Source organism: Helianthus annuus, chromosome 4 (assembly GCF_002127325.2).
Source record: "Helianthus annuus cultivar XRQ/B chromosome 4, HanXRQr2.0-SUNRISE, whole genome shotgun sequence".
Classification (NCBI taxonomy): domain Eukaryota; kingdom Viridiplantae; phylum Streptophyta; class Magnoliopsida; order Asterales; family Asteraceae; genus Helianthus; species Helianthus annuus.
Genome location: NC_035436.2, coordinates 90,596,700 through 90,668,788, shown reverse-complemented (window position 1 = coordinate 90,668,788; position 72,089 = coordinate 90,596,700). Strand labels below are relative to the sequence as shown.

The following is a 72,089-nucleotide window of genomic DNA, read 5'->3' as shown; positions in this document are numbered from 1 at the left end:
CTACCTAGATCCTAGCGTGGGAATGATACAATTTGGATGATCGTGGACTGACTCACAAAATCTGCACATTTCCTAGCTATTAAGGAAACGGACAAGTTCTCCACTCTAGCAGACGTATATCTCAAGGAAGTTGTCTCCAGGCACGGGGTGCCAACCTCTATTATCTCGGATCGTGATGCACGATTTACTTCAGAGCTGTGGCAATCGATGCACAAATCTTTTGGCTCTCGATTAGACATGAGCACAGCTTATCACCCTCAGACGGATGGGCAGTCTGAGCGCACGATTCAAACTCTAGAAGACATGCTTCGGGCATGCGTTATCGATTTCGGCAACAGCTGGGAAAAGCATCTCCCTTTGGTGGATTTTTCGTACAATAACAGTTACCATACCAGCATTCAAGCCGCTCCATTCGAGGCATTGTACGGACGTAAATGTCGGTCACCTCTCTGTTGGGCAGAGGTGGGGGATAGTCAAATCACAGGTCCAGAAATGGTAGTTGATGCTACTGAACGGATTGCACAGATACGGCAACGCATGGCGGCGGCTCGTGACCGTCAGAAAAGTTACACTGATAAGCGCAAGAAACCACTCGAGTTCCAGGTTGGGGATCGAGTGCTACTTAAAGTCTCACCCTAGAAAGGGGTAGTTCGTTTTGGTAAACGAGGCAAACTCAATCCGCGGTATGTCGGACCGTTCGAGATCATAGAAAGAATAGGCAAGGTGGCCTACAAACTGAACCTACCAGCAGAACTCGGTGCAGTTCACAACGTTTTCCACGTGTCGAATCTGAAGAAGTGTCTGTCAGATGAGACCCTCATAGTTCCTTTGAAGGAGCTCACTATCGACGAACAGTTGCGATTCGTCGAGGAACCAGTTGAAATCACGGACCGGGATGTCAAGGTCCTCAAGAACACTAGAATATCTCTTGTTCGAGTTCGTTGGAACTCCCGTCGTGCCCCAGAGTTCACCTGGGAACACGAAGATCAGATGAAACAAAAATATCCCCAGTTGTTCGAGAACAATGCAACCACTACTGAGGCTGAAGCTACCACGGAATTTCGGGACGAAATTCCAGATCAACGGGGGGAGGATGTGACACCCCAGGAAAACCAGTAAACGATACAACTTACCTAGCTTCCTCAGTAACCGCATGCCAAATTTCGGGACGAAATTTCTTTCAAGTTGGGGATAATGTGACAACTCGTATTTCAGAACCTATCTTTGTGCTTTGTGTAGCATGTTTTGAACTTATGTTATGTATGAGAACTCAGTGTGATAATCTGATATGTTGATTCAATAAATGTTATAAGTGAATGTTATATGAATATGTGTTGTACTTGTATGTATATGTATTGGAATCACACGAAATAAACCAATCGCACAATAGCAACTCGAACGCACAAGCCTTTGGGCTTTATTACTCTCGGCCCACACCTCTCTTGTGAGTGAACCGAATGGGCAGCCCATTAGGAGGGTTCGGCCCACCCCCTTTGTGTCGCATAACCCATGAGTAGAGGGTATACTCCTCATTTGTTGCAAAACACACACACACAAAACCCTAGTGCTCTCTTCCTTCTCTCTAGAACTCGACGGCAACAACACCCTCTCCCTCGAAGCTTGTGATTCAGATTAACCCTTATTCATCTCTAATCCGGTTAGTGTTTTAAGTGTTTTGTTGTTATTTGATTTTATGTTGATCGATGAAGGTGTATTGTTATATAATTGATTAAATCCGTTTAGGGTTCCTGTTTGTGGAATCGTTAATAATAAGGTTGCATGATGTTGTGATATATGTATGTTTTACATGATGATTTGGGAATGATGTCAGATTGATGGTGATATAACTGTTAATGTTAATGTCATGAAATCGGCTCATATGTGTATGATGATGGTAATCGGATTAGAGCTACAATCGAGTATGATGTGTTGTGTGCTTTAATTCCATGATTTAATAGTTAATATGTAGGTTGTTGTTATGATTTAAATATGATTAGAGTTCATATGAATTGTTGATGATTACTTGGTTTGTTCGAACATTAGTTAGGATAGAAACTGTTGATTGGTAATTGTAAAATTGGAAACTATTGAATGATTGTAACCGAATGGCATGATATCCGGAATATTTAAACTAATCGCACAAGAAGTCTAGTCGCACAAGCTAATCTGGTCGCACAAGATGACCTGACCGCACATGAGGTCCCCAGTCGCACAAGACAGTTGGATCGCACAAGTTGTTATGTTGGTTTAACTGTTGGGCCATATATTCATGTTGAGCTGGGCTAGTTCTGATCGCACAACCCAATCGGATCGCACAAGTTGACCGGATCGTACAAGCTGTCCGGATCGCACAAGGCTTAGGCTTAATTGATTGGGCCGTGTTTATGATTATAGATTTGTTTGGGCTTCTTGTTATTTGGGCCGGGTGATTAACGGAAACGCACAACATGTTGTGAATCGCACAAGGCGGTGCTGAACGCACAACATGTTGGGCCGCCTGTTATTGGGCTTTATCTTTTGGATCGTACAAATTAGACATGATGAGTACTTGAATGCTACTGTCAATGTGATAACATGAATTATGTGTATTTGCCATGATCAATGCGTGTTCTTAATCTGCTAGCTTATGTGATACTTATGTGCACTACTCGAAACCAAAACCTGACTTGTATGGTAACCATGTTAGGACGTGGTTGACCACTAGCAGCTAGACTTGACCTTTCTATGTATCTGCCGAGCAAACCAAGGTGAGTTCACACTCTTACCAAGGCATGGGATTCCCGGTGGGTTGGGAATGGGTTGAATGATGGGATTGAACAATTACTCGTACTTACACGGCTACTAGACTATCTACCATCGTCCTCGGGTTAAGCAGGGCACTTACGTAAAACCTACGTAAACAAGTACTTACCATTGTCCTCAGGTTTCGAGGGACACTTACGTAAAACCTACGTAAAATCACACATGCTACTGTCTTCCGGGTTAGGAAGGACACTTACGTAAAACCTACGTAAACCCCACGCGTACCACTGTCCTCGGGTAAAGAAGGGCACCTACGTAAAACCTACGTATACCTTGTACGTACTACTGTTCTCAGGTTAAGAAGAACACTTATGGTTACAAATAGTCTAGTGTATATACAAATATGGGAAGCCCCCACTAATAGAACATACTATCGGCCTAGTAGAGCCACATGTTACGAAAAGAACTTACTATTACGAACTTACTTACTGTGAACTCGCTCAACTAGTTGTTGACTCTCTGTTACATGCCTTGCAGGACCATAGGTACTTGGAGCTTGCACAGGAGGCGCGATCGTTGTGGGCACATGGACTGTTGAGTTCCATGTTAAACATTTACGTTATGTGAACTTGATACTTATGTTGGATTTTTACATTAATGCTTCCGCTACACACTTGTTTATGTTTGGTTTTGAAAACACCTTTCGTATTGATGAATGACATTTACTATTTACTCTTATGTTCAATATGATTGGTGGCTTGATCCTGGTCATGTCACGCCTCCAAGCGGTGGTACTCCGCGTGTGGATTTTTGGGGGTGTGACAGCTTTGGTATCTAAAATCTCTTTATCAGGACAATAAGTATCCCAGCTAAAGTTTTCCCAGCTAAAACCTTCCGGTAACTTTTCATCAGCTTGATCTATTAGACATGCCTTACTGTCAGCTGAAATATATTTGTCGCAACTGAATTCGTTTGACGATTTTTTAACATCTTGATTCACCATACAAGCTCTCTTTGATGACTCCTCGATTGCTTTCTTAATATGAGCAGTTTGTGGTTCTTGTTGATGTGATTGTTGAGAAACTTGATGATAAATCACTTTTCGATAGTAGTCATTGTTGTTAAACGGATTTTGAGCTCCACTTGCTTCGCGATTTGTGCACTCCCTCTTAAAATGCCCTTTTTCCCTGAAGTAACTTTAGATTTATCAAAACCTAAAGTAGAAACATTTGCATCACGGAAGTCATCTCTTCCTGTGATCTGTTTGAATTTCTCAGCTCTTCTCAACACACTCGCCAAACACCACTTCCATCAATTTCATCTCCTCAGCATCAATCTGATCGTAATCCTCTTTTGTCAGCATTGGATTCCCGATCCTTCCTGCTACTAAACTCCCATATCATTCTAAAACAGTTCCCAACAAAGACATGTGACTTTTTGCAACTTCTTCTGAATAATCCTGGTCATTCTCAAGATTTAGTACAATGTTGCATTGTAGAACTTTACCCTTCTTTGTTGTTGACAAATTTGGATCAAATGATGGATATGAAGAAAAACTCGTTTTGCTGTTTTATCCTTTAGATGAACTCTTTGCATTGAATGCAGTCTCAATCTTTGGTGACATGTTGGTCTAATCACTGATACCTCCTTTATAGTAAAGAACGATATCTTGTTCACCATCAAAATCTTTCATTCTAGAAATCTTTCTTTGTTCCATCTCTTGAGCTTCAAGCTTTTCAATGAACTTACTTAGTGTTAGATTCCCAAAATCTTTCTTGTTTCTCAACATCATAAGGTATGTGCCCCAAGTTTCATGTGGCAATGCATCAGCCAACTTTTCAATCAACTCTTCATTATCCTTTGTGATGCTCACCCTCTTCATGTTAACTAGCAGATTGCAGTATCTTTCAATGATCTGCTTGATGCTCTCAATTCTCAAACCACGAAATAAATCAAACTCTTTCTTCAGAAGTGATTTTTTGTTCTTGATCATTTCGTTGCTTCCAACAAACTTTGATTTTAATGCTTTCCAGATAGAGTATGCAGTTCCATTGTCTTGCAATAAAACCAAGATATCTTCTTTCATAGCTTGATGCAATAAACTTGTCATCATTTTTTCATCTTTGTATTTCTTTTTCTCTTCTGCACTGAGATCTTTTATTGCAATCACCTCCTCATCATCAGTCATTGGTCTAACATATTTCGTTTCAACACATTCCCAAGCATCCAAGTAATTTGCTTGTACCCAATTCTCAAATCGTTCTTCCCATCCTTTATACTCCTCGATATTCATGAGTTTTGGCGGTTTTTGCATGGTGCCCGTTTCATTTTCTAACATTGTGTGTTGGGCAATGGTAATCAGAGTAGCAAAGGCGTTATAAAATTCCTCTTCCATGTTTCGGTTTTCAAAATCTCACAAACAGTCAGTTTCAAACGGAATACCCTCTACAAGCGGAATTAACTTTTGGTGCGAAATAACTTTCGTGTGAAATAACACACTTTCAAACGAAATAGGTGATTTCGTGTGAAATTATCAAACGGAATTACAACTTGAAGCGAAATAACTAATTTCGTGTGGAATTACCAAACGAAATTACAATTTGATGTGAAATTAGGCTATTTCAAGCGAAATAAGACCCTTATTTCGTGCGAAATTATGTTGATGTCATCTTCTCGAGTTGTTTTTGTCAAAATTGATCAGGTTTTTGTCCGATTTTAAGTCTGAAACTTTCAAGGGTTTGTTAAAACACTGTTTCGCACATTATGTGTAAAATTCAAGTCATTTTGACCGTGAAAACTTGTTAATTTTGAAAAAGAAGGTGTAGAAAACAGATTTTGCAGCTGAATTGGTATGAACTCTTCCTCCTGAGCTCTGATACCACTTGTAGGATCGTTTTCTGACCCGAATGAGTCGATCAGAAGAGTTTTTGCTTGATACGAAAGGCGGAAACAATCGTATCAAGTCAACTCAGCTAGATATACACTTTAAACTGTCTTTTGATTGATTTGACAAAGTTTTACAGTAAGTTGACACTTCGGCAGCAGTTCGGTACTCAAGCCGGAAAGTTGCAAATGATAAGACACAACCACTATATATAGGCTGCCTAATTTCGCACGGAATTCCCCAAACGAAATTAGATTTCATGCGAAATCAGATTTCGTGTGGAATTACCACTTAATTTCGTGCGAAATCACCTTCAAACCCATATTTGACAGATTTCTCATATAAAGTGCCCTGATCTAACTAAATACATACAAGACTCGATACAAGACGAAATCGACAGACGTATGCACCAACACCAACCCCGATAAAATTTATATTCTCTACTTGCGCGTCGTAGTCCCCTGGTAAATCACTATCTAAGACGTACCTCCACATTTCTTTGTTATCACCTATCAGCTCTTTAAGTAGTTGGTTCCGAACATACCCAAAGTACTCTTGTTCAAACCCTAAACCCACAACCGCCGCCCGAAACCCACAATTTCCATCCGACTTAACATCTTTTATTCTTGAAATTTAGGGGTGGAACACTTTTGGAATTTTATTTTTGAATCTGTGCACATATTCAAGCGTTCCATCATCAATGATTAACGGAAAGCCATGGTCCTTGCCAAGCTCTTTTTCCCATGAAGCCATTGAACGACTGCGTCGCAGTAACGACCTTTGAGACTTTAAAGACATTATAGATATAGACGGTATTATGGAATCTTGCGATAGTATATATGAGCTGTGTCGAGGAGGGTCACACCTACTTTGTTGTCCGGGAGGCCCAACTAAGCTATCTCGACCAGGTTGTTCTTTTCTTGTTGTTGGACCTTGGACGTTGGCTGCCTGCGAGTGTTTTCTTGTACGACAGGCGGTTTTTGTCGCTCATATATGGGTTTACCACCGCCATGATCTTCAATATGACGCTTTTCCTCACTTGCGGGGGTTGGGTAGACGATTTCTGTTTCACATATTCTAATTCTTTTTTCTACATCAACCTCTTCATCATCAAAATTTGATTGGTTCAGGTCAAGTTTTCTCTAGAAAATGTCTTTATCTTTGAGCTGAATAACGCGTTCTGCAAAACAAAAAAAAACATTAGACAAGAATATTAAATTAATACAACCAAACATTTTTATAAGTCTATAAGTACCTGTATTCTGCAATCTCTCCAAGCGACAGGCACATAACCACCCGCAACCCGAGTACAGCTGGCAGCCACATGTTGATTCGAATGACCGCAATGTGGTTATTCTCCGTGTTAGCTCGTTTTCTAATAGGTTAAGAACATGGATGGAAACTGTGACAACTCGAACTTTAGACTTATTTTGTGTAACAATACGTGTTTACGAGAACGTTATTAATTGAATGAATACTTGGTATGTTATGTTTATGTGCATTATATGTGTATGTATGTTGTGTTGCACGAGCCCAAACCACACACTAGAACCCAATCGCACAAGGCTAACCGGTTATACAAGCCCATTTGGGCCACACTTGGAAATCGGACCTCATTTGATAACCGAGTTGGGCTCGGCCCACTCCCCACTCGTAAACACCAAAACCAAGGGTAAGGGTTGATTCTCATTGTTGTTACAATTTTCATAACACACACAAACCCTATTTGCTCTCTACCTCTCTCTCGGTTGCTTGGAACCCGACGGCAAGAACATCCCCTACTCGGATCACCCTCTTTTCCTTCCTTAATCCGGTTAGTGATTATGTTATTGGTTGTGTGTTATTATTTGTATGTTGATAATTGCTTGATACCCGAAGGATTCTTGTTAACATGTTGTTTATGATGATAGTTAGTATTGATTGTGAACCGGCTGCATGATTATTGAATTGGATTGGTCCGGATGTTGTTTGATAACCGGCTGTGATTAAAGAATTAGGGTGCATGCTAGTATGATGATATGGTTATGATTCGGTTTAGTTTTGATGCTGTTCTTGAACATGATATGAACAGGTTGAATGTGTTTTGAAACTGATTAAATTATGAGTTTGATCTGATTTCCGAAACTGCCAAACTTGTTTGCTGAATTTACGGAAGTGATTGGGATTGAATTTAGGAAATCAGGAAAATCAGTTATACACTGGGTTGCGACTCAGATTGCGAGTCGAAACCTCATGGTCACGACTCGAGACCACAACAGCACAAGCCGAGACCATAGTTGCGAGTCCCGTTGCGACTCGTAACCGGACCATGATGAGCCGAAATCACCATTGCGACTCGCAACCTCCTGTTGCGACTCGTAATCTCCTGCTGTGACTCGTAACCCCCGGTTGCGACTCGAGATCCCCGTTGCGACTCGAGACCACCTATACACATACACTGTATTGGGTTTTCACTGGCACGGGCCCAATCAGTTGGGCCCAATGATTGGATTTGTGGACTGCTTGTTGTTGGACTTGTATGCGTTTACTATTTGGGCCGATTAAGAATATGGACTGACTAGATTGGGCCGTTATATGAATTGGTTGAATGTTAATTGGGTTGTTTGACTTTCGGGCCTAGACATTGGATCGCACATGAACGTTAATGCTATGCTCTTACCTGTTTACATGCATACGTGATGGTGACGTGTTAACATATGTGATGCACACGCGTATTACTTTAGTCAAAACCTGATTTGTATAATAACCATGATAGGACGTGGTTGACCATTTACTTGCTACCTGTACTTTTTGTGTATCTGCCGAGCAAACCAAGGTGAGTTCACACAGCCAAGGCATGGGATTCCTGGGTTGGGAATTGGGTTGGATATGTTGAATATGGAATGATTACTCGTACTTACGCATTCTCTAGACTATAGACCATCGTCCTCAGGATAGTCAGGACACGTTACGTAAAGCCTACGTAACCCAGTATTTGCCATTTGTCTCCCGGGTCGGGAGGACACGTTACGTAAAGCCTACGTAACCCAATACCATCTACTGGCTTCCGGGTCGGAAGGCCACGCTGCGTAAAGCCTACGTAGCCCCCATGCGTACCATGTCCTCGGGGAAGGGCACGTCACGTAAAGCCTACGCGACCCTGTACGTTTTCCTGTTCTCAGTAAAGAAGAACACATGGTCGGAAGTTAGTCTAGTCAGTACCACTAATGAGAAGCCCTCATTAGTAAGGATAAACGTGGGAAGCCCCACCAGTAATATAAACACAAGGTTTGGGAAGCCCCCACCTTTAGGACATGTGACAACTCGAATTTCCAAGATTTCTATTTTGCATTTATTGCACGTTCATTGTTCGTGTAGTTAATTACTTGCACAATTAGTTTGCTATGGAATTGTATACGCTTTGGTGCAATAAATCGTAGTGTGTGATTGTACATGGTTGTTTGTTAATTATGAAAGACTTTATAAATATATAAACTTGGTGGTGAAACTGTGGAATTGTTTGAGATGGTGTGCTTATGTAAAATATGATACTTAGGGAGGAAAAGTGTAATTAGCGAAATCCTAGAGATTTATAACCCTAATCCCTCTTCACTAATCATTGACACAAAAACCAAAGCACATACTGTTACTCTCTGAATCCCTGGCAATCACCATCATTTTCATCACAAGCACAAGTCTCCTACATCAATCTTAATCTTGCAATCTTGTCAGAATTAATCCAAGGTAAATGATTATTGTTTATTGATTGTTTGATTGTATCAAATCCTGATTATTAGAATGCTTGTAAACCCTAGCTTTGATTTGATGGTTCTGTGTTTTAATTCAAATCTTGATTAATGTGTTATGATGATGATTAGTCGTGAAATCAATTGTTTGATTACAAGATATGCATGATATGGTGAAGATCTTAATTGTTAAATTGATTCCTGTTGTGAAATGAACGAAATAGGGTTTTCCAGATCGTATGAATGAGAGAAAGTAACTGATACGATCGTGATTTTGATTCTGAGTTTTTGATATGGAATGTTAGTCCGATCTTGGAATATAACTGTCTGAGTTTGTAAATAAGAAAGCACAAGGTCCGAATTTTTATGTTCTTGCTTTGGTCCGAGTTTAAAACAGTCAAACATGTCTGAGTTTCTTGAATGATTAAGGTCCGAGTATATTAAGTTCATGTGTCTGAGTTTAATACACTAAATGCTTGTCCGAGTTTAATGGAATGTATATAAGGACCGAGTTTAATTACTCATGCCCGAGTTTAAATAGAAGAAAAAGGACCGAGTTTAGTGGAATGAATATAAGGACCGAGTTTAATTACTCTTGTATGGTCCGAGGTTAATTATTCATGTATAGTCCGAGTATAATAGCAAACACTATGTCCGAGTTTCCTTATCATGCTTCTTGTCCGAGTTTATTCAAGATCATAAGGGTCCGAGGTTAGGCAAGTAATGATGGTCCGAGTTTAAGGGGGCCATATGTCCGAGTTTATATGAATATTCAAGGGTCCGAGTTTGTGAGGATCCCCCCCCCAGTCCGAGTTTAACTCCTCTCCTTTTGGTCCGACTTTTAAAGCTCACATGGTCCGAAAATGTTAAGGTTATGTTGTCTGAGTTTTAAACCATGACTTGTTCTGTTCGACTTTTAACAGGGGAAGCCCCCCCCCCCCACACTTGTCTGAGTTTAGAATGGCAAGGCCCTGCCTGATATTGTTTGATGTTCACTTTGAATCAATGAATTGCATGTTACATAATGCTAACCTGCTAAGCTGTGCATGACAATTTGTAAATCCCTGACTACGTTAAACTTGTAAGGTTTAATAACGATGTTAATATGATAGGTATGTTAACGGTGACCATTAGATTATTATACATGTAAGATTAAACCGTGAAATCAGGGACGCTACGCGTGAATTGCGTGAATAGGATTGAATGCTTACATGATGTATGATTCTACGTGAATGATCGTATGATATTGAATGCAACTATATGATTCTACGTGCGTGAACATTCTATGTGATGTCATCATGTACACAATAAACACACACAACACAATCGCTTGGATATCAAAGATGTGTAAACCCTAATTTGATGCAAACACTTACATCAAATCATGTGCACTATATCCTAGGTCGTGTGTAACGGGCTTAGACGACTAACAAACCCTAGAAGCAATAACATACCGAGCAAACCAAGGTGAGTTCACACTCCTACTAAGGCATGGGATTCCCGGGTTGTGGGAATGGGTTAAAGGTTTCAATTGACTTAGAACGTACAAATGCTTTCCTAGACTATCACCTACCATGATCCTCGGATGTCAGGATGGTTCCGTAGGTTAGGATAACACCTACGTGGTCATATGCCAAACACTGCCTCAGATGTCAGGCACGCACGTAAAACCTACGTGTACGCATTACTTCTATCCTCGGTACAAAGGATACGTACGTGAAACCCACGTACACCCCCGCGTCTCCTATCCTCGGTTATGAAGGATACGTACGTAAAACCTACGTACACCCCATACGCGCTACTGTTCTCGGATGAAGAACAGGGATGATACGAGTAGTTGATACGAATAGTCTAGTGGTCACATAACATGGGAAGCCCCCACCTGTATAACTTACTATTGGCCCAGTAGAGCCACCCGTTACTTACTGTTACGCACTTACTTACTGTGAACTCGCTCAACTAGTTTGTTGATCATTCTGTTACATGCCTTGCAGATCGTTAGGTACTTGGAGCTTGCACTGGAGAAGCGGGTCGTTGTGGGCAAGGATCGTGGTTTCTACGTTGAACTATTATGACATTTAAAACTATTAACTATTGTTGGATTATTTACTATGCTTCCGCTACACTTTGAAACTATGGTTATGTTTTGAACACCTATCGTATTGGATGGATGGTTTACATTTATTTTACTTAATATTAATTACATGTTCAATATGATTGGTGGCTTGATCCTGGTCAGTCACGCTCCCAAGCGGTGATACTCCGCGGGTGGATTTTGGGGGTGTGACAGATTGGTATCAGAGCCATTGGTTATAGAGAACTTGGTTTTAATATGGGAAAACGTTTTTATTAAAACCAGACTATAACCAGAACAGTGCTCTCAACGATCCACAACGACGCTTCGCTCCACGTGCAAGACTCGACATCCTAGGTAATAAGGTTTATGTTTGTTACCTGCTTGCTAGAACTGCATAGAACTTTGCTCGTAGTATGCTTACATTACTTTGCTCACTACTTGTTATTGCTTGAGAACACTTACGTGCTTACACTCTCCTGTCATTGCACTATTCGCGAACCTTTCTCACTTATGTTGCCTTTGATGTGAAGATCAATGGCCGGACATATCAACATGACACAAGCCCAGTTGACGGCTCTCATTAACGAACGAATTGCTGCGGCACTGGCAGCCATACAAGCAGGAGGTCAACACGTTCAGTCACCTGCTTGCACCTTCAAAAATCTCAAGGATTGTCAACCTAGTACCTTCAGTGGAACTGAGGGGGTTGAAGGTCTCCTTCATTGGTTCGAGAGACTCGAAACTGACTTCGAGGTGCATGATTGCCCTGAGTCACGTAGGGTAAAGTTTGCTACTAGAACACTCGAAGGTGCTGCATTAACCTGGTGGAAAGCACAGGTTCAGATGTTAGGGCTGGCAGCTGCTAATGCCACCCCCTGGAACGAGTTCAAGGACTTAATTAAGGAAGAGTTTTGCAGTCGAGAGGACATCCACAAACTTGAGGTAGAGTTCCTCAACCTACAGATGGTGGGGTCTGAAATTGAAGTTTATACGAGGAGATCAAACGAGTTAGCCATATTTTGTCCTACTATGGTAGACCCTCCCACCAAACGCATCGAACTGTATCTCAAGGGTCTGGTGCCCGAAATTCAGAATCCTATGACCACAGCTAACCTTGGCACTATCCAGCAAGCCACTCGATTGGCTCATCGTCTCACAGACCAGGCTGTAGAACAGAACAAACTACCGAAACGAGCTAAGACTGATACTGCATGTGCTTCTAGAGATAACAAACGCAAGTGGGATGAAAACCTGAGCACGGGATTAATTTTGGTCCAGCCTCTGACGCAGCAGCAAGAGATAGATGACTACCAGAGCCCCAAACAGCAGTTTTCTAGTAGTCATGGGCAGAAAAGATATCGAGGAATTCACCCATGGTGCAACAAATGTAACAGACACCACGGTGGCCAGTGCAACAGGGGTCGTTGCCAGCGGTGTCTCAAGATTGGTCATGAAGCTAAGGATTGTCGAAACTCACGTCCTGTAACTCAAGAACAACAACGACCGCCTCAATCTTCACAGAATCAACAGCAACAACAAAGTTTTAAAGGATGTTTTTAGTGTGATGCTAAAGATCACTACAAGAGGCATTGTCCGCATATGAACCAGGACCAGACTCAGAACCACGACCATGGAAACAGGGACGACAATGGTGATAGCGTTGCGGAAAACAGAGGAAACAATGACGCCGGAACCGCGCGTACGTGATTGGTCAGGGTGACGCAAGGAACGATCTTATCATAATAATGGGTAAGTTTCTTCTTGTCGACTTCTATGTTACTATATTGTCTGATTCGGGTGTGAATACCAATTATATGTCTTTGAAAGTTAGTCGAATGTTAAAACGTACACCAACTCCCTTGAACACCAAACCTGTCGTAGTGTTAGCTTATGGTACAAGCCTAGAGGCCACACATAGTTCAGGGTTGTAATATTATCCTCGCTGGGTAGACGTTCCCTATCGACTTCATTCCTATAGTTCTGGACAGCACCTACACCTCGCGCACCGTATCGCTTAGCTCCATCCGAATTGGAAGAACTATCGACGCAGCTACAAGAACTCTTGGATAAGGGATTTATCCGACCTATCTTTCGCCTTGGGGAGCTCCAGTACTATTCGTGAAAAAGAAGGATGGCGCTTTCAGAATGTGCATTGATTATCGCGAACTGAACAAGGTCACGGTGAAGAACCGCTATCCTCTTCCTCACATTGACGACTTATTCGACCAGTTGCAAGGGTCGAGTTACTACTCTAAGATTGATCTAAGGTCAGGTTACCATCAGCTGAGAGTCCGGGATGAGGACGTCTCCAAGACAGCATTCAGAACTCGCTACGGCCATTACGAGTTTCTGGTCATGCCATTCGGGCTTACGAACGCGCCTGCAGTCTTCATGGATCTTATGAACAGGGTGTGCAAACCTTATCTTGACAAGTTTGTCATTGTCTTCATCGACGACATTCTGATCTACTCCAAGAGTCAGGAGGAACACGAGCAACACCTACGATTGATTCTGGAACTTCTTCGAAAGGAACAGCTGTACGCCAAGTTTTCTAAATGCGACTTCTGGCTTCGTGAAGTCCACTTCTTAGGCCATGTGGTGAACAGGGATGGGATTCATGTTGATCCATCCAAGGTGGATTCGATCAAGAACTGGCCAGCACCGCGTACACCAACAGAAATACGCCAATTCATGGGTTTGGCGGGGTATTACAGGCGATTCATCAAAGACTTCTCCAAGATCGCACAGTCGCTTACTATGTTGACACAGAAAGGTGTTACCTATCGTTGGGGTAATACACAAGAAACGGCTTTTCAGTACCTGAAGGACAGACTATGCAGCGCACCTATCCTCTCACTGCCCGAGGGCACGGATGACTTCGTGGTTTATTGTGACGCATCGATACAGGGGCTTGGTTGTGTATTGATGCAGCGGGATAAAGTTATTGCCTACGCCTCTCGTCAACTCAAGGTTCATGAACGGAACTACACGACGCACGATTTAGAGCTGGGAGCTGTTGTTTTCGCGTTTAAGATATGGCGACACTACCTGTACGGTACCAGGTGCACAATTTACACCGATCACAGGAGTCTCGAGCATATTCTTAAGCAAAATGATTTGAATATGCGTCAACGGAGATGGGTTGAACTACTGAACGACTACGAATGCGCTATCAAGTATCATCCAGGCAAGGTCAATGTTGTGGCCGACGCCCTCAGTCGAAAGGACACCCTACCTAAGCGCGTGCGAGCGCTACAGCTTACTATTCAGTCCAGTCTTCCTGCACAGATACGAGCTGCTCAGATAGAAGCATTGAAACCCGAAAACGTCAAGGCTGAAGCTTTACGCGGCTCAAAGCAACGTATGGAACAAAAGGAAGACGGCGCCTACTATGTAACGGGGCGTATTTGGGTCCCACTCCATGGCGATTTACGAGAACTTGTGATGGATGAAGCACACAAGTCTCGCTACTCGGTACATCCAGGGTCGGGTAAAATGTACCACGATCTCAAAACTACATATTGGTGGCCTGGTATGAAGGCCCACATCGCCACCTATGTTGGCAAGTGCTTGACCTGTGCGAGAGTCAAGGTTGAATATCAGAAACCCGCAGGTCTACTGCAACAACCTAAGATACCTCAATGGAAATGGGAAGAAATTTCCATGGATTTTGTTACAGGCTTACCTAGATCTCAGCGTGGGAACGATACAATATGGGTCATAGTTGATCGACTCACCAAGTCTGCACACTTCCTGCCGATTAAGGAAACGGACAAGTTCTCCACTCTCGCAGACGTCTATCTTAAAGAAGTTATTTCGAGGCACGGAGTGCCCACCTCTATTATTTCGGATCGCGATGCACGATTCACGTCAGAGCTATGGCAAGCAATGCATAAATCTTTCGGCTCACGATTAGACATGAGCACAGCATATCATCCTCAGACGGATGGGCAGTCTGAGCGAACGATTCAAACACTTGAAGACATGCTTAGGGCATGCGTTATCGATTTCGGCAACGGCTGGGAAAAGCACCTCCCATTGGTGGAGTTTTCGTACAATAACAGTTACCACATCTGCATCCAAGCCGCTCCATTCGAGGCATTGTACGGACGTAAATGCCGGTCACCTCTCTGTTGGGCAGAGGTGGGGGATAGTCAGATTACAGAACCAGAAATGGTAGTCGACGCTACGGAAAAGATTGCACAGATACGACAACGCATGGCGGCGGCTCGTGACCGTCAGAAAGCTTACGCAAACAAACGCAGAAAACCGCTCGAATTCCAAGTTGGGGATCGAGTGCTACTCAAAGTCTCACCCTGGAAGGGTGTGGTTCGTTTTGGTAAACGAGGCAAACTCAATCCACGGTAGGTTGGACCGTTCGAAATCACTGAAAGAATAGGCCAAGTAGCCTACAGACTAAACCTACCAGCTGAACTCTGTGCAGTTCACAACGTATTCCACGTGTCGAATCTGAAGAAGTGCCTGTCAGATGAGACCCTCATAATTCCTTTTAAGGAACTCACTATCGACGAGCGGTTGCAGTTCGTCGAGGAACCAGTTGAAATCACGGACCGGGATGTTAAGGTCCTCAAACACAAGAGAATCCCTCTTGTCCGAGTTCGTTGGAACTCCAAACGTGGCCCAGAGTACACCTGGGAACGCGAAGACCAGATGACAGAAAAGTACCCCAGTTATTCGAAACCAATGCAACCACTACTGAGGCTGAAGCTACTACTACTGAATTTCGGGACGAAATTCCAAATCAACGGGGGGATGATGTGACACCCCAGGAAAACCAGTGAACGATATACCTTACCTAGCTTCCTCAGTGAGTGCGTACCAAATTTCGGGACGAAATTTCTTTTAAGTTGGGGATAATGTGACAACTCGAATTTCCAAGATTTCTATTTTGCATTTATTGCACGTTCATTGTTCGTGTAGTTAATTACTTGCACAATTAGTTTGCTATGGAATTGTATACGCTTTGGTGCAATAAATCGTAGTGTGTGATTGTACATGGTTGTTTGTTAATTATGAAAGACTTTATAAATATATAAACTTGGTGGTGAAACTGTGGAATTGTTTGAGATGGTGTGCTTATGTAAAATATGATACTTAGGGAGGAAAAGTGTAATTAGCGAAATCCTAGAGATTTATAACCCTAATCCCTCTTCACTAATCATTGACACAAAAACCAAAGCACATACTGTTACTCTCTGAATCCCTGGCAATCACCATCATTTTCATCACAAGCACAAGTCTCCTACATCAATCTTAATCTTGCAATCTTGTCAGAATTAATCCAAGGTAAATGATTATTGTTTATTGATTGTTTGATTGTATCAAATCCTGATTATTAGAATGCTTGTAAACCCTAGCTTTGATTTGATGGTTCTGTGTTTTAATTCAAATCTTGATTAATGTGTTATGATGATGATTAGTCGTGAAATCAATTGTTTGATTACAAGATATGCATGATATGGTGAAGATCTTAATTGTTAAATTGATTCCTGTTGTGAAATGAACGAAATAGGGTTTTCCAGATCGTATGAATGAGAGAAAGTAACTGATACGATCGTGATTTTGATTCTGAGTTTTTGATATGGAATGTTAGTCCGATCTTGGAATATAACTGTCTGAGTTTGTAAATAAGAAAGCACAAGGTCCGAATTTTTATGTTCTTGCTTTGGTCCGAGTTTAAAACAGTCAAACATGTCTGAGTTTCTTGAATGATTAAGGTCCGAGTATATTAAGTTCATGTGTCTGAGTTTAATACACTAAATGCTTGTCCGAGTTTAATGGAATGTATATAAGGACCGAGTTTAATTACTCATGCCCGAGTTTAAATAGAAGAAAAAGGACCGAGTTTAGTGGAATGAATATAAGGACCGAGTTTAATTACTCTTGTATGGTCCGAGGTTAATTATTCATGTATAGTCCGAGTATAATAGCAAACACTATGTCCGAGTTTCCTTATCATGCTTCTTGTCCGAGTTTATTCAAGATCATAAGGGTCCGAGGTTAGGCAAGTAATGATGGTCCGAGTTTAAGGGGGCCATATGTCCGAGTTTATATGAATATTCAAGGGTCCGAGTTTGTGAGGATCCCCCCCCAGTCCGAGTTTAACTCCTCTCCTTTTGGTCCGACTTTTAAAGCTCACATGGTCCGAAAATGTTAAGGTTATGTTGTCTGAGTTTTAAACCATGACTTGTTCTGTTCGACTTTTAACAGGGGAAGCCCCCCCCCCCCCCACACTTGTCTGAGTTTAGAATGGCAAGGCCCTGCCTGATATTGTTTGATGTTCACTTTGAATCAATGAATTGCATGTTACATAATGCTAACCTGCTAAGCTGTGCATGACAATTTGTAAATCCCTGACTACGTTAAACTTGTAAGGTTTAATAACGATGTTAATATGATAGGTATGTTAACGGTGACCATTAGATTATTATACATGTAAGATTAAACCGTGAAATCAGGGACGCTACGAGTGAATTGCGTGAATAGGATTGAATGCTTACATGATGTATGATTCTACGTGAATGATCGTATGATATTGAATGCAACTATATGATTCTACGTGCGTGAACATTCTATGTGATGTCATCATGTACACAATAAACACACACAACACAATCGCTTGGATATCAAAGATGTGTAAACCCTAATTTGATGCAAACACTTACATCAAATCATGTGCACTATATCCTAGGTCGTGTGTAACGGGCTTAGACGACTAACAAACCCTAGAAGCAATAACATACCGAGCAAACCAAGGTGAGTTCACACTCCTACTAAGGCATGGGATTCCCGGGTTGTGGGAATGGGTTAAAGGTTTCAATTGACTTAGAACGTACAAATGCTTTCCTAGACTATCACCTACCATGATCCTCGGATGTCAGGATGGTTCCGTAGGTTAGGATAACACCTACGTGGTCATATGCCAAACACTGCCTCGGATGTCAGGCACGCACGTAAAACCTACGTGTACGCATTACTTCTATCCTCGGTACAAAGGATACGTACGTGAAACCCACGTACACCCCCGCGTCTCCTATCCTCGGTTATGAAGGATACGTACGTAAAACCTACGTACACCCCATACGCGCTACTGTTCTCGGATGAAGAACAGGGATGATACGAGTAGTTGATACGAATAGTCTAGTGGTCACATAACATGGGAAGCCCCCACCTTTATAACTTACTATTGGCCCAGTAGAGCCACCCGTTACTTACTGTTACGCACTTACTTACTGTGAACTCGCTCAACTAGTTTGTTGATCATTCTGTTACATGCCTTGCAGATCGTTAGGTACTTGGAGCTTGCACTGGAGAAGCGGGTCGTTGTGGGCAAGGATCGTGGTTTCTACGTTGAACTATTATGACATTTAAAACTATTAACTATTGTTGGATTATTTACTATGCTTCCGCTACACTTTGAAACTATGGTTATGTTTTGAACACCTATCGTATTGGATGGATGGTTTACATTTATTTTACTTAATATTAATTACATGTTCAATATGATTGGTGGCTTGATCCTGGTCAGTCACGCTCCCAAGCGGTGATACTCCGCGGGTGGATTTTGGGGGTGTGACAGGACACACTAGTATGGGAAGCCCCCACTAGCTAAACTTATGCACTATGTTATGAACTTACTTTCTGTGAACTCGCTCAACTAGTTTGTTGATTATTTGCTGCATGCCTTGCAGGACCTTAGCTTGCATAGGGAGGAGCAGGTCGTGGTGGATATGGATCATGAACTTTATCTGAACCTATAACTATTTTGAGATTACATACTATGCTTCTGCTATTTAATCGATGTTTGGTTTTGAAACATCAATCATGTCATGATGATTTACATTAATTACTTTTATATTAAATGCTATGTTTGATATGATTGATGGCTTGATCCTGGTCATGTCACGCCTCCAAGCGGTGGTACTCCGCGGGTGGATTTTGGGGGTGTGACAGATTGGTATCAGAGCCATTGGTTATAGAGAACTAGGTTTTAATATGGGAAAACGTTTTATTAAAACCGGACTATAACCAGTACAGTGCTCTCAACGATCCACAACGACGCTTCGCTCCACGTGCAAGACTCGACATCCTAGGTAATAAGGTTTATGTTTATTGCCTGTTTGCTAGAACTGTTTAGAACTTTGCTCGCATTACGCTTAGATACACATGATACTATAGCATGAGAATCCCTACGTGCTTACACTTTTCTGTCATCGCCCTACTCGCGAACCACTCTCATTTACGTTACTTTTACTATGAAGATCATGTCTGGACGAATCAACATGACACAAGCCCAGCTAGAGGCTCTCGTTCAAGCTCAAGTTGCTGCGGCAGTTGCAGCAGCTCAAGCAGGTAGTATATCCTGCAGTATAGGCACACACTAGGATCTTTAGATCCTACATTAACTCTCGTATCTAACTTCGTCCTATTCGTACACAATAGGTCAACACGCGCAGCAGCCTGTCTGCACATTCAAGAACTTCATGGACTGTCGTCCAAATTCTTTCAGTGGCACAGAGGGGGCAGTGGGACTCCTCCATTGGTTTGAAAAGCTAGAATCAGTATTCGAAATGTGCGAGTGCCCTGAGGCTCGCAAGGTCAAGTTTGCCACCGGCACCTTGGAAGGAATCGCGCTAACCTGGTGGAACGCGCAGGTGCAAATTCTGGGGTTGGCAGCTGCTAACGCCACCCCATGGAACGATTTTAAGGAACTCATCAAGCGTGAGTATTGTACGCGTGAAGATATTCACAAGCTGGAAGACGAGCTGTATAACCTGAAAATGGTTGGATCAGAGATTGAAGCGTATACTAAACGGTCGAATGAGCTGGCCGTTCTGTGTCCAACTATGGTGGACCCTCCGTACAAGCGCATCGAGATGTATCTCAAGGGATTGGCACCAGAGATCCAGAGCCATGTCACTTCGGCTAATCTCGACAACATCCAGGAAATTCAACGTCTCGCTCATCGCATCACCGATCAGGCAGTGGATCAGAATAAACTGCCCAAGCGTGTTAATGCTACTGCTAACGTCACCACCTCAGTTACTCCTGCTACATCTGGTGACAGTAAAAGAAAATGGGATGGAGATTCCAGCAGGGGTTCAGCGACTGTTCAGCCACAATCTCAGCAGCAGAAGACTGACCACTATCAGAGTCCCAGTCAGCAATCCTCTGGTGGTCACAGACAGAGGAGATATCAGGGAAGTCAACCTAAGTGCTACAATTGCCACAGACATCACAATGGCCCGTGTAACAAGGGTCGTTGCCAAAGGTGTCTTAAGATGGGTCACGAGGCCAAAGACTGTAGGAGTCCACGGCCTGCGAATCAGAATCAGCAGCCTCAGCAACCAGCTCCACAGAACCAGCAGCAGCCACAACGTGGAAACCGGGGATGTTTCCAGTGTGGGGCTGAAGGTCATTTCAAACGCGACTGCCCTCAGTTGAACCAGAATCGCAACAACAATCAGGGCAACGGGAATAACAACAACGGGGGAAACAACAACAACGGCAATGAAGCTCGTGGTCGCGCTTTTGTGCTAGGTCGAGGCGATGCAGTGAACGATCCCAATGTGGTCATGGGTAAGTTTCTCCTCGACAATATTTACGTTACTGTTTTATTTGATTCGGGTGCGGATACAAGCTATATGTCTGTGAAAATGTGTCAACTGCTAAAACGTGCACCAACACTTTTACCCACCAAACATGTAGTAGAGTTAGCTAACGGTAAAAGTCTAGAAGCCACGCACGTAGTTCAGGGTTGTAACCTTATCCTAGCTGGTCAAGCCTTCTCTATTGATCTCATTCCCATAGTTTTGGGTAGCTTCGACGTCGTGATTGGGATGGATTGGTTATCCCAACACCAGGCAGAAATTTTATGCAGCGAAAAGATTATTCGCTTTCCTCGTTCTGGTCAGGAACCTCTAGAAGTTCAAGGCGACAAGAGTGGTGCAGTGGTTGGCATCATCTCTTTCTTGAAGGCTCAGAAATGCTTACGTAAGGGTCACACAGCCATTTTGCCTCTCGTTACAGACGCATCAGCGAAGGAAAAGAAATTGGAGGATATTCCAATTGTACGCGATTACCCTCAGGTGTTTCCTGAAGACTTACCTGGCTTACCGCCTCATCGTCAGGTCGAATTTCAAATCGAGCTCGCTCCAGGAGCAGCACCCATAGCTCGCGCACCATATCGTCTAGCTCCATCAGAATTGGAGGAACTGTCAAAGCAGCTACAAGAGCTCTTGGAAAAGGGTTTCATTCGTCCAAGCTCTTCGCCTTGGGGAGCTCCAGTACTTTTTGTGAAAAAGAAAGACGGTACGTTCAGGATGTGCATCGACTACCGTGAACTCAACAAGGTGACGGTGAAGAACCGTTATCCTCTTCCACGCATAGACGACTTATTCGACCAGTTGCAAGGGTCGTGCTACTATTCGAAGATAGACTTGAGGTCTGGTTATCATCAGCTGAGAGTCCGGGATGAGGACGTCTCCAAGACAGCCTTCAGAACTCGTTACGGTCACTACGAGTTTCTCGTCATGCCATTCGGGTTAACGAACGCGCCGGCTGTATTTATGGATCTTATGAACAGGGTGTGCAAACCTTATCTTGACAAATTCGTCATAGTATTCATCGACGACATTCTGATATACTCCAAGAGTCAGGAGGAACACGAGCAGCATCTTCGCCTTATTTTGGAACTCCTTCGGAAGGAACGGCTGTACGCTAAACTTTCAAAATGCGACTTCTGGCTTCGTGAAGTCCACTTCTTAGGCCACGTGGTGAACAGGGATGGGATCCATGTCGATCCATCCAAGGTAGACTCGATCAGAAACTGGCCCGCACCGCGTACACCAACGGAAATACGCCAATTCTTGGGTTTGGCAGGTTATTATCGGCGGTTCATCAAAGATTTTTCAAAGATCGCGCAACCACTCACATTACTGACACAGAAGGGAGTTACCTATCGCTGGGGAGAGCCCCAGGAGACTGCTTTTCAGCACCTAAAGGATAGACTTTGCAGTGCACCTATCCTCTCTTTGCCAGAGGGCACAGATGACTTCGTGGTTTATTGTGATGCATCCATTCGGGGACTGGGATGTGTGTTAATGCAGCGCGACAAGGTTATCGCTTACGCCTCTCGTCAACTCAAGACTCATGAACGCAACTACACGACGCACGATCTAGAGCTGGGAGCTGTTGTTTTCGCGCTTAAGATATGGCGACACTACCTGTACGGTACCAGGTGCACGATTTACACCGATCACAGGAGTCTCGAGCATATCCTTAAGCAGAAGGATTTGAACATGCGTCAACGGCGATGGGTTGAATTACTTAACGATTACGAATGCGCTATCAAGTATCATCCAGGCAAGGCCAACGTTGTGGCCGATGCCCTCAGCCAGAAAGACACTTTACCACGGCGCGTGCGAGCGCTACAGCTTACGATTCAGTCCAGTCTTCCTGCTCAGATACGAGCTGCTCAGACAGAAGCACTGAAGCCCGAAAACGTCAAGGCTGAAGCCTTACGCGGCTCACGACAGCAAATGGAACAGAAGGCAGACGGCGCCTACTATGTAACGGGGCGTATTTGGGTCCCACTTTATGGCGGTCTACGCGAACTTGTGATGGACGAAGCCCACAAGTCTCGCTACTCGGTACATCCAGGGTCGGATAAAATGTACCACGACATCAGCACTACTTATTGGTGGCCTAGCATGAAAGCCCACATTGCTACGTACGTTGGAAAATGCTTGACCTGTGCTAGAGTCAAGGTTGAATATCAGAAACCAGCTGGCCTGCTTCAGCAGCCTAAGATACCGCAATGGAAATGGGAAGCAATTTCCATGGATTTTGTTACGGGCTTACCTAGATCCCAGCGAGGGAACGATACGATCTGGGTGATCGTGGATCGACTCACCAAGTCTGCACACTTCCTACCTATAAAGGAAACGGATAAGTTCTCCACTCTCGCAGACGTCTATCTTAAGGAAGTTGTTTCGAGGCACGGGGTGCCCACATCTATCATTTCGGATCGCGACGCACGATTTACGTCAGAACTATGGCAAGTGATGCATAAATCTTTCGGCTCAAGGTTAGACATGAGCACAGCTTATCACCCTCAGACGGATGGGCAGTCTGAGCGGACGATCCAAACTCTTGAAGACATGCTCCGGGCATGTGTTATCGATTTCGGCAACGGCTGGGAAAAGCACCTCCCTTTGGTGGAGTTCTCATACAATAATAGTTATCACACCAGCATTCAAGCCGCTCCATTCGAGGCATTGTACGGGCGTAAATGCCGGTCACCTCTCTGTTGGGCAGAGGTGGGGGATAGTCAGATTACGGGTCCAGAGATTGTAGTGGACGCCACAGAAAAGATAGCACAGATACGACAACGCATGGCGGTAGCACGCGACCGTCAGAAAGCCTACGCGGACAAGCGTAGAAAGCCATTGGAATTTGAGGTCGGGGACCGGGTTTTATTGAAAGTTTCACCCTGGAAGGGTGTGGTTCGTTTTGGCAAACGGGGCAAACTGAATCCGCGGTACGTCGGACCATTTGAAATCGTAGAAAAGATTGGCAAGGTAGCATACAAGTTGAACCTACCAGCTGAACTCGGGGCAGTTCACAATGTCTTTCATGTGTCGAACCTAAAGAAGTGCTTATCAGATGAAAACCTCATCATTCCTTTTAAGGAACTTACTATTGACGAGCGGCTGCAGTTCGTCGAGGAACCAGTAGAAATCACGGACCGGGATGTGAAGGTCCTCAAACACAAGAGAATCCCTCTTGTCCGAGTTCGTTGGAACTCCAAACGTGGCCCAGAGTACACCTGGGAACGCAAAGACAGGATGACAGAAAAGTACCCCCAGTTATTCGAAACCAATGCTACCACTACTGAGGCTGAAGCTACTACTTCGGAATTTCGGGACGAAATTCCAGATCAACGGGGGAAGGATGTGACACCCCAGGAAAATCAGTGAACAATACAGTTTACCTAGCTTCCTCAGTGAGTGCATATCAAATTTCGGGACGAAATTTCCAATTAGTTGGGGATAATGTGACAACTCGAACTTTAGACTTATTTTGTGTAACAATACGTGTTTACGAGAACGTTATTAATTGAATGAATACTTGGTATGTTATGTTTATGTGCATTATATGTGTATGTATGTTGTGTTGCACGAGCCCAAACCACACACTAGAACCCAATCGCACAAGGCTAACCGGTTATACAAGCCCATTTGGGCCACACTTGGAAATCGGACCTCATTTGATAACCGAGTTGGGCTCGGCCCACTCCCCACTCGTAAACACCAAAACCAAGGGTAAGGGTTGATTCTCATTGTTGTTACAATTTTCATAACACACACAAACCCTATTTGCTCTCTACCTCTCTCTCGGTTGCTTGGAACCCGACGGCAAGAACATCCCCTACTCGGATCACCCTCTTTTCCTTCCTTAATCCGGTTAGTGATTATGTTATTGGTTGTGTGTTATTATTTGTATGTTGATAATTGCTTGATACCCGAAGGATTCTTGTTAACATGTTGTTTATGATGATAGTTAGTATTGATTGTGAACCGGCTGCATGATTATTGAATTGGATTGGTCCGGATGTTGTTTGATAACCGGCTGTGATTAAAGAATTAGGGTGCATGCTAGTATGATGATATGGTTATGATTCGGTTTAGTTTTGATGCTGTTCTTGAACATGATATGAACAGGTTGAATGTGTTTTGAAACTGATTAAATTATGAGTTTGATCTGATTTCCGAAACTGCCAAACTTGTTTGCTGAATTTACGGAAGTGATTGGGATTGAATTTAGGAAATCAGGAAAATCAGTTATACACTGGGTTGCGACTCAGATTGCGAGTCGAAACCTCATGGTCACGACTCGAGACCACAACAGCACAAGCCGAGACCATGGTTGCGAGTCCCGTTGCGACTCGTAACCGGACCATGATGAGCCGAAATCACCATTGCGACTCGCAACCTCCTGTTGCGACTCGTAATCTCCTGCTGTGACTCGTAACCCCCGGTTGCGACTCGAGATCCCCGTTGCGACTCGAGACCACCTATACACATACACTGTATTGGGTTTTCACTGGCACGGGCCCAATCAGTTGGGCCCAATGATTGGATTTGTGGACTGCTTGTTGTTGGACTTGTATGCGTTTACTATTTGGGCCGATTAAGAATATGGACTGACTAGATTGGGCCGTTATATGAATTGGTTGAATGTTAATTGGGTTGTTTGACTTTCGGGCCTAGACATTGGATCGCACATGAACGTTAATGCTATGCTCTTACCTGTTTACATGCATACGTGATGGTGACGTGTTAACATATGTGATGCACACGCGTATTACTTTAGTCAAAACCTGATTTGTATAATAACCATGATAGGACGTGGTTGACCATTTACTTGCTACCTGTACTTTTTGTGTATCTGCCGAGCAAACCAAGGTGAGTTCACACAGCCAAGGCATGGGATTCCTGGGTTGGGAATTGGGTTGGATATGTTGAATATGGAATGATTACTCGTACTTACGCATTCTCTAGACTATAGACCATCGTCCTCAGGATAGTCAGGACACGTTACGTAAAGCCTACGTAACCCAGTATTTGCCATTTGTCTCCCGGGTCGAGAGGACACGTTACGTAAAGCCTACGTAACCCAATACCATCTACTGGCTTCCGGGTCGGAAGGCCACACAAGGTTTGGGAAGCCCCCACCTTTAGGACACACTAGTATGGGAAGCCCCCACTAGCTAAACTTATGCACTATGTTATGAACTTACTTTCTGTGAACTCGCTCAACTAGTTTGTTGATTATTTGTTGCATGCCTTGCAGGACCTTAGGTACATTATGGAGCTTGCATAGGGAGGAGCAGGTCGTGGTGGATATGGATCATGAACTTTATCTGAACCTATAACTATTTTGAGATTACATACTATGCTTCCGCTATTTAATCGATGTTTGGTTTTGAAACATCAATCATGTCATGATGATTTACATTAATTACTTTTATATTAAATGCTATGTTTGATATGATTGATGGCTTGATCCTGGTCATGTCACGCCTCCAAGCGGTGGTACTCCGCGGGTGGATTTTGGGGGTGTGACAGAAACTTTTCGAAGTAGGTTGCAAAACAAAGGAATCTCAAGGTGGTTGTTCATTTGCTTGGTGCGGCTTTCTTCCAAGCATTTCTTTATTTGCATATATTGCTTTAGTACCAAGGTGTCCACCTTTTTCACCAGTGTTTCCAGACTGCATTTCAGTGTAGTGAGTTGTTTCTTTAATGCAGCATGTGCGCCTTCAGCTCTGTTTGTTGTAGTTTGGTAGAATGTCAGGGTTTGATTGGTCCATGCAGATACGAACAAATGGCAGGAGGTGCTTAACTAGTTATCCCATAGATAATAAAAAACATCTGAAAAAAATAAACATATTCAATTTATATATCTATTTAAATGAATGTATCAACTTAGAGAAAACATACATTTACGTTGTTGATTAAGAAGGTGTATCTGAAGGTTGTCGAGGTTATAATCGTATAACTCCTCGGTAGCGGAATCACACACTACTTTCCACTGATGAACAAAGTCCTCCCAATCTGGTTGAGTAAACGAAATCTTGCAGTGCTTCACAATATTTTGTAAGATGTGGAACCTGTAAAGATATATGTGTGCGCCAGGGAATATTTTTCTACACGCGTTTATCAGTGCCTGATCTCTGTCCGTTAGAATTACACGCGACTCCATGCACTCGTGTAGCATGGACCTGACCCTCTCCATGACCCAGACGTACAATACCTCCTGCTCGTTTGAAAGAAATGCTTACGTAACACAGAAGGTTTGGTTTGTCGACGTCATAACCACAACTTGTAAAAATGGAAGATTGTACATGTTAGTCTTGTAGGTAGCGTCGACCATAAGCGCATGCGGGACTGCCCTCCACATTTCAAAGGACTTCTTGTGATAGAAAAATACATGCTGAACGACGTTGGTGGAAGGTTCCGCCTGTATGTAATAGGTCATCTTTTTTTCCTGGAGGATTTGTTCCAACCACTGCATGGGAGACGTTTTTTTCTTGAACTTTATGGCCCTGATCTTTTGGCGAGCGTTGTGTATGTCTTTCGGAACGCATTTGTTTTCAGAGTTCTGTTCGGTTACGACCTTCTAGATTGTATGGGGATGTATGTCTTGATCTATCAGCTCTTGAACCAGCCTAAACTCATTAGTAGTAAGTCTCCTGGCATACGCGTAACCCTCCAGATGTTCAGCAGGGCCGTGGTTGTGGGTCTCGTTAAAATTTTTGTTCAAATAATCTATCCGCCAAGCTCGACGACTTTGGTCGAGATGACCTATTACCATAAATGGGCACTCACATTTTTTGCTGCTGGTTTTCCTAACCGTGTCCTTACTCTTATGCTCGCCACTACGACAACACTGGAGCCATATTCGGTGATCCTTGGACCATCTGGAAACAATAACGTATCCGTTGGCTAAACCCCTTTGTTTTACCCAACCTTCCAAATCATCGTGGGATAAAAAATCCTAAAAATATTACAAATAATTTAAAAAAGAGTAAACTGCCATTTTGGTACCTGAGGTTTGGTCATTTTTGCCACTTTAGTCCAAATTTGAAACCTTTTGCATCTGGGTCCCTGTGGTTTCATTTTTGTTGCCATTTTGGTCCAAAAGCAAAGTCAGCTCAGATTTATAAAAAAACCTGGTTTTTTGTCCTTTTCTAAAAGGCATTTTGGTCATTTTGCCCACCTCCCCAACTACCTAACCCCACCCCCACCCCCACCCCCACCCTTCTCTCTTTTTCTTCTTTCCCCCTTTTGATCTACAGACCAAACCAATGAACTATTTCTCTCTCCCTATAAACACCACAACCATCCACTGCCATCTCATCTTCTTTAGTTGAAGATCTACCTCTTGATTCAACCAAAAGAACCATTCACGCACTCTACCATCCAGCCAGCTTGTACTTGATCCACCTAGAACTCGACGCAACACATGATGAACATCAAAAAATTGCAAGATTTGTTTCAGACAATAAGGTTTTTTCAGAATGTTATTGCTGTACGGTGAGTGCTCAACTGTTATGTTTAGGATCATGTGTTGAACAACAGATTCATGAATTATTGTTGGTTGTTTATTAGTGGATTTGTGATTACCCTTTTCATAACAATAACACCCTTCCAACATCCCAACAAACCTGGAGCTCAAATCAATCAATGCAAACCAAAAAAGTTGAAAAAAATCAACTTTTTTTTCTCTCAGACAAAAACACAAACACTTGGCAGGCAATACAGGACTTCAACTTTCAAACCCTAACCCCAATTTCTCTCCCACTCAATTTCAAAACTTTAACACAAACCCATGAATATTATTCAGATCGAATCAACTTCCTCCAATAACGATGGAAACTTTGTTAATGCAATGCAATGCAAACAAAACCACAGTAACAAACCCAGAGAAAAGGTTGTGTCTTTTGGGAGTTTCTACCCTGTAAACTTGTGACCAGATGAGGAAAAGTGAAAGGAAGCATATAGGAACAAATGGTGAGGTTGATATGGACAGAGCAATGTAAAAGGGTAGGTTAGTTATGGAATTGAAAATAAATAAAAAATAATAAATAAATAATGAGAGAATTGAAATGAGCAATGTTCAAACTTCCATGTGAGGTGGAATTGAAATGAGAATTGTTTGGTTGTAGGTCTGGTGTTGTCTGTATGAACATGTGAAGTATCAGAGAGCTTCAACCTTCAATAAGTCAAAATTAAGTTTACTATCATTCAATTGGCTCACTTTCAGGTGTTCCGTCGTCGAATTGTGGACTGCCTGCTATGGTGGCGGTGGTGGAGATTGATGGTGGTGGAGGTGGTGATGGATGGTGGTTGTTATGGCAAGAGAGAGAAAAGAGGTAGAAGAAGAAGTGAGGGTGAGGTAGGACCCACCAATTATTATTGTTTTAATAAAGGTTTAAATAAAATAAAAAACAAATGACCATTTTGCCCCTGAGAAAAGGACAAAATACCAGGATTTAATTTGAGAAATATTACCTGATTTCATTTTTGGACCAAAATGGCAATAAAAGTGAAACCAGAAGGACCTAGATGCAAAAGGTTTCAAATTTGGACTAAAGTGGCAAAAGTGACCCAACCACAGGGACCAAAATGGCAGTTTACTCTTTAAAAAGTATAACAATTTTTAATGTATTTTTTATTATGTTAAAAAATAACAATTTTAATTAATTTTATAAAAATATAACATTTTTTAATTATTTTTTATCCTATTTACAAAATATAACAATTTTGAATGTATTTTTTCTTTACAATTTTTATAATAATTTAACGTGTGAATTATTATTGTTTTTTATTGCGAGAGACGTGCGATTTGTGCATTGGTTTTGAAATGATCGAGGTAACAAGTATTAAAACACATAGAAATTGAGATAACATAAAAGAGATGCTCAATAAAACATTGGATTGTTTCGGGTTTAGAAACTTTGACTATTCCAAGGTGAATCGAAAGTCCTTTCAAATTAGGGAAACGTGCTTTGGTCTATAGGTAAAATACTCTCGTCGAGAAGCAATTAATGGTACTTTACCTTTCCAATTACTACACGTCCCTAATCGATTGAAAAATAGAAACTTTGGCGGGATTGAAAATCGAGGAATGGGACTAGTCGACAAGATGCGGGTTTCACCCCTAACTTGACGATTTCGTACCATAAGTGTGGTTGGTACTCGTACGGTCAAGAAAGTTAATTCCGACACTTTGACGAGGGCCCACTAGAGTTTGAATTGGAAACTTACCATCAAGATGTGGATTTCACTTCTAACTTGATGGCATAATTTCGTGCAAAATTGAATAAGAGGTTGAGAGTCATTCACCAAATTATGGGTTTCACGCCTATTTTGGTGAAATCATCTCGTTTGTATAACACGAGTGTCTTCAACTCTTCAACGAATATTTTAAAATAACTATAACAATTTTTAATGTATTTTTTATATTATTTTAAAAAAATATAACAAGTTTAATTAATTTTACAAAAATATTACATATAACATTTATTAATTAATTTTTATCCTATTTGAAAAAATAACAGTTTTTAATGTATTTTGTATTAACAATTTTATAATTTTTTTTAACAGAAAATAGATAACATTTAACAAATTATATCATTCATACCTGATCAGTTTTGTATGAAACTTCAGGGTAAGCGGGTTGCTCGTCACCCAATGACTCTTGTGCGTAAGAAGGCTGACCAACGTCTTCTTGTACTCCCGAGGCACCACTAATGAAAAAGTTATTGCCATATTCTTCCTGTCCGTACGAGGCACCATAATACGGAGACCCATAACCATGATCATAGCTAGACACGTTCAGATCTGGTAACAACAGTTGGCGGGGTATAGCAGACTAAAAAAACCAACGGTAAAAGGTAATGGTTAGTTTAATGCCGAAAAGAAAAAAAGTAATATATATACTTACCTTGTTGAGGTCTGGCAACAATGATTCATTATGATGGGGATGATAGCCGAACACGACCTCCTCCGTGTGATCATCATTTCCTCTCAAATCGTAAGAATCAGCGACATTAGACCCCTCCTAATACAAACGGTGTGCTAAGCAATTCATAACAAAAAAAAAAAAAAACAGAACAAGTTAAAAAAATGATATACCACACTGCTTTCCGGAATAAACGTGCTCGTGTTTGTGTCAGACGACTCGCCGAAAATGTGGTTGAACCAAGACATGTTTGTTAGCGAATGTGGATATATAACGAAGACGATATATCATCGTCTTCTTCATCATTTAAATAGTGGAAGCAGATTGCGAATTCAGAATTCAATACGGGTCGCATAGCCCTATACACATCGTATAGGGCTTACGTCAATCACTTTACGTCACTTTTGAGTGACAGAAAGCTACTCGTACTTTTTTTAAAAAATAATACGCATCGTATAGGCCTATACGATGCGTATTAAGGTTGCATGGGGAGACATTGTCAGCCTTTGACTGACCTAAAAGTTTGAACTAACTTAATACGCATCGTATTGGCATATACGATACGTATTAAAGGTGTCAATTTAATAATCCGAGGGTGTGTGAATAATAGGACCCATTCTGAATCCACTAAGTTTTTTCCTTCAAATTTAATTTACCGTATTTAATTTGATTATCGTGATTAGTTTTGGACTTGTGGTTTGACTTGATGTTATGGATTGTTGGATTACATTACTAGAGACGCCAAACCTTTAAGCCCAATTAAAGGAAAGGAGGGCATTCTGGAGGCTTGCGCCATACAATACACGCAAGCTTTTCCTCTTCATTTACACACTCGAAAGCTTCAATCTTCCCAACTTATCTGGTATCCGCATTCGTCTCTGGCTCCTCTAACAGGCTCGATTTCAATTTTCAAACCCTAATGATGTTCAGTGTATTTGTTCTTTAATCTTCGTGTAAGAACATGTGTATATAATTCATTTGCAATTTGTTTGGTAAGTTACATTTGGATGAGCAGGATAGGTGGTTCGACCTAGGGTTTATGGAATCATGTTGTTGCTATTTACGTTTATGCCACTTTTAGCTACTCATTAGATGCATTGTTGTGTGAATTATCTAGCTTTTTGGCCTCGTTCCATTGTTACAATAGTTGATTATTGTTACTTTATGGCCTCATAGGTTGATAGTTGATTAGATAGCTTTGGTATATATATAATTATGTGCTTCGGTTTCATCTACCTGATTATATAGTCATATAGTGGGCTTGGGTTAAAAAAAAGCGCGGTAGGTCGCAAAAGTCGAAGCACAGGCTTCAATTACGCGAGGCGTTGCTCTATGTACAACCATATAAGCAGTATATACAACTAGAAGCTGCGTCTCTCTTATCCATTTTACATATAAGCTTTTTCTTAAGAGTTAATTACCCGGATGGTCCCTGTGGTTTCACGTTTTTTCACGTTTAGTCCCCATCTTTTGGAAATAACATGTATGCTCCCTGTGGTTTGTTCGGTTGTTACACGGGTAGTCCCCTGACTAGATGGTGATTAATTTGTCCAGTTAAATTGATGAGAAATGACTATATTACCCTCCCCACCCACCCACTCTCTTCTCCGGTTAATTTTTCTAGAACACCACCACAGCTCCTCCATAACATCCACCTTCACCGCCGCTTCACCGCGTGCCACCACCATCTTCCCCACCTCTCCTTTCCCATCGTTGGAAAATGAGAAACCTATCACCTCCGGCCGCCGCCCCTTCTCCGATCAAAAATCCATAATAAGTTGCAGATCATAAAATACAAAAATGTTTTGTATCTTAAGATAAAAGGGGTTGGATGAAAATGCAAAAATGTTCGAAGTGTCTTCTTCCCCATTTTAAATCCCATAACGACCCTCAATTTTCATTTCAAAATTTCGTGTTCAAAAGTTACAGTAAGCAATCAAATTCAGGAAGTAAAAACGAACAAGTGGATAATATAATTACCTCTTATCGATGATCAACTAAAGGCGATGGAGTTTTGCCGGAATGGTGCGACGGCGGCGGAGGAGACTGTCACAGCGGAGGTCGGTTTCAAGTGAGGGAAGGAGAGCGGTGAGTGTTTTCGAGTGAGGGAAAGAGAACGGTGAATTTTTAGTAAATACATTTGTTGGTTTTTTTTTTTATTTTTTTTATTTTATGATCTGCAACTTATTATGGATTTTTGATCGGAGAAGGGGGCGGCGGCCGGCGGTGTTCGTCGGCGGAGAAGGGGGCGGCGCCGGAGGCTTTCTGATATGATAGGTTCCTCGTTTTCCAACTATGGGGAAGGAGAGGTGGGGAAGATGGTGGTGGCAGGCGGTGAAGTGGATGTTATGGAGGAGATGTGGTGGTTTTCTAGAAAAATTAACTGGAGAAGAGAGTGGGTGGGTGTGGAGGGTAATATAGTCATTTCTCATTAACTTAACTAGAAAAATTAACCACCATCTAGTCAGGGGACTACCCGAGTAACAACCGAGCAAACCACAGAGAGCATACATGTTATTTCCAAAAGATGGGGACTAAACGTGAAAAAACGTAAAACCACAGGGACCATCCGGGCAATTAACTCTTTTTTTTAATTAAGTAAACCGTTCATAGGGGGTGTTTGGGATTCCTTTTAACTTCTGACTTATCACTTCTAAGAGTGCGAAGTTAGAATTTCTTACTTCTCAATTTCTCCTTCTTCAAGCCATAGAAGTCCTTCTCAGAGGATGTTTAGGATTCCTTTTAGCCATAAAAGTCCTTCTCATAGGGTGTTTGGGATTCCTTTTAACTTCTAAGAAGTCAATAACTTAAAAGTTGGTGCAAAATAAGGAACCCGAACAGCCACATAATTTCTGTTCCCCTTTGGTTGTTTTTAGTTATCCTACAAACCCTAATTTTGACACAGAACAGAAGTACATCATGAGGCACTGCCTCAAGCCTGTGGTTCGTTTTTGTAATTGCCCCGCATGCCTTGCACCTCAGACGCGTAGATAGTGAATGACTAGGAGTGTCAATTGTCCGTTTGGTTGATTAGTCTTTGCAATCTATCTACCAAGAAGATCTGTGATTAATCCAGCTATTGAATATCACACAGATGATGCCGACATTGAAATAGTGATCTTTATGTTGGCCACACCGTCATCTGATGCAACAGCCATGGCATGGAATTGGGTCATCCAGTCCATTGCAAAGTTTAAACAAGTAGATACATCTACTTTAGCTGGTAATTTGGTCTTTTATCTGTTTCTTAAACTTCGTTTACAGTATGTATGTATGTTCTTTTAACAAACTCTGATATAATCATGTTTAGGTCTGGTAGACCAAGCTCCTGAAATCTCAATTGATATGGGAAAGGATGCAAAGGAGATGGTCTCCTTGCAAATCTTAGAGAGTTTGTTTCAGCATGGAAATGAAGCTACAGTTGATTCTGATTCTGCCCAAAATGCCAAAATCCCTTTTGATTCATCCGAAGACATCTTGCACAAGATTCTAGAGGAGGTAAAAAGTAATGATTCTAATAATGTCTATTAGAAATAATCTATTTTTTTTATTTATATTATTTTTCATTAATGTAACAGACTTCCCAACCGATGACAGAGTTAGATAGGCGAAAATGGAATATTCGTCCTTTTATAACGCATAAACGAGCTTCTTTGCCCAAAACCCCTGTGCAAAAGGTATATAACATTTTCATTGTCTAAGCTATTATGTGTGTGTATCAATCTCACAAAGGGCCAAAAAAAAAGATTCTTTCTATCTTTTATTTACATCTTGCTGTAATGTTTGATTAAACAGTTTAAGGAAGCACTTGTTGAGGGCAGTCACCCAATTCTTGAATCATTGAAAGAGATGAGTAAAACAATCCGTGAGGTTGATGTTGGTTTTAATGCCCAAACTAAGGATGATTTAGTATTTCTGAAAACGGGAAACGAAAACAGCAAGTTACAAGAAAGCCCCTCGCAGCATGTAGAAGATTCGAATAGAGGGATTGGAAGAAAAGAAGATGAAATGATTATAGAACCCCCAGTGATGGATCATGTAGAAGATTCTAATATAAGGAGGATTACAGGTAGAAAAGAAGATGAAAGGACTATAGAACCCCCAGAGGAAAACACGTTGATGGATCATGCACAAGATTCTAGTAGAAGAGGGATTACAGGGGACATTGAAAGAAACGAAGATGAAATGTCTATAGAACCCCAAGTAAAAGACTTTGAGGAAAACACATTAGTGGACCATGGTCAACAGCAGCCTCCTAGTGAGGATGATGAGATGACTGATATCGCAGCCAAAAAAGAAGCCTTTTTGAGCTCTCAATGCACACTCAGTCAAGATTTCACTGAGATATTTGTTTGTATGAAGTGTAGCAAAGGTGGTCAGTTGTTAGTTTGTTGTTCAGATGCCTGCCCATTTAGGGTTCACGAGAGTTGTTTGGGCTCCGCTTCCACATTTGATGGAAATGAGAATTTTTTCTGCCCATTTTGTTCATATTCTCATGCAATATCTAAGTATATGGAAGTTAAAAAAAAGGCTTCTTTAGCTAGAAAAGACTTGCAAGCTTTTTTAAGCTCAGGAGTGAGCTTGAATGAAAGTATATCGGGTGAAAAATTCAAATCAAATGGCAATGAACATGCTATGAAGAGAGATAAAGATTGTGGGACAGCTGAATCACTTCATCAGTCAACACCCCAAGCTGGCAAAGAACAAGAAAGTCTGGTGTCCTCTACGTCTAGTCACTCAAAAAGAGCCCGTAAACAAGAACCACACTAGTAAGTTCTTAACCTTGAAAAATCGTATTGTTTTGCAGGTGTATTCCCGTATAATTTAGAGGGAAGTAAAATTCGACTTGATGAATAAAGAATATGTTATATGTAGTAGGTGTCAGATTGGGCGGGTCGGTTGATAGGGTGATGGGTCAGAAAGGGTGGGTTAAAATAGTCATCAATGACTCATCTTATCTGTTCGGCCACTTGAGTTCCTTTTGTAAGTATATCTTTTTATGCATGTTTCCATTAGATAGTGGTGGCAAATCCTAATATTACATGAAACACATGACAGTAAGGTGGTTTTGGGTTGTCATTTTTAGCACGTTTAATAAACGGGCCTTGTTTGGGTTTACATGTTAACCCATTTAATTAAACAGATTTTGTTCGGGTTAAACCTGTTTAACACATCTAACTAAATAGGCGACCTATCAACCTTAATTAAAAGGTCAAAACCTGTTTAACCCATGTGTTACGAATATCAATGTCTTTGTGTCTCCGCATCCAGTAGTTTGTTTATTGAGTTTTTCTTTTTTTTACTGGATTTTGATGAACCCACATTTTAATTAGCAGCATGTCAACATCAGTTACTTTACCGCGGCGAAAGAACCTCTTTTGGGAGAAAGCAGAGGAGGAGATGCTAAAGGTACTTGGTAAATAATCAAATTATCTTCTTGATTACAAAAAACGCTTAATGGTTGTCAAATCATCCTGCAACAGAAAACATGTGATGCAGAGACTGGGTTGTGTTGTGTTGATCTCTGTACCAAAAGTAGTCCAAAGCGTGTTTTTAATTCATACAATCTAGTGAGTCATTTATTCAGAAAAATGGAAAACTTTTTTTAATAAATGTATTTTTAGGAATCATACTGAACGCATACATACTTCATTAAAGAAATTGGCAACTGAACAAAAAGTGTTTAAACTTAACAACCCGGACCGTTTTGGTCCCTACCAAAAGCTATTAGTTTTAACCCGTAACCGGACTCACCCATTTCCACCTGTATGGGTTTGTGCTTAAACTTTCTTAGGAAGGGATGCTGAGATTTTCTTGTGAAGATAACAAAAGAATTCCATGGAAGAAAATTTTAGATTTTGGGCGCCAAGTATTTGACAAAACTCGGACCACTATAGACTTGAAAGATAAATGGAGAAACATATGTAAAGAAAGCCCAGCCGTCAAGAAACAAAAACTATAGAATTTTTTGTTAATGGTAAGCCTGTATGCAAATGTTCTTCGTGTCTTGGTGTTTCTTAAAAGCGTGTATATTCTTGTACAGATTATTATCATGAGGGCTTGCTTATGGTTGGCTATTCATATGCGGCCTCTTGTTTGAATCACTCCGTATAGACTGGAAATGCATGATCGAATCAAAATTTGACTTCTTCCCAGTGGTAACATAAGAACGAATGAATCTATAGATCCACTTGAATGCATAGCTGTTTCTGTAGTGGTTCTTAAGTGTGTGTGTGTGCGCGCGTGAGAGAGAGAGAGAGAGAGAGAGAGAGAGAGAGAGAATATGAGAGATGAATTGTATAACTTTCAAGGCAATTGATCATTCTTAGACAGTGTTAAACTAGTGGAATTCCCACACTCAATGTTGTGGTAATTTGGTATATGTATAAAAAAGCATACTAAATAGTGTTAAACTAGTGGAATTCCTGTGCACAATGATGTGGAAATTTGGTATAGGTATACACAAGCATAAAATAATGTTTACAATAATATTAGCTTTAATTAGATAAAAGTTGTTATGAGTTGCAAAGTTACTTTGAGGTAAGGTATCGCTTTGGTACTGGTATTGAAGAAACATCGAATCTGACTCGTATCAAAATCGACCTAATTTCGGCTGCATGCGTGGGGAAGTCCACTAGCATAGACAAAAGATAACAAAGAGAACGAAAAAGATGAAGATAGTAGCAAAATATAAGATGTGGGTCTATAATAAAAGGTTATTAGTGTTGGTGCATATTTCGTACGTCTGCCACTTTGCGAATAGCTAGATAGAGCGTGTGTTGAATATTGTATAGAATAGGATCAGTTGGACACTGTGTTGATATTGTAAAGGTCCATCCGGACGGATGGACAACATGTAAGTCCAAACCCCATCCGAATAGGTATTAACTTTGTAAAAGTCCATCCTGAGGGATGGAGTCCATCCGGACGGATGGACAATAGCTCATTCGGAAGAATAGGCTTTGCCTATAAATTGGGAGTTGGGGTTCCCATTTGGACAGGCTTTTGGATCCCTGAGGGGACATGCTGTCCGACTGGTCTCGTGGTGCTGTAACTTTCATATATATGAATAGAGACCAGATTATAAGTGATTGCTCGGTGTCGTTTCTAGACTGGTCTCGTGGTGCTGCAACTTTCATATATGAATAGAGATCAGATTATAAGTGATTGCTCGGTGTCGTTTCTATCTTCTACTCATTTTTTGTCACCGAACCGATCATCTCGGGACCAAAGCTCCGTCAAACTCGCCGGATCTTGGAATCTCAATTGGTATTAGAGCTACGGTACTGATTCAATTGATCTAAAAGTTGATTGAATCACCTACGCTCATAGATTTTGGACTTGTAGGGAGTTTTGACGTTAAAACATAGAAAAACATAAAATTGAGGATTAACTCACAGATGAAATTCAAAATTGAAGACCTCATTTTGTTCGGAATTGATTCGCACACAACCCTGTGAAATTTCATCATGAAATTCAAAGTATTGAAGATTCTAAATCGAAAAAATGTGATTGAGAGTGTTCTTGAGGAGTTTGAACATACTTGTTCGGATGTACCCATCCGGACGGATGCACTCATCCGGACAGATGGGCAAATGTCCATCCGGATAGGTAGTCTGTCGCACATCCGGACGGTTGGGCAACATGCTCATCCGGACGGATAGACTCAAGTCCATCTGGACTCATGTACATCCGGAAGGATGGGGAACTACACATTCGGACGAATGAAGATGTGAAATTTTTCAAATGAGAATGTGTTGTTTTGCGCGTACGGACACTCAGGGTTTTCAAGTTTATTCGTTCCAAAATCAGTTCATTCAAGTGTGATGTCCATTCAAGTGTGATGTGATAAAAGCATGGTGGATACGTCGCTGGTACTTCCTATATATAAGTGTTTTCATTGTATTACATTTCGAGGGGATATCAAACATGATGATGTGATCACAGGTTGTGGAAATTAAAGATAACAATTTAAAGATAACTGGAGAAGAGCAAAAGCTTATGAAAACAAAAGATCAACCAATAACGATAAATTTCAGCTTTATAAATGTAATCAACATTTCTTTTTCTTTTTTTCTCATGAAAGATGGATCAGAATCGTATAACAATGACAAACACAAAGTAAGCCTAATTCATACTGCCTCATCCATTTTGTTTTCGTTTAGTGGTCTAATGGTCATATTTTAATGTTTATTCATGAGTTAAATTTTTCAGGTTCATCTAACATTTTCCAGAGTATGAAAATTCAGAATGTTCACTGGAAGGTAAATGTAAATTCAATTAGTTCATCTTAAATTTAATGTTTTTAACTATTTGTAATGGTACTTTCTTTTAGTGTGTGATTAACACTTACATTTTCTTTTATTTGTTTTAACCTTGATAAGGAACCACTGAATTGTAGGCACGAAGGTAGAGGCAGAGTTATGTATTCTATGTTTTTTTTTTTTTGTATTTTATCAAATTTAATAGTTCTTTGTTCTAAATTACAGGAAAATAACGCAACTATAGAGATTATTGGTTTTTAAAGGCAACTCAATTCTTACAACTTTCAACACAGGCGAGAAATTAGTGAGGTAAAGTGCTTGGGCATTTCATTTACATAGAAACATTATACTAATTACCTTATTATTTTATATTCGTCAGTTTGTCAAAATAATCATACGAGCAAGAACCATAACAAACACTAGAGTAATTCCCAACCCAGTCCGGGTCTTGCAAAAGTATAACATTTAAATATAACTAAAATGCTCACACTAAAAATGTTATTAAATTTTCAACGTGCAGGCAATCAAGAATCATAATCAATCAACAACTTGATGGATACAAAAGTTGACAATAGGGTAGAGCGTTTTCCAGTGCTAGATCAGCAAACAACACCCAGCAACACCACCACACCATGGCGCGGTTAGGGGGTGGGGCAGGTGGGTTGGGGTTGGCCACGGCGTGGGTGCAGAGAAGGATTTAATGGGGTTGGTTGACCCTTTGTAGGATATATGCTTCATATTTATTTTTTCAGATTTTTGACGAAAAAGAAAGAATGTGAACCGAAAAAGAAAGAAGATAACATGTTGAAGATAATGTGTGATTGGCCTTGTACTTTTTTATATTTTGTCCTTTTTTCACATCTTGCTTACGTGTTCCTTCACCTTACCTCATTTTCACTTTAACATTAATTATTTTATTCATTAAGTATTCCTTTAATTCATGTACCTTTATTTCTTGAATTTTAATATATATTTTCCCTTTAACAATAATAATTATTCAAACTGGTTTTTTTTATTTTAAATAAATTAAAATATTGAGTAAGTTATCATATATTATTTCATTTAGTATTGATTATATCTTTTTTATATATCAGTTTGTCACAAATGTTCCTATCAATTTTATTTATTAATAAATAATGATTACCTAATTATCAACCAAGCCTTGGTTCCTCCGGTTAACACAACAGGGGTTAATAGATGTAAGATTTTAAGTTAGTATGTATGACAATTCAAGAACAGCTGTAGTTACTAATCGCAATCAAATAAAAAGTCATCGTTATCTTAAATATAGACACATTTATTGATGTTCTTAATAGTTGGATAAGAATTCATTGTGATATTAAAATATGCAGTGAATTTGGATGGTGTTAATCATATATACCTGGACTACGAACGGGTAAACTACTAGTTATTACAAGTTTTCAAGTTTATTAGTTTTAATATCTCCATCGTATTTTTAGTCAACGTAACCACCTCCCTTGCCACATCAACCACTCCATATTAAAAAAAAAGGGCACTTATACGCCATTTTATACGTTTGTATGTCAACTTTAAACGACTGTATGTATGCCACCTTTTAAACGCTATGAGGTACCACCACATAGTGTGTTTGGACTATGGGGTATGGGGCGGGGGTTGGGTACAAACACCCAAGTCATCACCCCGGGTGGGTTTGGGTTTCGGCGGGGCCTCTTGGGCGGGGGTTTCAGTCCGGGCGTTGGGCGGGACTATCAAGATGACATGGCGGGATCTCACTGACCAAGACAAGTAGCCGTTTGGGCTAGCCGTTGGCCAACGGCTATGTATTTAAAAAAAATCACTCTAAATACTCACACTTCTATTCATTTTTTTACCGCAACTACTCCACCTCTTCTATAATCATCTCTATCTTATTTTTTAAAAAAATTCTCATCCAACCACAATACGGAAAATGAATCCTCATGATCGTGGTTTTGACCTGAACAATCCGTGGGCATTACAAGAAACACCTAGCCCACCACCCAATCGTCCAATTGCTCCCTTTTTAATACACTCCACTATGCCGGATATGGCTGGTTACGCATCGTTTATCTCGAATCGTTTGTATACTAACTTCCCTCACACCGACGATTCTATACCTAGCCCGATTCCACAAACGCCCATCAACCTTTCACAAACGCCCATCAACCTTTCACAAACCGAAACCGTCCCCGAAACTCAACCCCCCATCGATGGTTCTTCCGCATCCAAACCCATCAAGAAGAGAAGTCACAAGAAAAAAAACCGAGGCTGAGAAAGCACTTGAAAGCGCCAAACGAAAACAACAAAGATGGGTCCTTAAAGAAGAAGTTGCATTAGCGAGGGCTTGGGTTCAGAAATCTCTACATCCAACTTTAGGTATTTTTAAAAATTTTGTAGCCCTTATTTTAATATTTATGTTTTTTATTATATAACTTTTTAATATATTAAATGTTTTTATTAAAATAGGAAATTCTCAACATAGAAACCATTTGTGGGACGCGATCAGTAAAGCATTCCACGAAGAAATGGAAAGGGAGTTTTATCGTGAAAATGATAGCTTATCCTCGAAGTGGACCGAGATAAGCTGCAACTCACCAAATTTAGTGGTTATTTACATAAGGCAAAGCAAAACCCAAAAAATGGTGAAACCGAAGCCGACTTTGTTACAAATGCATTGGTTACATACAAAACGAATGTGGGGAGCGACTTCCGTTTCATGCATTGTTGGGACATTTGTAAGTTCCATCCCAAGTGGGCGAATATCCCCAGTGGTAGCGAAACTAACACGTCTTCCAAAAGGTCAAGGACACCCTCGTCCCAAGCCCAATCGGACGAGATCAAGAGTTGGAGGACGATGTGGATGATTCGCCAAACCTGCCAGAATACGGAAGAGATGCCGCAAAAAAGGCGCGCTCAAAAATCAAGATCGGGTACGCCATCACCTTCAGTTGGGAGTTCGGGCTTGCGTAGGGGAGTATACAGCGATCAGTTGAAAGACATTGCATGCAAGTTAGATACATTTGACGTATTCCAACAACAAAGAGCCAAAATTCGGAAGAGCAAAGAAGCTGGGAATGCCCTGAAACAAGGACGAGATGATATGAAATTTCTAGCCCAGTCCATCGATCACCTATCAGGTGAAGAGTTGGAACGAGTTGGAACTAATGTTGGAGACAAGAGAAGGGATAAAGAAAAAATATTCCAAGCACTAGGAATTTTTTATGTAATTTCCTTTATTTAAAAACATTATTAAAAAATTTAAATTTGTTTATAAAAAATATAAATATGGAGGTTTGGGCTGGCCACGACCCAAACCCCCGCCCCACCAAACCGTTTTCAATGTGGGTCAGCCCAGCGAAGCCCACACAAGCCACGTGTCTGGCCACGCCCCAAACCCCCGCCCCACCATACCCCACGGTCTTAGGGGGGAGGGGGTGGTGATCACTCATCGCTCACTCATCACTCACAACATCCAATCAAGTTCCGCCATGTCATTAATCATTATTCCATCACTCACAACATTTTTTAGTGGCAATGCCCATCACTCACAACACCCAACAATAAACCCTCACACCCCCTCACATCCTTTCCTCCATCACGCGTTGATTTTATCACGGGATCCTTCCATCACGCGTTGAAGTATGTTGGTGGCGGTGGTATGTTGCCAACTTCCACACGTGGTATTGTTCCATCACGCACAATTTCTTTGCCACCCCGCCTCCCCTTAGCTTTAAGCCTTTTTTTTAGAACGGCGGCTTTCTTCTATTAGGCTACCGCACTCCTCAAATTGGAGAGACATGTTGCCCCCCACTCCGGCCGGCCCACGCTGGCTTCAGAATTCCCCCGGAAAACCATACCGCCGAGTGTCACTTGACAGCCATTGTGCCACCACAAGAGCTGCCACCACAAGAGCTGAACACTTTCTGGCGTAACACACGGTGGGACGAAAACCCGGGTGGGCTCAGGATAGAACCACCAATGCAAGGAGACTAGGCTCTATCCATCATTGTCTAATTCATCAATGTGAGACAATTATTGCCTAATCCACCAATGTGAGACAAGTGGGGATTAAACTTGGGTCTCCATTGGAAAACCCAAGTCTCCCTACCACTCGACCACAAGTGGTATTAGAGCATTCACATACATTCCCCAAACCCAAATTATGTGAGAGATTTTTATTTTATGAAAAGTGGTTGTAAATAGTTGAGTGGAGGAGAAAGAAAATGTTATTGTTTATCTGTAAATTTAAGGGGACGCTATTTACCCTTTATAATTTTTTTAATATAATGATAAATGTATTAAAAGGTATTATTAAATTAAAAAGAAGAAAGGAAAGTTATTGATTTTTAGTGTAAGATATTGGTCGTTTTTTAAAACTTTGAAACCTATTATATTAGCATTTAAGATAAGGACCAACTAACATCATATTAGCAAATTTGCGTGGGCTGATTTTATTATTATTTTATTAACAAACAAACAAAAAGATGATAACCGTAGCATAAAATGAGTATATCCCATCTTCCCCACATAATGAGTTGATGTAAAATTCAAAATACATCTCACTGGAGGAATGAATACATTGAAATTGAATTGAACGGCAAGTAATCTCACCAATGAATACTTTACAAATCTCTGCCTGCATATTCTGACTGATCATTTGTAAATGAGAGCATCACGTCCGGGCCCGACACCAATGTAATGGATTGGCACGCCGACAAGTTCTTCTATTCTTTCGACATACTGGCGTGCAGCTTTCGGCAGATCAGAGTAGTTCCTTATAGAAGAGATATCAGTCTGCCACCCTGGCATTGTTTCATACTCCACCTGAAAACACACAAAATACTTGTGCTATCATCATATTCATTATCTTTATGCAATTGCATTATGCGGCTCTAAACATATTATTGGTTCTTAAGCAAACATGCTCCTATCTATAGTATATATACATGTGTGTGTGTGTGCGCGTGCGGTGAATGAAAAACTAAGAGGAGAAAAAAGGCACTTACATTTGACTGCTCAAGAACATGTAAATCAGCAGGGAATGAATTGATGGGAGTACCATTGGAATGTTTATAAGAAACACCCAACTGAATCTCAGCAAGATCAGAAAGAACATCGAGTTTGGTGAGATTTAGAGAAGAAAAGCCATTTATCTGACAAACATATTTAAGAGCAACTATATCAAGCCAACCACATCTACGAGGACGGCCCGTTGTAGTGCCAAATTCTTGCCCAGAAAACCGTAATAGATCACCGGCTTTATCCAACAATTCGGTTGGAAAAGGGCCTGATCCAACTCTAGTAGTATAGGCCTTCACCTGCACCAACAACCAATTATTATTAGTTGATCACCAGAGTGGATAATTTGACGTCTAAAAACATAGTCAAACAAGAAACAAAACATATGCTCTATAAACAAACAGATCTAAATGTAGTTTAAAATGGGTTTGAATACTTAACCCATTCCATTATTTATTTATTTATTTACAAAAAAAAAAAAATAAAAAAAAAAACCTATGGTTTTAATTAAATAGTTTCTATAATCATGCTTTATACCATTCATTGCCTAAAGATTAAAATAAAAAGAACAAAAATGTTGGCACTTTAACGTTTTTATAAAAAAACTAATAAAGTGATTATAACTACAAAAGAAACAATACTGTTACAATGATAATCTAGATCTATGAATAGAAACAATTTAGGACAGCGCATGCATTAAAATTAAACTTTGAAAACGTTAACTCGTTCAATCCATTTGGTATGTTCCCTTTTCAAATATGTTTTATCTATTTGACCCGTTTGAGAAAAAAAACACAACCCAAACTCAGCCCTTTCAAATGACATACTTAGAAGATGAATTGACTTACCACTCCAATAATATCCCCAAGAGCTCTGGGAGCAATCCCTAAGCCGGTGCATATTCCCCCAGCCGATGGGCTAGAAGACGTTACAAAAGGATACGTCCCAAAATCAATATCCAACATCGTTGCCTGACCACCTTCCACCAAAATTTTCTTTTTCTGTGATATAGATTCATTCATGAAATGCACCGTATCACAAATAAACGGTTCAAGCCTCTCAGCAAATCTTTTGTACCGTTCAACTTCTTCCCGAAGCATTTGAGGCGTATATTTAAAATCTTTAAATCTTGAAGCTGCGTCTGATAATAAAAGATCAAGTTTATGAGGAAAAGTATCCATATGCCTTAAGTCACACACTCTTATACCGTTTCTATTTACTTTGCTAGAGTAACATGGTCCAATTCCTCTTTTGGTGGTGCCGATAAACGATTTGGCTAACTCAGCTTCTCTAAGGCCGTCTACTTGTTGATGGAAATCGAATAATACATGAGCACGATCAGAAACTAGAATCCTTCCTTTGCAAGAAACCCTGTTAGATTCAAGGCCGTCGATTTCTTTAAAAAACCCGGGAAGATGCACCACAACCCCATTTCCCACAACACATGTAGTTTCCTCATTAAGAATCCCCGAAGGAACAAGATGCAGTGCAAATTTCTTGCCTTCAGAGTTGTAGATAGTATGTCCAGCATTTGCTCCACCCTATGCAGCAGAGGACCAAAGTTAATATTATAATGCATCGATTTTAACAGTGGATGGACTTATTTTTGTGTCAAAACTTCTTTTTGCAATATAATATAATATAGAAAGAAAAGAAAAAAAGTTGTTAGGGTCCAACATCATGATCCATATTCAAAAGGCACACATTATTTAACCCCACATATCTGCACCATCCCCCTTCCAATCCAACCAACCTATATCAAAAACATTTTCTAAAATGTACAATCCAGAATCCACATGGAGAAGGCAAAACTTCCTCCTAAGATGCAAAAACAAATGAATGAAATGAAATGAAATTATGTTGATATACAAAAACAAGACAGATATTGAATTTTATGGGCCAATGTCATTTACAAACCAAAATCAGCTCGTGTGGGTTTCAAGCAAGCTTCTTCTAGCTATTTGGACACTAGTGTTTCATTTACATGTTTCTCTTCCAAATTAAAACATACCTGACAACGAGCCACAACATCAAAATGCTTGGCTAGGATATCAACAAGCTTCCCCTTGCCTTCATCGCCCCACTGGCAACCTAAAACGCCGGAAACCTGACTCAGAGCTCCGATTCGACTCGGTGTGTCACTCGTATGATGTTCTACGCTGACCGGCGGGGATGCAGAACACGAAATTGGACCGCTTTTCCGGCATTGGCGGTGGTTGTGAAGAGCAATGCGTGGAGGAAGTGTGTTGATGTAGGTTCCACCGGCGCCGTTGAAGGCTCTCTGTGGAGCAGTGATAGGGATTGTGTCTAGCCGGAGAGAGGTTATGTTCATGACGGTAGCAACAGTGAGGGTTTCGGGAAAAAGGATCAGCAGCCGCAGCAGGAAGATTTTTAATATGTTTTTTTTTTTTTAATTATTGGCTACATTTCGGGTATGTTTGGCAAAACTAGCTGATGACTGGAGCTGGTACTTGTACATGGAAGCTAATAGCTCTAATTTTTTAGATATATTTGTTGTTTGACAGAGTAGCTGAATCTTTCAATAAAATATATAAAATTACTAAAATGGACTTAACTGAAAATTTAAAAAGTCTATGCATTAAAAAGTTTATTATCTTTAGAGGTTAAAATATTTATTTTTTCTCTAAAAGCTTGTAGCTCATTATAAACGCTACTAATCAACCAAAAGGTTCAAGCTTCTAACCTAAAAGCTTCAAACTCCTTCAACCAAACAAAAGTTTTTATCGAGTAGGAGCTTATTCATAAAACCTTAAATCTAGAAGCTCCTAAAAGTTTCATGCCAAACATACCCTTCACGGTTGTGCACGGTCTGATTTGATTTTGTTTTTTGGGTAAAACCAAAATCAAAATATCAGTTTTCGGTTTTATCGGTTTTTATATCAGTTCGGTTGGGTTTTTAAAACAAAACTATATAAAATTCAAAAAATAAAAGGTATAATTTAAAATATAAGAATCTTTCTTATAGGTTTACATTTAATTAGGGATATTAGATTTTAATAATCTTAAGTTTCACCTATTGGTCGATAATAATCCCAACTTTAAAAATTTCCTCCAATAATCCCAACTTGTAAAAATTTGGCCGCCATTGATCCTTTTCTAACATAGGTGCACTTAAATCAATTAATGAGTCTCTAGATGTAATTGAATCTATTGAGGAGACCAAATTCTTATATGTTTGAAAAGGATCAATGGCGGCCAAACTTTTACAAGTTGGGATTATTGGAGGAAATTTTTAAAGTTGGGATTATTATCGGCCAATAGGTGAAACTTAGGATTATTAAAATCCAATAACCCTTTAAATTATTATAGTTAACCTCTTTCATTAATAGGGGAGGGTTCAAGCAAAAACTTTTTTTATTTTGAAAACTTGAAAACTAACTAAAAAGCCTAAAAACATATCAAAAAAAAATTTACAATTTTTTTATAAACTTTTGCTACTTTTTATATATAAAAAAACTTTTTTTTAAAAAAAAAATTGTAGTGCACATGTGCAGTACGCATATAATGCACATGTGTAGTACAAGTTTTTTTTTTTTTTTGAAAAATAGTTTTTTATATATAAAAAGTAGCGAAAATTTGTAAAAAAAAAAGTTGGCATATTTTTTAGGCTTTTTTAGTTAGTTTTTAAGTTTTCACTTTAATTAGTGGTTTTTAATTGAATCATCCACTTCATTAATATTGCTTACATAAACTAACCTTCTAATATATTTTTATATTAATTTTTTTTATTTCTTGTAGGTAATAAATAAACATGTGATGTTTTTTTTTATAAACACTTAACATTCAAAAATAAAATTAATAATTTCTACTACCATTGGGTTAAACAACTCAAACTTAAACATAAAAATAAATGGATGGTAACTTATCGGTTCGGTTCGGGTTTTTTCGGTTATTGAAAATGGTTATCAGAAAACCGAACTGAATTTTTCAGTTATTAAAAATCCGAAAATCGAAACGTCGGTTTTTGTTTCGGTTTGGTATTGTCGGTTTTTTCGGTTTTCTGCTCACCCCTAGCTACATTAGCACATTGACTTTTTTAATAATGAACTAGTTGGATTCCTCTTCCTTTAATAACAGGCTTTCGATTAGTATTAGTTCGGTTCACTACAATATTAGTACAATACCGGCACTCGGCATGACAATCGACACGTATTATACATAGATTGAAAACCATAAAAACGACACGTACTAGTACCAGTGTTGTTCAATCGGTATCCGTTCAGTTCATTACAGTACTGGTATTGCACCGATATTCGATACAAATTACGATATCAAAAATAATACTTTATTTCAGATACAACTCTGTGTTCAACGAATTTTATACTATCATCTCGAGAAAACCATAGAAACGAATATGATACTAGTACCAGTACCGATGTTGTTTGATTGGTGTATGTTCGGTTTATAACGATAAAAAATCAACTATATTTGACTCATTCGAATAAAGCTTTTATTGAATAGTAGATAATAATAAGCAAATTGAGATTGTACATTCGGAATTTTATAAAAGATTACATTACATTACATTACATTAAAAAGGAAAGGGTAATCAATGCCATTCTATATATAAAAATATAACCCAATGTTATACGGTACCAGTACTGATGTTATTCGGATGATACCAAGAATAGTAAAAAAAGAACATCATTAAAAGATAAAGAGGGTGGCTCCTGTACAAGAAAAAGAGGGTGGCTCCTGTACAAGAGGCTTCTCTTCTCTTGTATTGTGACAACTCGAACTTTAGGCTTGCTTGATGTAACGTTTGTGCACGATATGTGATTTTATAAACCTGAATGATTAATTGATTTCATGATATATGTTATGTTATATGCATTATGTGTGTATGTATGTCGTATGTATGTGAACCGGCCACACAAAGCCCTTGGGGCCACTCCTTGTTCTCGGGTCCATTAGACAACCGAGTGGGCTCGGCCCACTCCCCATTCGCAACACAAAACCGGAACAAGGGGCTTGTTTCACCACTTTTGCAAATCACAAACACACACACACAAACCCTAGAAGCTTTGCTCTCTCTCGGCTTGCTTGGAACCCGACGGCACACACACACACACTTTGAAGCTTGTGAAACGAATCGATCCTCTACCTTCAATCCAACCGGTTAGTGCTTGATAATTAGATTGCTTGTTAAATGGTTATCGTATGGTTTTGTATGTTGGTGTTGCTTAACCGAGAATTCTTGTTGATGTATTGATTGGGGTGATAATTGATTTAGTTTTGTTAATCGACTCATGTATGCTAAACATGATCACAATAATTGACGTTTTGGATATAAGCACCGAGTAGTTAGTAATCGGCTGTTAGACATTGTTTGATCGGGTAGAGTTGGTAATCGGGATCCATGTTAGAATGTATGTATTGTTATGAATGTTACTATTGTTCATATGCATGATTACTAATTAAATTGCCGGTTTGATGTTCTTGAATTGTTATGGATATGCATGAAATCTGAATTAACTGTTGATGAATTTCTGTGATTGATCTGATTTCGAAACTGCCTTAGATGTTTGCTAGAATCACGGATAAGTCAATGCAGGAATTATGGAAATCAGTTACATACGCGGTTTCGACACCTGGTTGCGAGTCGGGACCATAGTTGCGAGTCAGAATCCCACTCGTAACCAAGCCAGCACAAGTCGAGACTACGGTTGCGAGTCCCGTTGCGACTCGTAACCAGCACATGATCAGTCGTAACCAGACCATGATGAACCGAGATCTCCATTGCGACTCGCAACCAGCTGTTGCGACTCGTAATCTCCGGTTGCGACTCGAGATCTCCGTTGCGACTCGAGACCATCGTTTACACGCACACTGTTGGGCCTTCACTGTCACGGGCCCAATCTATTGAGCCCAACGATTTGAACTGTGGACTGTTTATTATTGGACTTGTTTGTGCTTGCTATTTGGGCCGATTGAGAATCTGGACTGTTTTGTTATTGGGCTGCTTATGTCATTGGGCCGGGTATGGTTGGACTTAGACAATTGGATCCTCACAGGCTATGTCTTATCTGTTTACGTGCGTACATGTTTGCCATGACTATACGTGATTACTATATACGTGCTATACAAACCTGACTCGTATAATAACCATGATAGGACGTGAGTGACCATTTACTTGCTACTTATATTCTTTGTGTATCTGCCGAGCAAACCAAGGTGAGTTCACACAGCCAAGGCATGGGATTCCCGGGTTGGGAATTGGGTTGGATACGTTATTGTAAAAGGAGTTACTTGTACTTACGCATATACCAGACTATAGACCATCGTCCTCAGGTTAGTCAGGACACGTTACGTAAAGCCTACGTAACCCAGTATATTTGCCATATGTCTCCCGGGTCGGGAGGACACGTTACGTAAAGCCTACGTAACCCAATACCATCTACTGGCTTCCAGGTCGGAAGGCCACGCTGCGTAAAGCCTACGTAGCCCCCACGCGTACCACTGTCCTCGGGGAAGGGCACGTCACGTAAAGCCTACGTGACCCTGTACGTTTTCCTGTTCTCGGTAAAGAAGAACACATGGTCGGAAGTTAGTCTAGTAAGTACCGTTAATGAGACGCCCTCATTAGCCAAGATAAACATGGGAAGCCCCCACCTTTATTACACACTAGTATGGGAAGCCCCCACTAGCTATACTTATGCATTACTTTATGAACTTACTTTCTGTGAACTCGCTCAACTAGTTTGTTGATTATTTGCTGCATGCCTTGCAGGACCTTAGGTATACTTGGGAGCTTGCACAGGGAAGGAGCAGGTCGTTGTGGGCAGATGGATCGTTAATGATGTCGAACTCATAACTCGTTTTGAATTTACTTTACTATGCTTCCGCTACTTAAAACAGTATTTGGTTTTGAAACATCAATCATGTCATGGTGACTTACGTTAATTACTTTTATTATTATTAAATGCTATGTTTGATATGATTGATGGCTTGATCCTGGTCAGTCACGCTCCCAAGCGGTGGTATTCCGCGGGTGGATTTTGGGGGTGTGACAGATTGGTATCAGAGCCATTGGTTATAGAGAACTTGGTTTTAATATGGGGAAAACGTTTTTATTAAAACCGGACTATAACCAGAACAGTGCTCTCAATGATCCACAACGACGCTTCGCTCCACGTGCAAGACTCGACATCCTAGGTAATAAGGGTTATGTTATGTTTATTGCCTGTTTGCTAGAACTGCTTAGAACTTTGCTCGCATTACGCTTAGATACACATGCTTTGATTTCATGAGAACACCTATATGCCTACGCTTTTCTGTCATCGCCCTACCCGCGAACCATTCTTATGTATGCTACTTGTTACTATGAAGATCAATGGCCGCACGAATCAACATGACACAAGCCCAGCTAGAGGCTCTTGTTCAAGCTCAAGTTGCTGCGGCAGTTGCAGCAGCTCAAGCAGGTAGTATATCCTGCAGTATAGGCACACACTAGGATCTTTAGATCCTACATTAACGCTCGTATTTAACTCTCGTCCTATTCGTACACATTAGGTCAACACGCGCAGCAGCCTGTCTGCACGTTCAAGAACTTCATGGACTGTCGTCCGAACTCTTTCAGCGGCACAGAAGGAGCAGTGGGACTCCTCCACTGGTTCGAGAAGCTAGAATCAGTATTCGAAATGTGCGAGTGCCCTGAGGCTCGCAAGGTCAAGTTTGCTACCGGTACTTTGGAAGGGATAGCATTGACTTGGTGGAACGCCCAAGTCCAGATCTTAGGGTTGGCAGCTGCTAACGCCACCCCATGGAACGATTTCAAGGAACTCATCAAGCGTGAGTATTGCACGCGGGAAGATATTCACAAGCTAGAAGACGAGCTGTATAACTTGAAAATGGTTGGATCGGAAATCGAGGCGTATACTAAACGGTCTAATGAGCTGGCCGTTCTGTGTCCAACTATGGTGGACCCTCCATACAAGCGCATTGAGTTGTACCTCAAGGGATTGGCGCCAGAAATTCAGAGCCACGTGACGTCGGCTAACCTCGAAAACATACAGGAAATTCAACGTCTCGCTCACCGTATCACCGATCAGGCAGTTGATCAGAATAAACTGCCCAAGCGTGTTAACGCTACTGCTAACGTCACCACCTCAGTTACTCCTGCTACATCTGGTGACAGTAAAAGAAAATGGGATGGAGATTCTAGTAAAGGTTCAGCGACCGTTCAGCCACAAGCTCAGCAACAGAAAATCGACCACTATCAGAGTCCCAGTCAGCAATCCTCTGGTGGTCACAGACAGAGGAGATATCAGGGTAGTCAACCCAGGTGCCACAACTGCAACAGGCATCACCACGGCCCATGTAACAAGGGTCGCTGTCAAAGGTGTCTTAAGATGGGGCACGAGGCCAAAGACTGCAGGAGCCCTCGTCCTGCGAATCAGAATCAGCAGCCTCAGCAACCAGCTCCACAAAACCAGCAGCAGCAGCAGCAGCCACAGCGTGGGAACCGAGGATGTTTCCAGTGTGGGGCTGAAGGTCACTTCAAACGCGATTGCCCTCAGTTGAACCAGAATCGCAATAACAATAACCAGGGCAATGGGAATAACAACGGCGGGAACAACAACAATAACGGCAATGAAGCTCGTGGTCGTGCTTTTGTGCTAGGTCGAGGCGACGCAGTGAACGATCCCAACGTTGTCATGGGTAAGTTTCTCCTTGACAATATTTACGTTACTGTTTTATTTGATTCGGGTGCGGATACAAGCTATATGTCTGTGAAAATGTGTCAACTGCTAAAACGTGCACCAACACTTTTACCCACCAAACATGTAGTCGAGTTAGCTAACGGTAAAAGTCTAGAAGCCACGCACGTAGTTCAAGGTTGTAATCTTATCTTAGCTGGTCAAGCCTTCTCTATTGATCTCATTCCCATAGTTTTGGGTAGCTTCGACGTCGTGATTGGGATGGATTGGTTGTCCCAACACCAGGCAGAAATCTTATGCAGCGAAAAGGTTATTCGCATTCCTCGTTCGGGTCAGGAACCTCTAGAAGTTCAAGGCGACAAGAGTGGTGCTGTGGTTGGCGTCATCTCTTTCTTGAAGGCTCAGAAGTGCTTACGAAAAGGTCACGCAGCCATTCTGGCTCTCGTTACAGACGCATCAGCAAAGGAAAAGAAATTGGAGGATATTCCAATTGTACGCGATTACCCTCAGGTGTTTCCTGAAGACTTACCTGGCTTACCGCCTCATCGTCAGGTCGAATTTCAGATCGAGCTCGCTCCAGGAGCAGCACCCATAGCTCGCGCACCATATCGTCTGGCTCCATCAGAATTGGAGGAATTGTCAAAGCAACTGCAGGAACTCTTGGAAAAGGGTTTCATACGACCAAGCTCTTCGCCTTGGGGAGCTCCAGTGCTTTTCGTGAAGAAGAAAGACGGTACGTTCAGGATGTGCATCGACTACCGTGAACTCAACAAGGTGACGGTGAAGAACCGTTATCCTCTTCCACGCATAGACGACTTATTCGACCAATTGCAAGGGTCGTGTTACTACTCGAAGATAGACTTGAGGTCTGGGTACCATCAGTTGAGAGTCCGGGATGAGGACGTCTCCAAGACAGCCTTCAGAACTCGTTACGGTCACTACGAGTTTCTCGTCATGCCATTCGGGTTAACGAACGCGCCTGCGGTATTTATGGATCTTATGAACAGGGTGTGCAAACCCTATCTCGACAAGTTCGTCATTGTGTTCATCGACGACATCCTGATTTACTCCAAGAGTCAGGAGGAGCACGAGCAGCATCTTCGCCTTATTTTGGAACTCCTTCGGAAGGAACAGTTGTACGCCAAGCTTTCTAAATGCGACTTCTGGCTTCGTGAAGTCCACTTCTTAGGCCACGTGGTAAACAAGGATGGGATCCATGTCGATCCATCCAAGGTAGATTCGATCAGGAACTGGCCTGCACCGCGTACGCCAACGGAAATACGCCAATTCTTGGGTCTGGCAGGTTACTACAGACGGTTTATTAGAGACTTCTCGAAGATTGCTCAGCCGCTTACGCTACTGACACAGAAGGGTGTTACCTATCGCTGGGGAGAGCCCCAGGAGACTGCTTTTCAGCACCTAAAGGATAGACTTTGCAGTGCACCTATCCTCTCATTGCCAGAGGGCACAGATGACTTCGTGGTTTATTGTGATGCATCCATTCGGGGACTTGGATGTGTGTTAATGCAGCGCGACAAGGTTATCGCTTACGCCTCTCGTCAACTCAAGATTCATGAACGCAACTACACGACGCACGATTTAGAGCTGGGAGCTGTTGTTTTCGCGCTTAAGATATGGCGACACTACCTGTACGGTACCAGGTGCACGATTTACACCGATCACAGGAGTCTCGAGCATATCCTTAAGCAGAAGGATTTGAACATGCGTCAACGGCGATGGGTCGAATTACTAAACGATTATGAATGCGCTATCAAGTATCATCCAGGCAAAGCCAATGTGGTGGCTGATGCCCTTAGTCGAAAGGACACTTTACCGAAGCGCGTGCGAGCACTACAGCTTACGATTCAGTCTAGTCTTCCTGCACGGATACGAAATGCTCAGGTAGAAGCATTGAAGCCCGAAAACGTCAAGGCTGAAGCCTTACGCGGCTCACGACAACAGATGGAACAGAAGGCAGACGGCGCCTATTATGTAACGGGCCGGATTTGGGTCCCACTCTATGGCGGTTTACGCGAACTTGTGATGGATGAAGCACACAAGTCTCGCTATTCGGTACATCCAGGGTCGGATAAAATGTACCACGATATCAGCACTACCTATTGGTGGCCTAGTATGAAGGCCCACATTGCTACGTATGTTGGAAAATGCTTGACATGTGCAAGAGTCAAGGTCGAATATCAGAAACCAGCTGGTCTACTTCAGCAGCCTAAGATACCTCAGTGGAAATGGGAAGAAATTTCCATGGATTTCGTTACAGGCCTACCTAGATCCCAGCGTGGGAACGATACGATATGGGTCATAGTTGATCGACTCACTAAGTCTGCACACTTCCTGCCGATTAAGGAAACGGACAAGTTCTCCACACTTGCAGACGTCTATCTTAAAGAAGTTGTCTCGAGGCACGGGGTGCCCACGTCCATCATTTCGGATCGCGACGCACGATTCACGTCAGAACTTTGGCAAGCAATGCATAAATCCTTTGGCTCACGACTAGACATGAGCACAGCATACCACCCTCAGACGGATGGACAGTCTGAGCGTACGATTCAAACTCTTGAAGACATGCTTCGGGCATGCGTCATCGATTTCGGCAACGGCTGGGAAAAGCACCTCCCTTTGGTGGAGTTTTCTTACAATAACAGTTATCACACCAGCATTCAAGCCGCTCCATTCGAGGCATTGTACGGGCGTAAATGCCGGTCACCTCTCTGTTGGGCAGAGGTGGGAGATAGTCAGATTACGGGTCCAGAGATTGTAGTGGACGCCACAGAAAAGATTGCACAGATACGACAACGCATGGCGGCAGCACGAGACCGTCAGAAAGCCTACGCAGATAAGCGTAGAAAGCCATTGGAATTTGAGGTCGGGGACCGGGTTTTATTGAAAGTCTCACCCTGGAAGGGTGTAGTTCGTTTTGGCAAACGGGGTAAACTGAATCCGCGATACGTCGGACCATTCGAAATCATAGAAAAGATTGGCAAGGTAGCCTACAAGTTGAAATTACCAGCTGAACTCGGGGCAGTTCACAATGTCTTTCATGTATCGAACCTAAAGAAGTGCCTATCAGATGAAAATCTTATCATTCCTTTTAAGGAACTCACTATCGACGAGCGGTTGCAGTTCGTCGAGGAACCAGTCGAAATCACGGACCGGGATGTGAAGGTCCTCAAACACAAGAGAATCCCTCTTGTCCGAGTTCGTTGGAACTCCAAACGTGGCCCAGAGTACACCTGGGAACGCGAAAACAGGATGACAGAAAAGTACCCCCAGTTATTCGGGAACCAGGCAACCACTACTGAGGCTGAAGCTACTACTTCGGAATTTCGGGACGAAATTCCAGATCAACGGGGGGAGGATGTGACACCCCAGGAAAATCAGTGAACAGTACAGTTTACCTAGCTTCCTCAGTGAGTGCATACCAAATTTCGGGACGAAATTTCCAATTAGTTGGGGATAATGTGACAACTCGAACTTTAGGCTTGCTTGATGTAACGTTTGTGCACGATATGTGATTTTATAAACCTGAATGATTAATTGATTTCATGATATATGTTATGTTATATGCATTATGTGTGTATGTATGTCGTATGTATGTGAACCGGCCACACAAAGCCCTTGGGGCCACTCCTTGTTCTCGGGTCCATTAGACAACCGAGTGGGCTCGGCCCACTCCCCATTCGCAACACAAAACCGGAACAAGGGGCTTGTTTCACCACTTTTGCAAATCACAAACACACACACACAAACCCTAGAAGCTTTGCTCTCTCTCGGCTTGCTTGGAACCCGACGGCACACACACACACACTTTGAAGCTTGTGAAACGAATCGATCCTCTACCTTCAATCCAACCGGTTAGTGCTTGATAATTAGATTGCTTGTTAAATGGTTATCGTATGGTTTTGTATGTTGGTGTTGCTTAACCGAGAATTCTTGTTGATGTATTGATTGGGGTGATAATTGATTTAGTTTTGTTAATCGACTCATGTATGCTAAACATGATCACAATAATTGACGTTTTGGATATAAGCACCGAGTAGTTAGTAATCGGCTGTTAGACATTGTTTGATCGGGTAGAGTTGGTAATCGGGATCCATGTTAGAATGTATGTATTGTTATGAATGTTACTATTGTTCATATGCATGATTACTAATTAAATTGCCGGTTTGATGTTCTTGAATTGTTATGGATATGCATGAAATCTGAATTAACTGTTGATGAATTTCTGTGATTGATCTGATTTCGAAACTGCCTTAGATGTTTGCTAGAATCACGGATAAGTCAATGCAGGAATTATGGAAATCAGTTACATACGCGGTTTCGACACCTGGTTGCGAGTCGGGACCATAGTTGCGAGTCAGAATCCCACTCGTAACCAAGCCAGCACAAGTCGAGACTACGGTTGCGAGTCCCGTTGCGACTCGTAACCAGCACATGATCAGTCGTAACCAGACCATGATGAACCGAGATCTCCATTGCGACTCGCAACCAGCTGTTGCGACTCGTAATCTCCGGTTGCGACTCGAGATCTCCGTTGCGACTCGAGACCATCGTTTACACGCACACTGTTGGGCCTTCACTGTCACGGGCCCAATCTATTGAGCCCAACGATTTGAACTGTGGACTGTTTATTATTGGACTTGTTTGTGCTTGCTATTTGGGCCGATTGAGAATCTGGACTGTTTTGTTATTGGGCTGCTTATGTCATTGGGCCGGGTATGGTTGGACTTAGACAATTGGATCCTCACAGGCTATGTCTTATCTGTTTACGTGCGTACATGTTTGCCATGACTATACGTGATTACTATATACGTGCTATACAAACCTGACTCGTATAATAACCATGATAGGACGTGAGTGACCATTTACTTGCTACTTATATTCTTTGTGTATCTGCCGAGCAAACCAAGGTGAGTTCACACAGCCAAGGCATGGGATTCCCGGGTTGGGAATTGGGTTGGATACGTTATTGTAAAAGGAGTTACTTGTACTTACGCATATACCAGACTATAGACCATCGTCCTCAGGTTAGTCAGGACACGTTACGTAAAGCCTACGTAACCCAGTATATTTGCCATATGTCTCCCGGGTCGGGAGGACACGTTACGTAAAGCCTACGTAACCCAATACCATCTACTGGCTTCCAGGTCGGAAGGCCACGCTGCGTAAAGCCTACGTAGCCCCCACGCGTACCACTGTCCTCGGGGAAGGGCACGTCACGTAAAGCCTACGTGACCCTGTACGTTTTCCTGTTCTCGGTAAAGAAGAACACATGGTCGGAAGTTAGTCTAGTAAGTACCGTTAATGAGACGCCCTCATTAGCCAAGATAAACATGGGAAGCCCCCACCTTTATTACACACTAGTATGGGAAGCCCCCACTAGCTATACTTATGCATTACTTTATGAACTTACTTTCTGTGAACTCGCTCAACTAGTTTGTTGATTATTTGCTGCATGCCTTGCAGGACCTTAGGTATACTTGGGAGCTTGCACAGGGAAGGAGCAGGTCGTTGTGGGCAGATGGATCGTTAATGATGTCGAACTCATAACTCGTTTTGAATTTACTTTACTATGCTTCCGCTACTTAAAACAGTATTTGGTTTTGAAACATCAATCATGTCATGGTGACTTACGTTAATTACTTTTATTATTATTAAATGCTATGTTTGATATGATTGATGGCTTGATCCTGGTCAGTCACGCTCCCAAGCGGTGGTATTCCGCGGGTGGATTTTGGGGGTGTGACATGTATGAAGCATACGTGACAAAATCAGTCATTGGTCTCCTAAGATCAATGGTTGAAAGTTAGGCGGTGGCTATTTGGTAAATCTCAGACTCAAACAATTGAAGAAACAAATAGAGAAAGGGTATTTTGGTCTTTTCTCACTTGACCTAGTTTCTCCCTTGATTTCAAACTGCTCTAACGTTTTCATACGTTAATATTTAAAAAAAATATATATATCGTATTAGCAAGTATTTCATTCTCTTTAATTTAAGCAGCCTATTGCTATAATTTTCAAAAATTACAAGATTTTGAAAACCCATTACTAAATTACGTGATTTTGAATACCCAATACATGAATACATAATTTTGAATACCCATTATATGATTACGTGATTTCATTATAGTATGTGAAACCATACTAAGTGATTACGTAATTACGCAACAATAGTTGACTGCGTATTATTACGTAACTACGTGATTTTGAATACAAATTTCGTGATTACGTGATCTCATTATGGTATTTTATGTGAAACCACACTGAGTGATTACAAAATATGTAATACATAATATTTCATATGGAATACCTAATATTCCAAGTCTAGTCACATATTAAGGATAAATTATATACAAAACTGATGACGTGGGTGCTAGGAAGCTCCCACATAGCGAAACTGGAAGCAATAAGCTGAAAGCTATCATACTTATGTCCAGGAGCCGGAAGCAGGAAGCTAGAAGTAGTCCTACTAATGACTTGAAGCTAGAAGCTCATATTACTGTACACATTCCAAGTCTCGAGGCTGCAAAGTCAAAGTGATGAGACTTTGCCCAAAAGCACATAAAGCAGCATAGAGACTCACAAAAGCAGACCTTTCACCAAAGAGGCAAGGCTACTCGCGCAAGCAACGTTTCAGAGGATAAGACTTACCACAATTGAAAGATGAGTTGTCGAGGAGCTTCCCCATGACAAAGACCTCTGCCTATATAAATGGGCCTCCTCACAACTCCAAAGGTATCAAACATCTCTCTCTCTCTCTCTCTCTCTCTCTCTCTAAAACTATTCTCTCACTTATGCTGAACTCTTAGAGAGCCATTTACTGATTCTCACGCTGGAGTCCAAACGCGGGAGGCCACCTCTCACATTAAGGCTGACAATGTTCTTTGTTTGTAAATTCTGATCAAGAAGCTATTTGTCGGAGTGGATCATGGACCTTCCCCCCTGCCATACTCTTGTTGTTTTAATAAGTGGCGCACACCGTGTTGTCGCTGTGACAACCCGAACTTTCAAGGTTAGTGTCATCTCGTTTCGTGATCTTAAGTTCTCATTATTCATCTCCGACGCTTCCTCTTATGTTAAACTTGGTAAACGTTTTATTCTATGTTAAACGTAAACGAAATTTAGTATGATTGTTTGCTTGTATTTGGGCCGCGTATGATGGGCCACCTACACATCCCTTTGGCCACACTTTACCTCTTTAAATAACTTTGGCCCACACACACATGCTATCTTAGGCCTTAACTACCCAAACCCAATCAAGATTTAGAAGTGGGCCGGTTAGTGTTTGAAGTAGGCCGGTTAGTTTGGGGTTAGCATATGCACGCACACACATAAATATTTGTACGTGGTTCTCATTAGTTTGCATACACATCATCACAAACCCTAAACACTCTCTCATTCATTGGAACCGACGGCAGTAGATCCCCTCATCGAGGCATCACCTTCTTTGATCGAACTCTTGGTTAGTTTATCACCTTGTTTAATTGTTATATGAATATTGATAAATCAGAATATTGATTGTGATGTAAGTGTTATCATGGTTTCGTGTTTCATGTAATCGATCTTTGACATGATTAGTTTATTTGTTAGGCACAACTTGGTGATAGTGATCTTGCATCTTGGTTAGTGGATCGTACTGATGTTAATATTGGATTGTTTGTTCTTGTTTGTGTGTGAACTTGACTAACAGATTTGGTCCAATAAGATTGTATTAATATCTCGTCCCAATACAAAAGTCAGTGGAATCTTAAATTGTTCATCAGTCCAATACTTTTGTTCTATATCACGTGTCTCTCGGGTTCAGCTCATTACTTACACGACGAAACACCTCCTTGGCGACGAAATATCTTGGTGACGAAACATCGGTGTTTCGTTTTTAATCTGGTACCTGGTATCTAATCACGTTAACAAACTTTGAACTCACCAGCGTCGTCTGACACACTTGTCTGCATGCTTGCAGGTCTATAGCATCCCAAACTTGCTGTCTGGGATGCTGGAGTGGTCGTGGGTCGAGATACATGGATTCGCAATACAAGCTTAGTGGTTTATGTACACTTGGTTTATGAAACACTTAATAAACGAGTTATGCTTCCGCTGTATACAATGAATGATATGTAACGTTTTGAATCACTGTATGATAATGAATGAAAGTTTAGTTAAATGTATTTATGAGTTCAATGTGATTGGTGGCTAAGATCCTGGTACGTCACACGTCCCGCGGTGTTTCCGCAAGTGGTATTTTGGGGGTGTGACAGTCGCGCTACTTAGAACAAAATTTTCGGTAGTTCAGTACCTATTCCTAAGTTACCATCTCGCTTATGGCCGGAAAGGATCCCATTCTAAAAGATAATCCCAAGAGTTCACTACTTACCTCTAGCTCCCCGGCTACATCAAGGGTATGGTAGTTGTTCGACAAGAACAGGCGAACCTGGGGTCACACCATAGTCCCAAGATGTTCTGTAGTTTCAAACACCTCTTCTCACATAAGTGACCCCATCTTCACCGAGTGAAGTGCTCTTTCTGGTAGAAACGATGGAGATAACTCCCAAAGGAGTGAGAAAGAATTTCATAAAGCTAAGGGAGCTTTTAAATGGGTACGTCCGGGAAGAACGGAACAAGGGGTGAGACTTCGCTTACCCTATGATGGAGATAACTCCCAAAGGGTTAGGTTACATTGGTTCTCGCAATAAAGGTGGTTCTCGCATGAACCCTACCATATATATATATATATATATATATAAAGTATAATATACAAAAGCCCTAATCATACTTCATGTACGCAACAACGAGATCTTAACGCGTGGCACGAATTAAGATTTCTCATTAAGGGCAAATTAGACATTTTTCATTCTTGAGGCAGGGTAATTCAGACATTTACTAACATCAAGAGAATTATGTGAGTTCGTTATCTAATGTTTTTATATTTGATCGTGCATCATTATTTGATAATTAGTTTTTTGAAATGAATGTGTCATATATCACGCCTGTTTATATGCTATATAGTGTATGAGACCTGTGTAATTCCATCAAACAAGCGTTATTATTATGAAGTATACAGTACTGGCTGGTTTTTTCTACCTGCATTATTATTTGAGGTTATCATGCGTGATTTTTCTTGTTTGCGTGATTTTTCTTGTGTGCGTGATTTTTTATTTATTTCCTAGATGAGTGACTGTGTGTTTTGGTTTAGAGCTCATGTTTTTTTTGTCATTTTTGAAATGTGTAGATGAAAGATTGTATATTCCTGAGGTAGCTTCATCGTGTGTTCCTGTTATAGGAATGGAATTCACTTCCATAGAGCAAGCATATGTTTTTTATCAGACATATGCCAAGAAGTCAGGGTTCTCTGCTCGAAAAGAAGGTGAACACCATAGTGGTGGTATTATCAAGACTAAATACTTTGTGTGTTCAAAGGAGGGGCATAAACCTATGGCTTTTGATGATCCTTATTCGAAGTTGTCTAAGCCATATAAAAGTAGGAACAGGCCCACGATTCGAACCGGGTGTAAAGCTCAAATTAAGCTTTGTTCGACGGATGGGGTGTTGTATAAGGTTGATAAGTTTGTTCAAGCGCATAATCATTCATTCGTGTGCCCCAAAGATATGCATTTATTACCGGATTATAGGCATCTGTCCGAAACACAAGAAGAGATGATATGGGATCTTGGTACATTGAATCTTGGGCCAGTGAAAGCGTTCAATATAATGAGAAAAAGATACGGAGGTTTTGAAAATGTTGGCGCAACTAAAGACGACTGCAAGAATTTTAGAGCTAGGATACATAGCTATATAGGAGAGTATGATGCAGATATGGTTATAAATAGGTTGACTGATAAAAAGCAGTTTATGGTTGATTATTCATTTGTACATTCAGTCGATGAAAACAAGCGATTAACTGGCCTGTTCTGGGCCGATGGTTTGTGCAAACGTAACTATGCTGAGTTTGGAGACGTCATATCGTTTGATGCTACATTCAAAACCAACAAGTTAGTATTCACTTTAATGTTTTAACTTCTTTTTTTTTTGTATAACTTTGTTGTTTTTTGGTTCAATTTATTTCATCATTTTGAAGGTATAAAATGGTTTTTGTACCCTTTACTGGTATTGATAACCATTGTCGGAATGTGACGCTTGGAGCCGGGTTGCTAGCACCCGAAAGCATTGAATCATACAAATGGTTGTTATAATCATTTTTGGACTCATTTGGTAAGCAGCCGAAGGTGGTCATCACTGATCAGGACCCGGCGATGAAACAAGCTATCGAGGCAGTGTTCGATAAGAGTAGGCACAGATTATGTATGTGGCACATAATGAAGAAAGTTGTTGATAAGGTTAGACACAACTACAACTTGCGTTATTACTATTACAACCGGCATAATAACTATAAAGATTTCTGATTTTTATATGCATTTGTACAAAAAGTTCACCATGCGTTATTATTTCCTACACTCAATTTTTTTTAAAGCGTGAATAATTATTAAGATTTCTGATTTTTGTTCATTCCAATCATATGTTTTAATAGGTGGGACATGAGTTGTGTAACAACGAAGACTTCAAAAGACGTATGTGTGACATTGTATGGACTGATTCGATTGCGCCAGAATTGAGACAGAATGGAAACTGATAATGATTGAATTCGGTCTAACCAAGAATAAATGGATTGACGATATGTTTGGCATGAGATCTTCGTGGATTCCAGCTTTCTATCGTCATGAGCCTATGTCTGGGCTTATGCGGACCACCTCCAGATCAGAGAGCGAAAACCATTTTTTCTGTCAGGGTGGCGAATTCTCAACTTACCCTTGTTGAGTTTTTTAACCATTTTGATGGTGCAATGGACGTGCAAAGATTCAACCATCGGAAAAATGATCATATTTCTAAAAATACAACCCCAGATAACTGGTCTGAAACTACCTTAGAGGATGATGCTATGAAAATTTACACTAGGTCCATCTTTGCTGATCAGCAGGCAGAGTTATATGGAACACTGTCTGAGTGTCTTCCTATGGAGACTAAAATCGAGGAACCGTTCTTGAAGATAAGTATGAAGGATTGGAAAGCCCACAGTGACGGTTTATTAGAGGTAACATTATCTATACTAGATAACATGCGTTATTACATAACAACGTGCGTTTTTTCCTTGATTTTTAGTTTTCAATTTTTTTATGTAGGTTTGTTTCAAGAAGGAGGAGGATGTAATTGAATCATGCAGTTGTCGCAGGTTTGAACAATATAGATTGTTGTGTAAACATATATACTTTGTGTTCAAGATGTTCAAAGTTAAAGAAATTCCCAACAAGTATGTTATGAGAAGAAAGACCAAAGATGTGGTACCGAATGATCTAAATAACACATTTGATTTAAGTGTTGATGATAATGATGGGCATAAAAAGGCCAAAGAGGTTGCGTATGAGATAATGCAGACCGGAGAGTATCTTATTGGTAACTTGATGAGAGATTTTGATCATCTAGTTATAGTCAGGGATCAGATGAGGGAGATGAAAGAAATGGTTGATGAACTTCACATAACCAAGCCCATCGACCCTAAGTTTGATAGATATTCAAGGTTAATCGGTTACGAGAAACCGAACACTGATGCTCCACCTACGGTCCGTGTGCCAACCGGTATTAGAAACAATGGTCGTGGTTCTCATAAGCGGATTAAATCAAAAAAAGAAAAGATGATTAGTCTAAAAGGCAAGAGAAGTCGGACATGCAGTGTTTGCAACACCAAAGGTCATGATATCCGAACTTGTTCAATTTTAAAGGGTTAAGCTAGTGTTGCCGATAAGAAGGGGAAGAAAAGATGAGTAATTCAGTTGGAGACTGATCCTGGTTTAGTAGACGAGGAGGACGAGGAGGCGGAAACTGGTGAGGGAGAGGAGAAGTATGAGGAGGTTGACGAAGCAGATGATAGTGATTCTGAATGGGAAGAGCTAAACGACGACGATGAGTAATTTTTGAATCACAATTGCATACATTTAATCATGGGTTTTTTCATTCCTTTTTAAAGAAACAACTTTATGTGATCAGTGATATTGACATGTTAACATGCATGATTATGTATACCATATGAACTGATCCTTTTTTATCCCTGTTCAATATGCTCATGCATGATTTTAAAACCATTTTGTTGCGTGATTATGTAAACCATCTGAACTGATGCTTTTTTACCCCTTTTCAATATGCAGATGCCTTATTTTACTGTATTGGTCCTTAACCTAAAATCATAAATTTACAAGACTATCTCAAATGGAGATCTCAAATGACCATTTAACCCTTCTCTTACATTTTGTATAACCTGTCATAACCCCTGTTCACAGATATTTCAACCAAAAACATACCCAAACACATATCACTTTTTTTTTTATAACTAGCGTCTTTAATTGTGTCATGTGTGATAATATTTAACATGATTTTTTCATATAAATACCGCCAAAACACCATACATAGATGCCTGAAAAGGTATCAAAACATGTAAAAAAGTAAGCCTACATGATTTTCCTAAATATATCCACATATCAGTTGCTAAAAACCACCATAGTGGTAAGTTTTCAAAATACCAACATTAGAACATCCCCAAAAATCAACAAAAAACGTTGATTAATCAGACATACCACCTAGTTCGATGTGAATATCTTCCCAAGCTCCTTGTCACTGGTTTCCATCTTCTCTTGCACAGTCTCCACTGCATCCTTGAGATATGAGTAAACCAAGTGATCATCAGATGCCTGATCCTTCATGAGCTTTATGCCGTTGTCCCTCAACGAAGATTTTGGTTCTTCTAGTAGTTTCCCCCAGACTTCTTGGTTCATATTCTGTTGTTCTAAGGCCTTCCTCTGCACATCAAAAATACTGTTAGTAGAGTTTACATCAGACGTAAGCTCTGTCAGCGTGCGGCTGGAGAGGAGCTTCTTGATGGCTTTGCTTGCCGGATCAGTAGACATTCTTGTCTATTGATGAAAGTTGTTATTTTTTTTTTTTTTGCAAAAATTTAATATGGGGAGTCATATATGTATGAAGATTGTGATTTAATATGGTAGTTGTGGAGATTTGGTAAGTAAAATTAAATATCTCTCATAATTACTAGTCATATCGATTGGGAATGCTATTTGTAGGTTTCATTATTATTAAGATTAATTATATTTTATATCAACTTGCATCTTGCATATCAAAGTTCAGTAGCTTAAATAATTCACATTCAGGTAGTGCATGATTAACAATACATGCGTGATTATTGGTTCATGCGTGATTATTTTTATACCTGCGTGATAATCTATACATGCGTGATTATATTTACATAATATCTGTACTAGACCAAGAAAACTCCAAAAAACAGCTAGAATTATTTCTGAACCATACAACTGTCATGCTTAATAATTTTAGATGTCCTCTTGTTTGCTACTTCCTTTTATATATCATTGAAAGAGCATTCAAATATTACCTTAAAGATGGCAGATTCTTCTAATTCATCTTGTGGTTCTTCTTCATCTTCTGGTATGAGTGTTTATCTCAAAAAGAGAATCGAGGATCAAATTGCTGAAGACAAGTCTTGTAAAGACTTGTTGGAAACTAACATTTCTAGGGTCATTGAGAACAGGAAGAGGCGAGAAGAGATTTTCAATTTGTTGTCTGGTATGAAAGAGTCAAGTGTCCGAGAGGTGGCTATGATGTTTATGGTCGATCTAGGAGAGCAGGATGAGAAACAGTTAAAGGAGCCTGCGGACGCAATAATCGTCTTAAGATGCTCTATGGACACGAAGATCAAGTGTTTGGAGTCCTTTTTCTGATGGGTATTATGTATCATTTTCATCTGGGTAGTGAAATCATGTGCTTTTTATGTTTATCTTAGTGTTTTTCTTGTATTGAAATTATGTTTGAATAAGGAATTTTTCCCATTGTTTTTACATTTTTCATGTTATCTGATATCATAGTTTATGAGTAATCAGCAAATTTAAGAATTAAAAATAAAATTAAAAAACGAACATGTCAAATATGTTTGCAACAAACTAGTTCTACGACGTAGCTTTTTGTTTCACTTTGTCAAGGTTGAAGAACTGATCTAATTGGACCCTAATTTTGTTATCTAGATCGCGTAAAACATCTACGGTGCTTGCGTTCTTCGTAAATTCCTTAGCTTTGTCGTACACTTCTTTCCTTATAAGATTGTAGTCGGACAATACAATCTTACTAAGATACCGGTACCGCAAGAATCGAAGTTGTGAATCTTGAATGGTCTTTTTATCTTCGTTCACAACCCCGGATTCCATGGTGATTTGTCTTTGTATGTCTCCATATGTCTCATAGTGAAGACACCACAGTCACATCCATTTTGAAGAGTTCTCCAATCCATTTCCTTTCGAATTATGCTTGCTGTTTCCAAGTTTGTTATCCACTCTTTTTGTCGTATCTTGCCTTTTAGGTATAGAACTAGAACTCTTCGCTATAATCACGATAAAAAATCATATTAGTACGTAGTCTTTATAATATATAGTAGTTTTTGTATATAAAGCCGAGTATTCAAGAATTACCAGCTTTTCGGGGCGCCCACGGTAGCGTTTGCTAAACGATTCGTCAAACCTAGAGTTATCAATTAACTCGATTTCGCCATTTTTCAAGTGAAAGCATAGGCACCAGAAATGATCAGATAGTAGTACTGGAATGAAGATAAGATCCACTGTGTCAACTTTCTTGACCTGATACTTACACAGTATATCATCTAGGCTTGGTGCAAATACTTTCAATCGATCATTGTCTGTGTGTTTTGGCACAAACATTTCGTCAGGCTGCAAAAATTATGGTGATTTTTTTTCATTAAACTCCATCTGTCCATTAAGCTTAAATAGGCGTGATTGTCATATAGCATGCTTGGTTAACATTAAACATGTGTGCATTAACTTTCAACATGCGTGATTATCATATAGCATGCTTGGTTAACCTTAAACATGTGTGCATTAACTTTAAAGAGGCGTGATTATCATATAACAAGTGTTATCCACTCTTTTTGTCGTATCTTGCCTTTTAGGTATAGAACTTGAACTCTTCGCTATAATCACGATAAAAAATCATATTAGTACGTAGTCTTTATAATATATAGTAGTTTTTGTATATAAAGCCGAGTATTCAAGAATTACCAGCTTTTCGGGGCGCCCACGGTAGCGTTTGCTAAACGATTCGTCAAACCTAGAGTTATCAATTAACTCAATTTCGCCATTTTTCAAGTGAAAGCATAGGCACCAGAAATGATCAGATAGTAGTACTGGAATGAAGATAAGATCCACTATGTCAACTTTCTTGACCTGATACTTACACAGTATATCGTCTAGGCTTGGTGCAAATACTTTCAATCGATCATTGTCTGTGTGTTTTGGCCTTTTCATTAAACTCCATCAGTCCATTAAGCTTAAATAGGCGTGATTGTCATATAGCATGCTTGGTTAACATTAAACATGTGTGCATTAATTTTCAACATGCGTGATTATCATATAGCATGCTTGGTTAACCTTAAACATGTGTGCATTAACTTTAAGCATGCGTGATTATCATATAGCATGCTTGGTTAACCTTAAACAAGTGTGCATTAACTTTCTTCATGCATGATTATCATATAACTTGCGTGATTTCATTTCAATATGTGTGATTTAACCTAGTAAAATATATACATGCGTGATTAACTAAGGAAAAATCATACATGCGTGATTATTATGGAAAAACTTACAATCATTGTACTTGGCAAGAACAGCCTGTAGGGTGATGATTTTTTGTCCCTTTTTTTCTCTTCAAAGTTTAACACATCTACAAACGCGTCCACTCCATTTGAAGCTATGTATTGCGATGGGTGAAAGCTTTCAAAAATGATTTTTAGTGTTTCGACTCCACTTTCAGACTTGTATATCAATGAGCTGTTGTTTAAAACCAAAAAGGACAGTTTAAAAAGAGATCAAGATTTTAAGCGGTTTAAAAGAGACAAAATATCTTACCCAATATCTCCGATCGGAGCTAAGAGGTAACAGATGATCGTTTGGTCACGTTCCAGAAGTGGCTCATATAAGCTAGTTATCCTGTTGCAGTAAGGTGATCTTTATGCGTCACTTAATTCTGCCATTCGTTTTTCGTTCTTTCCCCTCAACATTTTGATACGCGTTCTCACTAGTTCTGTATGTCTCTCGTCATCCGTTTTCTTTTTGTATTCAGACACGGGAGTTTTTTGCTTACTTTCATTTGATGTTTGTAGGATGGGAGCCAATTTTAAAAGCGTCTCCACCGACTGCATTTCTGCATCCGTCACTTCATCTGTTTCTTCAGCGGATGTGGTGGGAGGCATTTCTTTACCATAGACGTCATGGTTTGTCTTTTCAAGCTCATTCAACATCGACTCGGTTATTGTATTCTGACTTTGTGCTTTTTGCTGACTGGACTCTGCTAAATTTACAGCTTGGTCCATTTGGTTTACCACATCTGCTTGTATCACTGCTTGTATGTTCAAGTAGGTTAATTTTTTTTGTAAACACAAGTTAGTATACGGTTAATATTTTAGCAATGATCGTATTTGTTACCTTCTGTCGTCTGCTTGTATACACCTGGTTCGATGGTTTGTAATGCAGCCAGGCATGAGTCTGAAATACCCCCATCATCATATGTCATATTATCAACATCATGACATCCTATAAAATCACAAACGTTTTGTCATTATTGAACATAAATTACCGTTAACCTTAAGAAATAACACAAATTCGTATCTACCTTTTGTTTTTCCTGTGTTTTCATCTTCTACGGTTGCATCTCCATCCCCTCCTAACTCTTGAATTGTATTGCCACCCTCTCCAACTTTGTTTTGAATCGCCTTATCACCTCCAGAGCTTACTTTATCAGTCATCGTCAACACGGTATTTTTAACTGCATCATCCCATCTTTTACACATTCTCATTATATTTGGATCCTAGAAACACTTTTCCTTTGCGTCCGTAACGATATTATTCATTTCCGTAACCAGAGAAATGTATTTATTTATATTCTTGTCCATTGTTTTCAACAACAGCTGCATAATTGGAGTTTTATCAATATCATGCGTTATTATCTATCTAAGTAGAGTAGTTTTTTTTCAGCAATATCATGCGTCATTATATATGTAACTAGCGTATTTTTTTTTGAATTTATGTTCTTGTCCATTCTGTTAATCATGGGCTTTATTTCAAACCAAATTTAGTGCAATTTTTTTCCTTTTTCAGAAGACCACAGCCCAATTGCTCCTAATAAATTGGCCCAAACAGCCCAATGTTTCTCCTAATAAATTGGCCCAACAGCTTAATCTCCTGTGTAGCCTATATCATTCGAAGCCCATTCCAATATTTTATGAAATCAAGAGATGCGTTATTAATTGGGCCAATCATGCGTTATTTATTGGGCCAGTGATCTATATTGGGCTTTGTTTCTCCTAATAAACTGGGCCTCTTGTTCCAGTGATCTATATTGGGCTTAGTTATATTGGGCTTTGTTTCTCCTAATAAACTTGCGTTATTATTTTTTTACACTAGCGTGATTTTAAGTATTGTACAGGCGTTATTTTTCTAATATCCTAAACAAGCATTCTACTGTAATATGAGGTTCTTAAAGCATGCGTTATTAATAATATCATAAACAAAAATCCAAAAGACTGTACCTTCTTATTTTTGTTTGAGGCTTACCGCGCAGCATCATCATAGATCACCCCGGTTAGTTGAAGCAGAGTGGAGCAGTAGTCAAGCTCTTTTTGCATTTGTGTCCCGATGTCCATATCTTCTAGGTTCAAATCTGAAATATGTTCACTAGGATTCCAGCCCTCAAACCATTGGGTATCAGCCCAATGGCCACCAGCCCGCATTCTAACCCGGAGGTGGCGGGTTCGAGTCTTGCTCGTTCCCAATGCCTCTACGGTAGCGGATTTACCCCCAGACTCAGGCTTGCTGGGTGGCGGTCTGCGAGGTGGGATCACCTCGGCGGTTGGGAGGACCGTGGAATATCCCCCCCCCCCAACATTCTTCGATTGAATCTTCACCATCCTGGTTTCTTCTTTCGTAGACCTTTGTGGTATCTACGGGTGGTATTGTGAAATCATCCGTATCTGTCGTAGGCTTGTATATCGTTTCAAATGCGGTGAGGTTTTCTTGTACTCCAACAGCCTCGAGTAATGGGATGTTGTCAGTGAACAGGTCCATCAATAACGTCAAAGTTTGTTGATTTACGTTTTCGAATGGCGTTGTCGGAGCCTGTTCATCTTGATGATCATCGCTATTGATGTCCGAGGCAGTTGCATGTTGTTGATCTTGGCGATTGTCATGCGTTTCTTCGTCTTTGTCAACTTCATCATGATCTTCAACATCTGACAGCGGCCCATTATTGTATAAATACTCTTCCATGTCGTCGATTATGCCAGATGTTATATACTTTATGACAGGCAGTTCGACAACTTCATCGAAAATTTTGTGCCTTTTGTTGAATTCATGGGTGTATAGAAGCTGCATATAATTGTTTAAAAAAAACCAAATTACTACTAATAATATTGTATTAGCTTACATTTTAAAGATGTTTACAAAACATACCGTTAGAAATGCAACTGGTCCCTTGTATTGTGAGTCCAGCTTTTTCCAACCTTGTCTAGTTCGTTTAAGCGACTCTAAAACAAACGAGCACCAATCCAACTTCGAAATGTCTTCCTCTTTGTCAATGGCAAGTAGAAAACTTTGTTTAACCGTTGTTGACTTTGTAATCTCTACAAACAACGTGTTCTAGTAGGCTAAAAAATCTAACTTGAATAATCTGCCGCCATTTGTTTGTTTTTTCATAGCTTTTGCAACTAATGTATGAGTAATTTTGTTGGTGTCCGGCCACTGGTTTTTGAACTCGTCAATAGTTGTTTCGACCCCTTGAGTAGCAGTAACTTTTTCGACTATCGCTCCTTTCCGAGGCTTATTTTTTTCCCGTACTGGAACATGTCCTTTTGGAATACCAAACACATCATGTACTGAATCTCGTGTGATTTCTATCTTATGATTTCCTATGTTTAGTGTGTTGTATTGCTCGTCATAGTTTCGTACGAGCCAATAACCTAGACGTGTGCTTATATGATTAAGCTTTATATCAAGAACATTA

The 72,089-nt window shown here is 40.6% G+C and overlaps 3 protein-coding genes across 13 annotated transcripts; 2 read left to right on the top strand and 1 right to left on the bottom strand.

Moving 5' to 3' along the window:
- Nucleotides 1-31,699: 31,699 nt before the first annotated feature.
- LOC110912569 lies at nucleotides 31,700-37,134 on the top strand. 11 transcript variants are annotated; one of them, XM_022157327.2, is made up of 8 exons: nucleotides 31,700-31,841; nucleotides 34,074-34,202; nucleotides 34,290-34,477; nucleotides 34,558-34,656; nucleotides 34,775-35,748; nucleotides 36,316-36,388; nucleotides 36,774-36,956; nucleotides 37,023-37,134. In XM_022157327.2, exons 2-7 carry the CDS (start codon nucleotides 34,103-34,105, stop codon nucleotides 36,939-36,941), a joined length of 1,602 nt encoding a protein of 533 aa, XP_022013019.1. In that variant the 5' UTR covers nucleotides 31,700-31,841; nucleotides 34,074-34,102; the 3' UTR covers nucleotides 36,942-36,956; nucleotides 37,023-37,134. The 11 variants fall into 11 exon arrangements, with proteins under 11 accessions (XP_022013019.1, XP_022013017.1, XP_022013021.1 ...); XM_022157325.2 differs by having other exon boundaries at nucleotides 36,313-36,388; XM_022157329.2 differs by lacking the exon at nucleotides 36,774-36,956.
- A 6,536-nt stretch (nucleotides 37,135-43,670) lies between these two features.
- On the bottom strand, nucleotides 43,671-46,657 carry LOC110912570 (adenylosuccinate synthetase 2, chloroplastic). The gene is made up of 4 exons (XM_022157330.2): nucleotides 46,274-46,657; nucleotides 45,111-45,803; nucleotides 44,250-44,561; nucleotides 43,671-44,067 (listed from the first exon to the last, which is right to left on the bottom strand). Exons 1-4 carry the CDS (start codon nucleotides 46,592-46,594, stop codon nucleotides 43,897-43,899), a joined length of 1,497 nt encoding a protein of 498 aa, XP_022013022.1. The 5' UTR covers nucleotides 46,595-46,657; the 3' UTR covers nucleotides 43,671-43,896.
- Nucleotides 46,658-62,240: 15,583 nt separating this feature from the next.
- LOC110914280 (protein FAR1-RELATED SEQUENCE 5-like) lies at nucleotides 62,241-64,918 on the top strand. Its single transcript, XM_022159079.1, has 6 exons — nucleotides 62,241-62,947; nucleotides 63,034-63,085; nucleotides 63,176-63,292; nucleotides 63,661-64,044; nucleotides 64,133-64,681; nucleotides 64,781-64,918. The coding sequence occupies exons 1-6, from the start codon at nucleotides 62,241-62,243 to the stop codon at nucleotides 64,916-64,918; spliced, it is 1,947 nt and encodes a 648-aa protein (XP_022014771.1).
- Nucleotides 64,919-72,089: the final 7,171 nt, after the last annotated feature.

Coding starts and splice junctions, on each gene's coding strand:
- LOC110912569 (XM_022157325.2), top strand. CDS start 34,103: ATGTTGGCCACACCGTCATCTGATGCAACAGCCATGGCATGGAATTGG. Junction 35,749..36,312: donor CGTAAACAAGAACCACACTA/GTAAGTTCTTAA, acceptor CATTTTAATTAG/CAGCATGTCAACATCAGTTA. Junction 36,389..36,773: donor CAGAGGAGGAGATGCTAAAG/GTACTTGGTAAA, acceptor AAACTTTCTTAG/GAAGGGATGCTGAGATTTTC.
- LOC110914280 (XM_022159079.1), top strand. CDS start 62,241: ATGGAATTCACTTCCATAGAGCAAGCATATGTTTTTTATCAGACATAT. Junction 62,948..63,033: donor GCTACATTCAAAACCAACAA/GTTAGTATTCAC, acceptor ATCATTTTGAAG/GTATAAAATGGTTTTTGTAC. Junction 63,293..63,660: donor TGAAGAAAGTTGTTGATAAG/GTTAGACACAAC, acceptor CGTGGATTCCAG/CTTTCTATCGTCATGAGCCT.
- LOC110912570 (XM_022157330.2), bottom strand. CDS start 46,594: ATGAACATAACCTCTCTCCGGCTAGACACAATCCCTATCACTGCTCCA. Junction 45,804..46,273: donor ATGTTGTGGCTCGTTGTCAG/GTATGTTTTAAT, acceptor TCTGCTGCATAG/GGTGGAGCAAATGCTGGACA. Junction 44,562..45,110: donor TTGGGGATATTATTGGAGTG/GTAAGTCAATTC, acceptor TTGTTGGTGCAG/GTGAAGGCCTATACTACTAG.